Source organism: Oncorhynchus nerka, linkage group LG28 (genome assembly GCF_034236695.1).
Source record: "Oncorhynchus nerka isolate Pitt River linkage group LG28, Oner_Uvic_2.0, whole genome shotgun sequence".
Taxonomy (NCBI): Eukaryota; Metazoa; Chordata; class Actinopteri; order Salmoniformes; family Salmonidae; genus Oncorhynchus; species Oncorhynchus nerka.
The window spans coordinates 50,466,897-50,531,177 of record NC_088423.1 but is presented as its reverse complement, the minus strand read 5'-3'; the positions used below and the strand labels follow the sequence as shown (position 1 = coordinate 50,531,177).

Here is a 64,281-nt window from a genome sequence, read left to right as displayed (position 1 = left end):
TAGCCAGAGATAATTTGTTTACAGACACATTCTCTTGATATTTTTCATCATTGCCCCAAGTGGAAAAGTCTGGCAAAAAAAAAGTCAAGCGTTAATGGTACTGTACTGGAGGTTTGGAAACAGCCCAGACCTAGGCTACTGCCTGTGTATGCCAAGAAGAGTTGAGGCATTTTGTTGGCTAATCTGTTAGGAGTGCATCTCATGCAGCTTGTCAGTTCTCAGAGTATAGGATGCAACATCGCTGCATTCTGAATGTGCCCGTAGGAAATATCTGTAACGAATGCTTGTGCTGAAATACGTTTAAAAAAAAAAATTTTTTTTACTCTTTAAGTTTAGGAGATGTGAGTAATTCTGAGTCTCCTTTCTATCTGTTTATGACATTGAAAGTAATATTGTTTACCATTTTACATCTTTCTTGCTTCATGACCTGTACCTTTAATGGGAGCTAAAGGCCATGCTTCCATGTTGTCATGTAGAGGCCAGCCATTTAAAATGAGTTCTGCTTCTGGCAGAGTTCACATTGATAAGAGAATTTTGTTCTCCAGGTTCATAACCCAATTTAATTATATTACTCCATCTGCAAACCAGCATTTGTAAGATCCTGGTCGAATGAAACAGACGGAGGCCCAGCTAAAATAGTCAAAAAGGTTTATTCATGGAACGTTCTAAAGTCAAGAATACAAAACAATTCATTTTATACTGACTTCTCATGCACACACATACACACAAACATACGCACACACATGTCCTGCTATGCATACACTGTCTGTCTCACTTCCCAGCCGACAGAGATAGTGACATTGTCCTTGAGACGTACTCCCCGTTCTCTCCCAAATCTCTAGTCAGGTCGGCACCAAGCTCAGACAGTCTGTGTTTAAAATACCATAAAGACATTGTTTTACCCTAATTCTGACTAGGACTACACATTTATTGATTATGATTTGATACATTCTAATCAATTCCATACAATTATATGTTTCAGAGCGGAATATTCTAATCATTCAATTAACAGACAATTCTCACCTATCACACATCCGCAAACAAATCTACCTTTATACCATTTCAGTCCGAATATTAGGAATGTTGTGTTGCTTGTGAGTGCATTGAGGTGTGCTGTTTCCTGTAATGTGTGGCTGTTATTATCAACACTCTGACTCGTTAAGATATTTCATAGACACAGACTTCGAGACTAAAGTTGCAGTAATTCAGTCAGTCCTTCTTTATGTATAGATAGAATCATTTTTTTCTGCCTTTGTGTATTTCAGTCATGCTCTTCACTTTATTTCTTAAGAATTCTGCAGTGCAGCTGTACACACTGTACATGAATTACACCAGACAGCAGCCTAATGCTAGTAAACAGCTTTGATAATTCCATTTGCTTCTACGTCCTTCTGAATCAGATCTGTTCAAATCCATTAAATCCATCTCTAGAAATTCCACAGAACACGTACAAGTAACATTCCCATGTGACCTGGCACTCCTTGATCAATTTAAGTTCATCTGTTCATGATTGAATGCAGAGCTCTAGAGAGTCTGACTGGCCTGAAATTGTGCTTTAGATTCAGTGTTATATTTCGTCTGTTGCTATCAGCCACACGTTAACATTTTGAATTTCACATTTCTGGATGGGGTTACATTCAGCTGGGGTTGACACAGTCACAGGGGTGAAACGCCAACATCTCTGTAACATACCCTACCATAGCATTATATTCCAGAATCCCAGTCCACCATGTTTGGTTGAAAAGGGTCCAGTTGTGGTATCAGAAACCAGCATCAGCAACAGACAATGCTTTACCTCCATATCAACATCAATCACTAATGAAGAGAGGAAAGCATGTCTCCGTCTCCCCTTCTCCCAAAAGTAACTGTCTAATGGATATTGGGGATTTAATCTAGCTCTATCCATCATGGCTTGTTTTCCGTCCAGATGGGTGAATGATAAGATAAGGACTGCACGACAACACTGCAACACCATCTCCTCCAGAGAGAGGCAGCCAAACTCCGGTGTGACCTGATTACTGGATGCATGCCAGGTGGTTCAATAACTAAGAGCATTGTTTTGATAGGCACATCTGCGTAACTAGCTGTCAGTCAGATTGCAGGGAGGATTGTGTTATCGTAAAAGAAGCAGCCTTTCTCTTCGCTCGACTGAGTACCACATGTTTGTATTTATAACCCACCATTTTACATGGCCCTCGTATTGTAATTCATCATCTAACACTTGATATGGGCTGTCAGAGCACACAGTGCATATATTAACTTGGCTTACAGTAATAACGATGGCCCATCTTCTCCCCTGCGGGTACCTAGTTTGTGAACAACACAGGTGTGTCAGAATTAAATGCAAACAACTCTTGACATTTTTAACTGAGTCTTTCCTTAATGATATCTATCCTCCAGATACCTGACAGCAGTTATTGGTTAGCGAGTGACTGACTGAGGCAGTGCATTTGCTGCATTTAAGTTTCAAAAGCAGGTAATTCCACTTTGGTCGGTGGGAATGAAAACAGCTTGGCTAGGCAATAGTGGGGTTGTTTAATAATGGACACAAAGGTCTCTGAAGACAAGTCTATTTCTCTGAGCAACAGAGGAAGTCCATTACCCTCGGGGTTTCTTTGCCTAATGCAAACGCGTACTATCTTAATTCAGAATCAGAGATGTATTATTGCACACAGATAAAGAGCTTTTAGCCACATCCAGAGCTGTCTCTTTCTTCTGCCTCACCTATGGAAAATATTACACAACGAAATATATGCAAGGAGAATGGGTCTGAAATTCCTTCGGGTAGATTGTTTCCTGTGAGCAATTTCCTATTGTTTCCTATGATAAACCATCTGAATATAGTTTGTTTCTGAGGAATAATTGTTTGATTGATTTTTCTATAGCCTTGTAATGCTGGGTCATAGTCTACATGTTAAAAACCTATTTGATTTAAGTACAAATGGGTGTAAACATGGCGCTTGCCAAAAATGGAATTCCATATTTCAGTCATAGACCATTGACCTAAACAGTTACACATATTCAGTCATCACTGTTCTATTACTAAAATAATGCATCAGCATCAACCAATAATATGCATTATTTTAGTAATAGAACAGTGATGACTGAATATGTGTAACTGTTTAGGTCAATGGTCTATGACTGAAATATGGAATTCCATTTTTGGCAAGTGCCCATGTTTACACCCATTTGTACTTAAATCAAATTGTGTACTGCTAGCTAAGTGTACTGTTAGCTAGCTAGCTAACGTTAGCTGGTTGGCTCGCTAGCTGATCTTATTATTCGTATCTCAGAGCCATTTGCTTGGCTAGTTACAGCCTAATGTTAACATTGAACCTGGTTGCTTAGCTACCTGCAGATTCATGCAGGGTAGTAACGTCATGAGTTGGGATTATGGTTCATTATTTAGCTGGCTAAATAGCTACATGTCTTAACAAAAGACTCCACTAAATAACCATTTCGTGTGTGTTCGTAAATTCAATCTGGCCATCTACTCCGATTTCAGAGCACTCTCGTCTGACTGTGCAAGAGCACAGAATAACTGATGAATTTACAAATGCTCAACACCTGTTGAATATGGCCGATGTCAGTAAACATCTTTAAAAAAGCGGAATTCAATTGTTGCCAGCAGCGCAATTAGTCACCAACTCTCTGGATAACATGAAAACAGCCTAACCAGCTTTGCTAGGGCGAGTAAAATGGTCAGAGTTTGGGTGGGGCTAAAGCTTAAGAGGGTGTGATTGGTGCTGAATCGGTGTAGACAAAGAAGAGCTCTCCAGTAGGTACCAAACGATTCAAAGGCCATTTTTTTCAAAAGTGAGGTTACAAGTTTATCAACTTTCAAAGCAGAATTACGTACCCATTGTTCCTCAAATGCAGTGTATGATATACCATTTTGTAGCTCTGAGTCTCTACTTTTATCCAATGTAAAGAAAACACGATTTAAAATGTTGAGTTAAGACTGAATCAATTCGGTCGGTCACATATGGTTGGATTTTCTGCTAATAAAATTGTTTTTAACATTGCTTATGTATATTTGCATTATTCTTTGAAGCGCTATGCTTCAGTTGCATAATCCAGGTTAGGTTGAACACCCTCTAAAAGCTTTAATTATCAGTATGTTTAGTGGAGACTCCACAGCTGAATTAGTGATGGGAATGAACAGGAGAAACTTAATGAGGTGACTCATCACTTTTCTCCAGCAGGTAGACCTTTGTTTGCGTAGGTAGGCTGCTTACTTTTCTTTTGTGAGTTCTATCTACTCATGAATTCTTCATCTGCATGTTCTGTAGGTTTCCTAGTCTCTGACAGCTTCGCTGAGCGTGACATTGGTATATGATGATTTTCAGTAATATTCAGCCTTGGGGAATCTGAACATTAACCATCATGCTCATACAGCGTCATGATGGCGCCTTAGAGGCTGGACTGGGGAAATAATGTGTGTGAAAAGCTCCATATTAGAAGCATTATAAAGTGGAGATTTTTCGCCCCCCACCTCCTTCATGAAAAATGTACAGAGGCATATTTATGACTTCATTGAACTAACTGAGTGTGACAAGTACAGAGCAGGAGCGACTGAGGGCAGGGAAGCAGTAGCACAATAAAGCCCTTGGCCACTCTCAGAGGACATGACTGCCCCTGGTGCTCATGGGAGTTTTCATCTAAGCATTCTGTTAGAATTGTTTTTCCCAGTGGTTGGAGGTACAACATGAGACCGAATCTACTCCATCCACTTTGCCCTGAGTCAACTCTTATGCATGGCCAGTGATCAATTCACTGCCTCTTTACAGTATGATGCATACATCCCAAGTGCCATGACCTACAGCACGAGGCTATAAATATATGGCCATACATTTTCATGAGTTTAAGATAGACATATGGACATACTGTACTCCAAGTAACCAGTACAAAGAAACACCATGCATGGACAGTGTTTGATTCTCTTTATTTCTAGCTTATATGTAAGTGCACATACCTCACATACCTCATCCCTATAGATCAGATTTCTCTCAGGCCATCACAAGACCCAAGAACTTCTTCTGGAATGCTCCACTATTTCTTTATTTATCAGCTTTTCTGGCTAATTTGGGTATTTATATGTTACATTGAGACGTTGGAATTCCGTTCATGATTAAAACAATATCAAATTAATTATTGCTGGATCCGTTTTTTTTCTAGGTTTGCTATGTACTCTCGAACCCAAGACCCCACAGATCCATGCCCTTCTAACAGTATCTGTCTCTCTTTCTCCCATCAAGAATGCCTGATCTGTAGGTGTCATTCTGGGTCACCATCAGTCTTCAGCCGGTTGTCTGATTGCTTAAAATAATCCCTGCCCAGGAGGAGAATCAACCCCACACACATTGCCTACTACAACAACACTGAAATCATGACTTTGCTTTAATGACCCTCTGCATCACAACAGCTCCAAATTCCAAAGCTGCATTTTCTTACAGAGGAATGCAGCCAGTTCAGATCTGTCGCTGCAGCGCCGTAGTGTTAGGCCCGGCACTATGGGATAGATGTGAGATTTAAATCATTTCCGAGACTGCAGAGGAGGAGGAGAAAGAGGCAGACAAGCTGACTAATAGTAGAGAATTCTGTAACAAGGACTGCTTCAATGGAAATTTCTCACTCCAGAAATACCCATGTCCCTGCCAAAAATACTTTCATCCTGGGGCAAAGGGGAGGGTTTCAATTCATTAATAGCTTTTCCCGCTACATAACTGGATTTTTTTTTTAAAACACACATTCATTGAAATAAATTATGGGATATCATATAGAATACATTTTGAATGGGAGTGTAATAAATAGGGCACTGGGTGGAATTAATTATTTGACCTCGGGAGTAATGGACATTGAACTTTTCAATATTATTCTATGCCAGGGCAAATGTACTGTACTTGACACATACTACCTGACACATTCTACAAAGGGTATATTGACTTGGTAAATGGTTGCATTATTAATAAGGTAGGCCTATTCAGTTCTGTGAAAAGCCAGTGTTATTTGAGACACTGTGAGAGACAAGCAGTGTGATTTTCACAGCACATGGTTATCAGAATAACTAATTAGGTTATTTTTAACCCAGCACTTTTAACATGTACAGCTCTTGAGAGGTTTACGTTAGCTAAAGACAGCCTGACTAAAGATCATCCATCAACAGACGTCACCATCATCACTATGACAGCCTAGATTAGAATGAATTACCGCTCAAGATCAGAGCATAAATAGGCCTTCATTTAGCCACAATGAACAATTGAGATTGAGATGGCCATATCATTGTAAGATCGCATTTAATATGGAAGAGTTTCAATTTATTTGCACAAACATTTACTTTTCAAATTGCAATTTTAACAACCCAAGCATCTTCTAATGTATGGGCACTGAAGCAGATTGTATGTGATGTATTTTGCTCCACTGCACATAACAAAACAGCCCTTTGCAGACAGAACAGCAATATCACCAGATCAAGCAATTTACAAATGAACAATCCTTGTGTATCCAATGTACCTGCTGTATTTGTCTTGCTTCAAATTAAAAGTCAGCTATTCCTTATAGTCATGTCAGACTGTCAGCACTATCTCTGTTTTGAATTTTGAATTTTCATTTTCAAACTGGATAGTTTACATGCAACAACTTCAAACATATTATATTATTGTCACCATACTGGTTCTGTCCAAGAAAAACTATCTGGTAGTCTCACATATCCACTAGGCCTAAATTGTAGGTCTAAAATTACTATTAGGATTCTGAATTGTCATAGATAGTGGATCTGTGCCTCCATCTAGTGATCATTTACAGGTATTGCTGAAAAATAATGCACACATGAAATAAAACCAAAGAGAATGCCCGCTGTGCAATGCATACTTAAGTGGGTAAATGTATTTGTTCTTATTTTGAATTTCCCCCAAATTACAGGGGAGCTCCATTCTGCAAATTCTCCTTGTAAAATCCTCCCCTGTGTTAGATCATTTTTGCTCCACCAACCCTCAAACCACCACCACAAACGCACAGAAAGTGTTTATAGCTAAACGATATTACAATCTAAATGACATGTAATCTTATTCTTATTTTCTCTCTCTGATTAAATCATTGATTTGCTTAAATCCTTGAAAGGGCGATCCTCTTTCCAAATCAGTAATTTGACCCAGCAGCCAACATAGCAGTCTCCAGGCAACAAGATACTCAGAAAGTCATTACCTGCCTTGACTCCGTCATAGTTATCCAACAAAGGCTCTGTGACTCAAGCAATCTTGGGTTTATTTTTTTTTTATCTTGGTCTGTCACTCGGTGTCCGATTAAACGATGGCTGGAGTGTGCGTTCCATCTGAGCCATCCTGTACGGATTTGCACCGGGTCAGACTTCTGCAATCAAATGTAAACCGAGTTAGTGCAAGATGGATGCACAGGCAAATGAACTTGCCCTGCGAGAGAGGTCCGGAGGGAAGATATTACTTTAAAAGTTTACTAGAACAACAGAGGAGTGCATTCTCGAAATTCAACCTACTGGCCCATCCACCTGCGGACAACGCGCCCTTGGCGCCTTTACGAGATGAGGTCTTGTTGATTGATCCGTGCTCTGGGCATCTAAGTGCGGGGGCTGAGGTGGATTTGGCAACTAAAGGAAGACCTCAATTTATAGATATCAATTATATTCCGTCTGGATTATGGGTCGCCGCCGGTTCCAGAGAAAGGCCCCAGACTCCTTCAGTCAGGCCATCAGCCTGCGACCTGTCAGAAAACAAGGCATGGAACTCAAGGACAATGCCAGACGCAGCTCTTCGGGCCAGTCTTGGAGGTAAAAATGTAAACTAACCTAGGCCTAATTATAAAGTTAAATGTGAAGTACACTTATAAGGCTAACAGTATAGCATAATACACATAAGCCGACCCAATTCTTTAGGCAAATGTATTTATTTTAGTTATAAAGACTGTATGTATATAAATCCAACATTTCACTGTAGCCTACTATGCCAAATAGGCTTGCAGATTCCCGCACTTTACTAGCCTGATATGTCGTCAACAGGTTGGACAAGTCATTCGAAGGTGAAACCAGGGCCTCCCAAAATGCCATGTACCTTGAAATCCTTCAGTTTTTTCCCTGAAAGAGAGAACCTGGTATAACCCTAAGCGTTTACATAATGATACATTTTCAACGGTTTCAAAGCAGTGAAGTGAAATCTTGTTGATTGTTTATGTGTTTGATTTTGAAGGATGTCAGCCCCTCTGGCCCCAGTCAGTGGATAGAGAAGGCAGCACAACGTTATATCTACACTTCAGTGGCTCAGAGGTCAGGTGCCAACCAGGATCTTCATATTTTCTCCCAAACACATTGTGCAGCATAATATAGTCACTGTGTTCCATTCTGATATGTATCATATGGTTTCTTTGACCTTGTGCATGATCAAGACATGGCAACCATAGCATCCAGTTATATTCTAACTTGTGTGCGCTTTTTTAATAAATCACAAACAGTGTAGGCCTAAGTGTGTCACTCTGCTTTGTCATATATTAACTTGCAGGGGCTATGAGGACGTCGGTTGGGACGCAAAATTACCGCGGCGCGTGAAGCCCCCAGCAACCACCCTTGAGAAAATGGCGGACCCTGTGAATCAGCATTTCACCCAGAAGTGTTACCACAGCAAACCAGAGCTGTGGCAGGTGAGTGCATGTGTTTGGAAAATACACAACACTGAAGTTAATTTAAATGCTGTCCATCCCAGTTGGAATGAGAGGATTTGGTTTTAATGGGACACCCTAAACTAACAAATAATGCAGAAATAGTGCTACCTCTAACTCTTCTCTAAGGCGATTGGAGCCCATTGGAACAGACACCAGCTTCGTGCTAGGAATGAAGTGAGGAAACCTATAACATTGTGAGTGTTTTGGCCTAGCCTTATTTCATGATGTAATTACAAGAATGGATTTTGCTAGATGCTCGTCTTGTTGAAAACACAAGCCTGTTTCTTTGTTCTAAGATTGTTTCATTTGATTTCACAGCACCAGTCCCTGCCCAAACACCTGTCAAATTCCATTGTATGGGTAAGAAGTTCTAGCCTCTGTTTGTGCTCTTGCCAACATTTTGTATTTGACTATTTATGTTACCTTTTTTTTCACATCAATTTGTTTTGTTTGTAGGTTCATGTGTAGAGGCTAAAGCAGTGCCTCTGAGGAAGAGTGAAAATGTGTCTCTGAGTGTGACTGGACGTGCTTGTTGTGTGTCCTCTTTATGTCATTGGAGTGGTGTGGTGGGGTCCATGAACATGGACAACATAGATAAGACAGGACATGACTTCTACCCCTTGACTATGCAGCGGACCACATTGCCCCCATACACTCCCACGGCACAGTATGTATCTTCATGATGTACCTTCGCTGATCATTATACCACACTTGCCCAATATAAGGGAAAGGGGGATACCTAGTCAGTTGTACAACTGAATGCGTTCAACTGAAATGTGTCTTCTGCATTTCACACAACCCCTCTGAATCAGAGAGGTGCGGCGGGCTGCCATAATCGACATCCAATTCTTTGGCATCTTTAACTGCCTTGCTCAGGAGCAGAACAACAGATTTGTACATTGTCAGCTCGGGGATTCAATCCAGCAACCTTTCAGTTACTGGCCCAACGCTCTAACCAATAGGCTACCTTACACAAGATACCTTGACTAATAATACACTAAGCGTTATTGGTGGCATTGAAGATTCTAGTAAGATTGGAATCACACACATTCAAACCTATTATCTGTTTGTTTATAGTTTCATTCATTACATTGTATTCTATTGGATATATACTACCGTTCAAAAGTTTGGGGTCACTTAGAAATGTCCTTGTTTTTGAAAGAAAAGCACATTTTTTTGTCCATTAAAATCAAATCAAATAGATCAGAAATACAGTGTAGACATTGTAAACGTTGCAAATGACTATTATAGCTGAAAATGGCAGATTTTTTTTATGGAATATCTACATAGGCGTACAGAGGCCCGTTATCAGCAACCATCACTCCTGTGTTCCAATGGCACGTTGTGTTAGCTAATCCAAGTTTGTCATTTTAAAGGCTAATTGATCATTAGAAAACCCTTTTGCAATTATGTTAGCACAGCTGCAAACTGTTTTTCTGATTAAAGAAGCAATAAAGCTGGCCTTCTTTAGATTAGTTGAGTATCTGGAGCATCAGCATTTGGAGTTGAGTATCTGGAGCATCAGCATTTGTGGGCTCGATTACATGCTCAAAATGGCCAGAAGCAAAGTACTTTTTATAATGGGCCTCTGTACGTCTATGTAGATATTCCATCAAAATATCTGCCATTTCCAGCTACAATAGTCATTTACAACATTAACAATGTCTACGCTGTATTTCTGATACATTTTTTATTTTATTTTAATGGACAAAAAAAATGTGCTTTTCTTTCAAAAATAAGGATATTTCTAAGTGACCCTAAACTTTTGAACGGTAGTGTACATAATTTTTTTCCCATTGTACAGTGGACTGTATGCAATTTATGAATAATGTACAAATGTACAATATTTTTGTCCCAGCCGCCCCACCATCCCTGGCTATACCGGCAAGGCTCACTGTGATGGTGCTCGGTCCTCTGGGTTCAGTCTGCCTCTTCTACCCAGCTCTGCCCCATGGTGAGTCCCTAGTACCCTACATGTACACAATACACAATGATTCATTACCATATTACATATATGTCAACCTCATTCAGCTGTGTGGGACATACAGTATGTGAAACAAGTGTTTTTTTCCCCATTCACATTGGACAAGGATTACCACTATAATCCATTAGAGGGCATCCTAAACTCTCTAACAACATCTGCCGCAGGCTACGTCGATGACTGTGAACCCCAAGGCATCCATGGGCTTGCCAGTGATTAGACCGACAATTCCTTGATAACAAAATTAATGTTTTTAGTAGTGTACACCCGGCTTGTGTGGGCCCTATGGTACCTTTATTTCACAAAGGAATGTTCTGTTTTGTCCTTGAGCGACGCTATATATACAAAAGTATGTGGACACCCCTTCAAATGAGTCAATTTGTCTATTTCAGCCACACCCGTTGCCGACAGGTATATAAAATCGAGCCCATGACCATGCAATCTCCATAGACTAACATTGGCAGTAGAATCTTTCCCAGAAGAGTGGAGGCTGTTGTAGCAGCAAAGGGGAGACCAACTCCATAATAATGCCCATTGTTTTGGAATGAGATGTTCAATGAGCACATACTTTTGGTCATGTAGTGTATATCAGTTCAGAACCACAGCAGGTAGAAGAAAAATATGTTTTTATTTAAATAATAATCCTAAACAAAAAATTAAAAAAAAATTAGAAACAACAAAATAAGCAGCTAGCTACCAATCGTATCACTTGGAAGTTTGGGGAATTAAAGCTGATCCACATGACTACTTGTTTATCAAATGGAGAATTCGTATTGGCTCAAGCTTTTCAAGTCCTGTCATACCATAGCAATCAGCACCAAGCAAAGAGTTTGGCCCTTAGTTATACAAGTTTTCTAAAGGTTCCCCCAGTATTGTTGCCCGAACACAATATGGATGTTTTGAGAATGTGTTTAGGATGACTTATGTTAATGTGCCCCAATATACCCATAGGAACCATGTTTCTTACATTAATGATTGTATGCAGTATGACAATATCCCATACTAACCGCAATATAATTACTCTGCTATACATTGTAGCTGAAGATTAGATATCCAACTATTACTAAAATGAAAAGAAAAAACTGCTTGTAGTTTCAAATTAAAAGTATTTATGTGGTTACATTTCATTTCACCATGAAATCTAAATTCCATGTAATAACATGGTATCTGTGCGACGCCCATTTAAAATGTGGGGAATACCTTTAGTTTTTAAATGAACCAAGGCCGGGTTGAAATCCAATCAGCAGTAGATCCACGTTATAGCGCGCTTTACATTTATAGGTCATTTCCGATTGAGCAGACGTATGCATCTTTTATCGTGAATGTGGTCTCTGTGAACGTGGGAACATTGTCTTTAAAAGGTGCTATTGCCGTCAATGCGCAATAAGATTGAATCCCGGGCCTAAATGTTTCTGTTAAGAAGGACAGTAAACTGAGGGCAAATTACAATCTTATAAGTACTGTATCCAGGCCCGGCTTTAGGATATGTCTGAGGAGTTATTTTAAATCCTTGGGAGGCACAACTGGTATCACTTTCGAGCCCTAATATAACAAGGCAGATTGGTGCTACTGTAACGAGTGCGCTGAGAGTCGGGAAACAAGTTCAGGGAGTGAGTGTTTTAATAAGTAAATGAAACAATAAACACGTAACACAAACCGACATGAAAACAGAGGCAATAACACCTGAGGAAACAGATATAGGGAAGATAATTAAGGAGGTGATGGAGTCCAAGTGAGTGTCATGAGGCGCAGGTGCGCGAGACGATGGTGACAGGTGTGCAGGATAATCAGCAGCCTGATGACCTAGAGGCCGGAGAGGGAGTATACATGACTCCTACTGCTGTTTAAATGTACACAAAATGTATCTGGAATGTAACCGGACACATCAACAACTGTTGTTTTTTTTAGAACTGTTGTTTTATACAATTGTGTTATATAAATACAAGGAAGATATGCGCCCCCGCTATGACATGTGTGTGTCTAAAATGCAGCCGTAGCTGCCATAGGCCTACATAATAATTTGCGCCTACCGACACGCACAGATCAGCTCGACAGAATGAGCACCACTAGCCTATCAAAGATTCTTACTGGCTTCATGGCTTCAACTTGAATCATTACAACTATATGCTACATTTCTGTCGAATTTGTGACGCTACACACTGTGTGCGCAACCTACAGTAAGCCATGCTGCCACTTCTCCAGGTGTGCAATATTTTCTGTGGGAGAGTTTCAGAAAAGCAAACTAAATTAAACTTAGTGCATATTCTATATTCATAGCCAATTTGTCATTTCCTACCTGACAGTAGCCTATTTGAATCTGCAGTGAATAACAGTAAATGCCCATTCACATTCAGAAAGCAACACGCACGCACGCACGCACACACACACACACACACACACACACACACACACACACACACACACAAGAGAGCAGGGAGGTTTTGAAAAAGTAGGCTGTGTGTCGTTTTCATACTATTGACATCACTTGTACAGTAGCCTATCACACAATGACTGTGTGTAATGAAAATGAATGACGACAGAGGGAACGTTTGCCTACTTCTTTGAGTAGGCTAGGCACAGCAATTGTCCTGTACTACTGCGGCATACAAAATGTACAAAAATGTAGGCCTATCTGAAATGCAGCCATATACACAAACGTTTTAATTTTTCCGCAAGAAAGCACACAATGTGGAAGAGAAGCCCCACCAAGACTGGTAGGCCAAGATGCGCTTATTAAACAGCACACACCATAACCATCGATTCAGGACCACGGACAGAAGGCTACCGCCAGTCAGTGCGATGAAAGGATGCGCTGCCAATTTCAGCACCACCGCAGTGGACAGCCAGGACAGTAGGAGGACCGCGCCAGGGCTCACCTCAGAGCACAACAAGAGGCTTCATTGGTCATTGTCCCTATACCCATAAAATAACGCAAAGCTGAGAATGTTAAAGCTCACTGAACCCTACAATGAAGCAATTAGGGTTGCAAACCGTTGGTAATTTACCAAAGTTACCAAATATACACAAACATTAAGAACACCTGCTGTTTCCATAGACTGGCCAGGTGAATACAGGGGAAAGCTATGATCACTTATTGATGTCACAAATCCACGTCAATCAGTGTAGGTGAAGGGGAGAAGTCAGGTTAAAGGATTTTTAAGCCGTGTGACAACTAAGACATGGATTGTGTATGTGTGCCATTCAGCCCTACGGGGTATGGTAGTAGGCTCCAGGTGCAGCAGTTTGAGTGTGTCAAGAACTGCAATGCTGCTGGGCTTTTCACGCTCAACAATTTCCTGTATGTATCAAGAATGGTCCACTACAGGGCCTCCCGGGTGGCGCAGTGGTCTAAGGCACTGCATCGCAGTGCAAGCTGTGCTACCAGATATTCTGGGTTCGGGCCCATGCTCTGTCGCAGCCGGCCGCGACCGGGAGGTCCATGGGGCAACGCACAATTGGCCCAGCATCGTCCGGGTTAGGGAGGGTTTGGCCGGCAGGGATATCCTTGTCTCATCGTGCACTAGTGACTCCTGTGGCGGGTCGGGCGCAGTGCACACTGACCAGGTCGCTAGGTGCACGGTGTTTCCTCCGACACATTGGTGCGGCTAGCTTCCGGGTTGGATGTGCATTGTGTCAAGAAGCAGTGTGGCTTGGTTGGGTTGTGTTTTTGGAGGACGCATGGCTCTCGACCTTCGCCTCTCCCAAGTCCGTACGGGAGTTGCAGTGATGAGACAAGACTGTAACTACTACCAATTGGATGCCATGAAATTGGGGAGAAAAAAGGGGTGAAAAAAAAGAATGGTCCACTACCCAAAGGACTTCCAGCCAACTGTGGGAAGCATTGGAATCTACATCGGTCAGCATCCCTTTGAAACTCTTTCGACACCTTGTAGAGTCCATTCCCCAACCAATTTTGAGGCTGTTCTGAAAGCAAAAGGGGGTGCAACTCAATATTAAGAAGGTGTTCCTAATGTTTTGTACACTCAGTGTATATAAATTCCCATAGATTTCTATAGTAACCTGTTAATTACCAGTGTTTCCCTAAAATTCCTGTAACTTTGGTCAATTAATGGGAGTTTTGCAACCCTACGATTGAAACATTTCCAAACTCTAAGTGGGTCCCACAGACAGACATCTCTCTCTCCCTCCTTCTCTCTCCCCCTGTCTCTCTCTACCTCTTCTTTATTCCCCCTTCTCTTCTTTCTCCCTTCTTTAACCTCCTCCACCCTCTCTCTCTCTCTTCCTCTCTCTCCCCTCCCTTCACCTCTCCCCCCCTCACCCCTAAACCTCTCTCTCATCTCTCCCCCTCCCACTTTTAACCTATTCTCTCTCTCCCCTCCCTTAATGTGTCCCCCTCCTTCCTTTACTCTCTCCATCTCTCTCCATCTCTCTTTCTCTGTCTGAGTCTCACCAATTTACCCATTGCAGCTGTATCACCAACTTGTTTGCCTTAAATGCAGTGTATTGACTTACGTGTCAACTACCTTGATGCATATCTATGTGTCAATATGCTTGACACATATCTTTTTGCATTGAACGCAATGTATCAACTAATGCGTCATGACTCATGATACATCTATTTTTGTCAATGCGGCACAGACTGACGCTTATCAGTGACATTGTGTGTCGCAGACCAGGGTGTCGGTGAAGTAAGGACTGTAAAACTTCAGGCGAACTTCCATGTGAAGTTTTGTTTCCCATGTTTCTTTTAGATCCGCATCACCCATAATGCTTGTCAGCTTTTGTGTCGCTTTTGGAAGGGGGAAAAAAACGGTTGGTGGCTAGCACATGACAGTGTCCCCTAAAAGACTTCACAGCGACTGTTGTGACACAGGACAAACAATGGTTGACATTGGCACAGAGGGAGCAGAAGCACCCCATGAAAAGAAAAATCAGGAAGAAAGAACCGTTCATCATACTGCCAATCTTATAATGATAATAATACATGCCATTTAGCAGATGCTTTTATCCAAAGCGACTTAGTCTCTTAAATATTGAAGTGTTTTTCATACTTACTTATATAAACTTTCATCCTTATTTCATAATGAACAAAAACAGTACGCACGGCTACTTCTTTGTATGTTGAAGTCAATATGAAACCCAGATAGATCATTTTAAACTGTACTCAAATGACAAAAGAAGAAGACCACAAATAAGGATTAGAATTGGAATCTATGTAGCAGTATCAAATGGAACATGTATTGCATACTAAAGTCTACTATAACAAATAAGCAGAGGAAAACCATCCCCCAAAGTCACGGAGTCTTGTGTGTCTGTTGTCCAGGATGTAAAAACCTGTTTCCTAGTTGGGCCCCAGTTGAGCGAATTTTACTGGCTTTTGGAGCAGCTCTCTCCAGATGGTTGAATCCAAAGCAGCTCGTGGTAATGGTGGTTTTTCACAACCCAGGTCCATTTTCCTGGTGCTCAACGCCCTGTGAGATCTGTTTCCTCTACTGATTAAGCTGGCCTCCCATCTTTTTTTCCAAAAAACTAAAGCAAAAAGACATGTTCTCGGGTTGATTGATTGTCACCGCCAACATTCAGAGGCCCCTGGACTCTGGCTTACACTGTCGTTCTGATCGTGCCTTTTCCCTCCGATTATTGTCACGATCGCTTACAAGCATTTTTTGGAACAGTGTTGTCAATTTTCAAAACAGTGTACTTAAGACACAGAACTCCGTGGTCGTTTGCAAAACAGGAAATGCATTTTCAAAATGTATTTGCCTTCTCAAAGCATAAATACATTCATCAAAACTATATGATAAAGAGTAAAGAGTAGAACTAAAAAGTAAGAGCCAACTCACCTGCTTTTACACTATGATTGGACTATTTTACAATATTCAAACAGGAGCTCAGTTCACATAACAGGGTTGACCTTAAACCTGAGGGACAAATGTAAATAAATCACAGTAAATACGTTTAAATCTTTAGAAATACTTTCCCAAAGGAACAAAACAACTAGGACTTTACGATGGGGATTTACTGAGAAAACAAATAATTTATTTGAAAGAAAAACACAATGCTAATGGACATTTTTAACACAGATCCAACTGTTAAATGTAGTGTTTTATGAAAATGCACAGACATAATGTTCGAAGGACATAAAAGGAACTCTATTCGTGGAACGACCCACTACAGTGGTAAAGCTTTCTGATCCCTACAATGACTGGGAATATAACATAAGCAGCGGCACCCGTCATTCGCGCGGTAAATCAATTAGTCTGATTCGTTTGATCAATGCAATTTCATCTTTGTAGACTGCAACCATCACATAATTGTTCACTCACCCCCCCCCTGCAAAGCACAAATTCATGCTGCTAATTACAACTTCCTCTTCTTCAATTACATTTGCCTCCACAGTTCACCACACACAAAAAAATGTATGGAACAAACTGACCAGGCCCTGTCAAACTCCCAGTGGTTGTGGTGTTGTGCCTTGTGGAGGGTTTGTGGCCACTTGTCTGCTTCTATCCGTCTACTTCTAATTTGACATTTCTTCGTTGCTGGTTCTGTTGTGTTTGGTGGCCAGCTGGCTGTGGCTATCATGGTAGCATTCGGTTTTGATGTGTCACTGTTGGCGCGTAAAGCTGGAGCTTGGGTTGGTGGCAGGTGCGGGAGGAGAGAGAGACAAAGGTGGGTCCATGCCTCATTATAAAGGGACCCAGGCAGGTGCACCCGTGAGGGCAATCAGAGGCAACCAAAACGGGGTTGAGTTCGGTATTACAGAATGGTGTGCAACGTTGAATTCAACGGAAACGGTACTGTACTGAATGACTAGTTGGAAAATGTTGTGATTATGGTGACCCAGAGGCTAGTTACCATATAGTGTGCTGCACAATTTTTTCAATTTCAGATGGTCACACCCATATTGATCAGGTCAGACCTCGCCACAACCACCAGACATGAGCAAACGTACCTCAAAGGCTGTTGAAGAACGGTGCACACTGTTTTGGAGAAACGTGTTGTTTAGTACAAGCTAACACAGCTAGCAAACATTGAAGCGAAACTGAAGGCACCTCAGAGTTGGCCTCACACACAAAGGGTTGGGTTAACAGCATGAACTTGACACATCGTATACAAATCATAATAGCCCCTTTTCCCACATATGACATCAAATCCTTGAAAGTTTCCAAGGTTCTGGTAGTTTACTGGTACATTGCTAAAGTTACTGTTAATATTCCCTCCCTTTGCAACCCTAAGAGCAATCAAATGGAACCTAATGTAACTATCACTCAATCCTCCTTTCTCCTTCACTCTCCCAAATTGGCAAGCCATGATTAAAGTTCAAGTTGAAGTTGTTGGACATAAGGAGGCTTTTATAATAGGGGCCTTGCAGCAGTCAAAGTAGATATACTAAATATACACCAACAACAGCCCAAAAGAAATACCCTCTGTATCAGGCTTAATCTGTCCTATCTACACAGAAATAGGTAGAGGGCAAGACTGCGCAGACTGTGTCGTCTTGATTCAGAATCTGCCTAAAAGGACCTCAAAAGCCTTGTTCACACTGTAGGCCTTAATGCTCAAATCTGTTTTATTTTTTCAAATCCAGTTTTGGAATTCTGACTGTCCAAACAGCAAGTTAGGAGTGATCAAATTGTATTTGTGTGTTTAGACTGTGGTCATTTGCTGACATGGCTATGCTAGTTGTCATGGTAATGGCCGGTGTGTGTCCAGTTGCATAGGCTGAGGGGTGGTGGTGCTTGTGCTTCCTCCGACTCAGAAGTTGCTTGGTAGCAAGCTTTGGTTACAACAACGCTGGCCATGGAAGTCTCCCAGTTGCTTTGAATGTTCGAAATCATAGTGTAAGAACACTTTTAAAGCCTCAAAGGATAAGTCCTTTTTGGCTAGCCACAGCAGTCAACTAGCTAGATAGGTAGCTGTTTAGCTTGCTAGCACATTCACTCATTTGTTTGTAAACAATTAGCAAGGTAGTTACCTACCACATGTTCTTGTCAAACTGTCAACAGACTACAGGTAAATCCCAACATATTGTCTTAATAGGGCGTTGGGCCACCACAAGCCGCCAGAACAGCTTCATTGAGCATTGGCATAGATTCTACTGTCTGGAACTCAATCGGAGAAATGTGACACCATTCTTCCCAGGAAATTCCATAATTTGGTGTTTTGTTAATGTTGGTGGAAAACGATATCTCAGGCACCGCTCCGCAATCTCCCATAGGAATTGAATTGGGTTAAATCTGGTGACTTTAGACGGCATATAGTGAAACATCAGTATGTCTTCGCCACTGAAGCTCCTGCCAAACGTGCCCCAACAATCACACCAGTCACTGAGATCTCCTCTTCTAGCCATGGTAGCCAAAATATTGGGAAACTAGGCCTGCCCAGCATTTTTACTCATAACCCTAAGCATGCTTTCAATATACTTTGTATCCCTCATTTACTCAAGTGTTTCCTTTATTTTGTCAGTTAGCTGTTGGTACCAAGATATGTCAAATAACAGTCTAAAAAGCACTTGAGGGCAAAAAAAAATCAGATTTAACCATGCAGACACAAGTCGCATGGCCGGTATTCAGATTTGTATCTAATTTCAAACCACCTGCGAAGGTGGTTTGAAATGTGGCTTGGAATATCTGATTCCATGTGCTTTTTGGCTGTTCAGATTGAAGGAAAAAGATCTGATTAAAATCGGATATACAAAAAATTTGATTTGAGTCACTTCAAACTGCTAGTGTGAACAGGGCCGGTACGTACTGTATACTCACTTGGCACCTACCAGGACCATACAATTACGCAATTGGCAATTGAGTTTATTTCCAAAATGCTATATACACCAATTTTTCACATTTGTGTTTTTTCATCAGAAATAATTGCTTATGGGTACATTCATGTGTGTATAAAATATTACTGTTCTCAGATTTTTTATTCATATATGTTAGATGTGTATGAAAATGTTATTTTTTTGCTAAATTTTTATATATTCATTGTTTTGTCTGTAATTGAATGTTCGCATGCTGTATATTTTACTGTGTTATGTGGTTGTCTCACCTAGCTATCTAAAGAAGAATGCACTTACTGTGTGTCACTCTAGATAAAATGTACATGTTTTACATATACAGTGCATTCGGGAAGTATTCAGACCCCTCACTTTTTCCACATTTTGTTACCTTATTGAAAAATGTATAAAATAAAAAAAAAATCCTCATCAATCTACACACAATACCCCATAATGACAAAGCGAAAACAGGTTTTTAGAAATACCTTATTTACATAACTATTCAGACCCTTTTTGCTATGAGACTCAAAAATGACCTCAGGTGCATCCTGTTTCCATTGATCATCCTTGAGATGTTTCTACAACTTGATTGGAGTCCACCTGTGGTAAATTCAATTGATTAGACAAGCATGTCAGAGCAAAAACCAAGCCATGAGATCAAAGGAATTGTCCGTAGAGCTCCGAGACAGGATTGTGGCATTCTTAAATGGAAGAAGTTTGGAACCACCAAGACTCTTCCTAGAGCTGGCCACCCACCCAAACTGAGCAATCGGGGGAGAAGGGCCTTGGTCAGGGAGGTGACCAAGAACCTGATGGTCACTCTGACAGAGCTTCAGAGTTCCTCTGTGGAGATGGGAGAACCTTCCAGAAGGACAACCATCTCTGCAGCACTCCACCTATCAGGCCTTTATGGTAGAGTGGCCAGGCGGAAGCCACTCCTCAGTAAAAGGCACATGACAGCCCTCTTAGAGTTTGCCAAAAGGCACTTAAAGGACTTTCAGAACATGAGAAACAAGATTCTCTGGTCTGATGAAACCAAGATTGAACTCTTTGGCCTGAATGCCAAGCGTCATGTCTGGAGGAAACCAGGCACCGCTCATCACCTGGCCAAAACCACTCCTTCGGTGAAGCATGGTGGTGGCATCATCCTGCTGTAGGGATGTTTTTCAGTGGCAGGGACTGGGAGACTAGTCAGGATCAAAGGAAAGATGAACGGAGCTAAGTACAGAGAGATCCTTGATGAAACATGCTCCAGGGCGCTCAGGACCTCAGACTGGGCGTTCACCTTCCAACAGTACAATGACCCTAAGCACACAGCCAAGACAATGCAGGAATGGCTTCGGGACAAGTCTCTGAATGCCCTTGAGTAGCCAAGCCAGAGCCCGGACCTAAACCCGATCGAACATCTCTGGTGACCTGAAAATATCTGTGCAGCGATGCTCCCCATCCAACCTGACAGGGCTTGAGAGGATCTGCAGAGAAGAATGGGAGAAACTCCCCAAATACAGGTGTGCCAAGCTGGTAGCGTCGTACCCAAGAAGACTCTAAGCTGCCAAAGGTGCTTCTACTAAGTCCCAAGTAAAGGGTCTGAATACTTATCTAAATGTAATATTTCCGTTTTCTATTTTAAATACATTTGCAAAAAATTCTAAAAATCTGTGTTTGCTTTGTCATTATGGGGAATTGTGTGTAGATTGATGAGCAAAATAGTTTAAAAAAAATACATTTTAGAATAAGGCTGTAACGTAACAAAATGTGGAAAAGGTGAAGGGGTCTGAATACTGTCTGAATACACTTATTACTCATATTATACATTTTTTTAAAATATTGATTTCACTAATGTATCATTTGTACAGTTCTTTACACAGTACATTTGACTGTGTAAAACCTAGCAGTACGTCTTATTTCTCTGAGAATGAGGCAGATATGTACAATTTTGCACAAAGAAAACATGATTTTTTGTCCCTCTGAAATGAAACCATCAAGTGATAGATCTTAAGCAAATACATGCCATGATTATATAGTGAAAAAACACACCAATCTCTTTCATAATTCCTTTAAACAATAAAAGCTAATTTACCAACATTTCTGAAAATGGATATACAATATACCATTTTGTAATGAAGCTCTTCAATTACAACCAATAAACCGGTTCTACAACGTAAAGGCGATTTCCACATCCCTTGTTGCTTTTGTAAATTTGTCGAAATCAGACTTAATCTTAATATTTCATCATCATTCATAATTAAACACAATTTAATTTATATCATAGTAAATTCATTCATATTAGTGTCCTCGCAGGAAGGGAGCGCACCCACAGACTAACAGCAAACAAGCACATTTTCAGAAAATAAAATTAGCTTATTTCTCAAGAGTCTTCCGAATGTTCATGTGCACTACAAACACACTCAGAAGAGAGGAAATGATAGGCCTAAATGAAAATGTAACTTTGATGCCTATCGTAGTCTACCAAACATGAAACAGAAATGTCTAAATGTTGCAATAAACGCTATGGAAATGGAATGAGGAAACGCTAGCAAGTATTGTATGCATTTTGGACTTGGGAAGGAAACTAAAAAAAAATGTCAATGCGGAAACTCTCTCGTTTGGTGGGAGCTTGAAGGGTGCCCAGGCGGAGAGACATGCCTAGTGCGTCTTGGCCACAAGGCTGTTCTGTGACATAAACTCAAGAGCGGCAGGGAATGAAAATACGATGAGTGGCCTGGGAATATAACATAATTGATGTTCAAGGACGTGTTCAAGGACATCTGACCTCCTTCACCCTGCCTTTGCCCCTCTTCCCCTTGCCTTTGCCCCTCTTCACCCTGCCTTTGCCCCTCTTCCCCTTGCCTTCGCCCCTCTTCACCTTGCCTTTGACCTTCTTCACCTTGCCTTTGCCCCTCTTCACCTTGCCTTTGCCCCTCTTCATCCTGCCTTTGCCCCTCTTCACCTTGCCTTTGCCCCTCTTCATCCTGCCTTTGCCCCTCTTTCCCTTGCCTTTGCCCCTCTTCACCCTGCCTTTGCCCCTCTTCACCCTGCCTTTGCCCATCTTCACCTTGCCTTTGCCCCTCTCCACCTTGCCTTTGCCACTCTTCACCTTGCCTTTGCCCCTCTTCACCTTGCCTTTGCCCCTCTTCACCTTGCCTTTGCCCCTCTTCACCTTGCCTTTGTCCCTCTTCCCCTTGCCTTTGCCCCTCTTCACCTTGCCTTTGCCCCTCTTCACCCTGCCTTTGCCCCTCTTCACCCTGCCTTTGCCCCTCTTCACCCTGCCTTTGCCCCCTTCCCCTTGTCTTTGCCCCTCTTCCCCTTGCATTTGCCCCTCTTCCCCTTGCATTTGCCCCTCTTCCCCTTGCATTTGCCCCTCTTTACCTTGCATTTACCCCTCTTCACCCTGCCTTTGCCCCCTCTTCACCCTGCCTTTGCCCCTCTTCCCCTTGCCTTTGACCCTCTTCCCCTTGCCTTTGCCCCTCTTCCCCTTGCCTTTGCACCTCTTCACCCTGCCTTTGCCCCTCTTCACCCTGCCTTTGCCCCTCTTCACCCTGCCTTTGCCCCTCTTCTCCCTGCCTTTGCCCTTCTTCCCCTTGCCTTTGCCCCTCTTCACCCTGCCTTTGCCCCTCTTCAACCTGCCTTTGCCCCTCTTCACCTTGCCTTTGCCCCTCTTCACCCTGCCTTTGCCCCTCTTCCCCTTGCCTTCGCCCCTCTTCACCTTGCCTTTGACCTTCTTCACCTTGCCTTTGCCCCATCTTCACCTTGCCTTTGCCCCTCTTCACCATGCCTTTGCCCCTCTTCACCTTGCCTTTGCCCCTCTTCATCCTGCCTTTGCCCCTCTTTCCCTTGCCTTTGCCCCTCTTCACCTTACCTTTGCCCCTCTTCATCCTGCCTTTGCCCCTCTTTCCCTTGCCTTTGCCCCTCTTCACCCTGCCTTTGCCCCTCTTCACCTTGCCTTTGCCCCATCTTCACCTTGCCTTTGCCCCTCTTCACCCTGCCTTTGCCCCTCTTCACCTTGCCTTTGCCCCTCTTCATCCTGCCTTTGCCCCTCTTTCCCTTGCCTTTGCCCCTCTTCACCCTGCCTTTGCCCCTCTTCACCCTGCCTTTGCCCATCTTCACCTTGCCTTTGCCCCTCTCCACCTTGCCTTTGCCCCTCTTCACCCTGCCTTTGCCCCCTTCCCCTTGTCTTTGCCCCTCTTCCCCTTGCATTTGCCCCTCTTCCCCTTGCATTTACCCCTCTTTACCTTGCATTTACCCCTCTTCACCCTGCCTTTGCCCTTCTTCACCCTGCCTTTGCCCCTCTTCCCCTTGCCTTTGACCCTCTTCCCCTTGCCTTTGCCCCTCTTCCCCTTGCCTTTGCCCCTCTTCACCCTGCCTTTGCCCCTCTTCACCCTGCCTTTGCCCCTCTTCACCCTGCCTTTGCCCCTCTTCTCCTTGCCTTTGCCCCTCTTCCCCTTGCCTTTGCCCCTCTTCCCCTTGCCTTTGCCCCTCTCCACCCTGCCTTTACCCCTCTTCACCTTGCCTTTGCCCCTCTTGCCTTTGCCCCTCTTCACCCTGCCTTTGCCCCTATTCACCTTGCCTTTACCCCTCTTGCCTTTGCCCCTCTTCACCTTGCCTTTGCCCCTCTTCCCCTTGTCTTTGCCCCTCTTCACCCTGCCTTTGCCCCTCTTCCCCTTGCCTTCACCCCTCTTCACCTTGCCTTTGCCCTTCTTCACCTTGCCTTTGCCCCATCTTCACCTTGCCTTTACCCCTCTTCACCCTGCCTTTGCCCCTCTTCACCTTGCCTTTGCCCCTCTTGCCTTTGCCCCTTTTGCCTTTGCCCCTCTTCACCCTGCCTTTGCCCCTCTTCACCTTGCCTTTGCCCCTCTTCCCCTTGCCTTTGCCCCTCTTCACCCTGCCTTTGCCCCTCTTCACCCTGCCTTTGCCCCTCTTCCCCTTGCCTTTGCCCCTCTTCACCCTGCCTTTGCCCCTATTCCCCTTGCCTTCGCCCCTCTTCACCTTTCCTTTGACCTTCTTCACCTTGCCTTTGCCCCATCTTCACCTTGCCTTTGCCCCTCTTCACCCTGCCTTTGCCCCTCTTCACCTTGCCTTTGCCCCTCTTCATCCTGCCTTTGCCCCTCTTTCCCTTGCCTTTGCCCCTCTTCACCCTGCCTTTGCCCCTCTTCACCCTGCCTTTGCCCCTCTTCACCCTGCCTTTGCCCCTCTTCACCTTGCATTTGCCCCATCTTCACCTTGCCTTTGCCCCTCTTCACCCTGCCTTTGCCCCTCTTCACCTTGCCTTTGCCCCTCTTCATCCTGCCTTTGCCCCTCTTTCCCTTGCCTTTGCCCCTCTTCACCCTGCCTTTGCCCCTCTTCACCCTGCCTTTGCCCCTCTTCACCTTGCCTTTGCCCATCTCCACCTTGCCTTTGCCCCTCTTCACCTTGTCTTTGCCCCTCTTCACCTTGCCTTTGCCCCTCTTCACCTTGCCTTTGCCCCTCTTCACCTTGCCTTTGCCCCTCTTCACCTTGCCTTTACCCCTCTTCACCTTGCCTTTGCCCCTCTTCACCCTGCCTTTGCCCCTCTTCACCTTGACTTTGCCCCTCTTTATCCTGCCTTTGCCCCTCTTCACCCTGCCTTTGCCCCTCTTCACCTTGCCTTTGCCGCTCTTCACCTTGCCTTTGCCCCTCTTCACCTTGCCTTTACCTCCCCTGTTGTCTTGTAATTTTTTCATCAATATGGCTATTTTCTCCTGAACCATTTGGTCTATCCACTGGAAACTCAAGAACAATATAGACACATACAGTATATAAAGAATCAGATTTTTTATGTAAAAAATATATATATAATTCAAGTATATTTCCATATATGTTCAAAATAAACTGTTAATTACCATCGTTTCTGAAAATTACCAGGAGTTTTGCAACCCTACCATTGAAACATTTCCAAAATTAAAGTGGGTAAGTTAAATGCCGGGCCAATGTTTGTAAAGTCAGGACTGTAACTTTAGGTGAACTCCATATATATATTAAAAAATCCCATTCATCGTAACTTATTACCTTTTTAATTGTGCAAATTGTTTCATAATTTTTTTGTATGGTCAGAGAGAGTTATGTTCACAGTTAAGTATGTGTTAGAATTCTGCTTTTAATATTATTTATGCTCCAACTAACTGCCTCAGTGTTGATGTGTTTCACAGGACCAATCAGGGTTTATGGAATCCTCCGGTTTATGCTCGCACTGCACCTCTGTCCAGAATGGTGACCACTGTGCCTCCACAAAACCCATTCCTACACTCCAAGCGACCAGTTTTTCCTATTTAATGCCTCTTCAAGAACACATGAGAAATATTAAACAAAGCGTATGAGAAACTTTGGAACGTGTAGTCGTCCATTTTATGCCATCCAATCTGTGTGTGTGAATAGATCTATAATGATGTGATGTCAATGACTGATTCTGGCTGAGTTGGAGAATAATGAAAGACCTCATTAGCATAATTCCCCTGATTTAGATGAGTGGTTTTGTGACTTCAGGGCTGTGAGCTTTTAGTTATCATTGTCCTCTCCAGCCTGTGCGTGTGTGTGTGTGTGCGTGCGTGAAGGTGTGTGAAGGTACAGTTGTTTAGCTGTCGAGAAGAGGTGTCCAGAGAATCCGGCCACGCAGCCACTCCGAATAAGAAAACAGTGAGAGCACTAACCAAAGACCCAGTTCTTTAGGAAGGCTGCAATGAATAAGAAATGTGTATGTGTGTGTAGTCAATGTACATTTCCCCATAAGTGATCTATTTTACTGTAGGTATATCATGCAGGTATAACACTTACTGAGTAATACAAATCTAGACGGGTTCATTTTTGAAGTGAACGCTTAGATCTGCAGTAAGGTGAATAAAAGACGGAGTGCTGTTACAGGTTCGTCTGTTGACAGGAAACTGGGGTGTGCGGCTTTCCTGTCTCTTGTCCATCATCTAATATGTGTTTCTGCGTTGAAAAGGGTCTTGCCGGGATTTAGCTCGGTGAGATTGACTCGAGAGGGTTGTAGAATGATTTGGAGTAATAAAAATTCTCCAAAAGTAATTTTGTTGCGCAGGGTTGGAAGGAATTGTAGAATGGGTTGGAAGAAATTCACAGTGAACTCAATCAAATAAAACTCTAGGATTTACCTTCAAAGAACAACAGACATGTTCCCACATGTTCCTCTTCAATACCACCCCTGGGTTATGCACCATTAGAAATCAACATGTTTCAATGCAATAATCAAACACAGTTCACGAAGATACGATAATCGTTTAGCTAGTGGTTTAAGACCTTTTCAATTCACAGTAGCTTTCACTACCTGTAGGGCCTCTGGACCGATTGAAGGATTTCCTCCCTAATGGTTCAACAGCCTGACTGCTGACACCTCTGGTGTCAAACCTCATGTGTTGTGAAACAGTTGGGGCTGAAATGGAAATGTTTTCACTCTCTCCTTCCACAGAGAGAGGGAGTTGATAAGGTTCACATGTAAATAGTGTCTTCCGTTTTGTGTTTGCTTTCCTTTACATGCAGCAGTCATACAGCTCCTGGAGTCCTACATACTTGAATCTTTTATCATATCATTTATCTGTATGTGCTTGATCATCATCATTTTTCTCTTATATTTTAAGGATTTCTTCCAGTTTTATTGACTAGAATAGGCATGGAATGAAGATGACAGATAGATGGAACATATAACGTTTAGTTTATTAGGATCCCCATTAGCTATTGCACATGCCGCAGCATGGAGTCCACACGAAACATCAAATACAGTGCATTTTTAGAAAGTGTTCAGAGTCCTTTTTTCCACATTTTGTTACGTTACAGCCTTATTCTAAAATTGATTACATTGTTTATTTCCCCTCATCAATCTACTCACAATACCCCATAATGACAAAGCAAAAACAAGTTATTAGAAATGTTTGCAAATGTATTAAAAAATAGAAAAACTGAAATATCACATTTACATAAGTATTCAGAACCTTTACTCTTTGTTGAAGTACATTTGGCAGCGATTACAGCCTCGAGTCTTCTTGGGTATGATGGTATAAGCTTGGCACACCTGTACAGTATTTGGAGAATTTACCCCATTCTTCTCTGCAGATCCTCTCAAGCTCTGTCAGTTTGGATGGGGCACGCCGCTGCACAGCTATTTTCAGGTCTCTCCAGAGATGTTTGATCGATCGGGTTCAAGTCCGGGCTCTGGCTTGGCCACTCAAGGACATTCAGAGACTTGTCCCGAAGCCACTCCTGCATTGTCTTGGCTGTGTGCTTAGAGTTGTTGTCCTGTTGGAAGGTGAACCTTCGCCCCAGTCGGAGGTCCTGAGCGCTCTGGAGAAAGTTTCATCAAGGATCTCTCTGTACTTTGCTCTGTTCATCTTTCCCTCGATCCTAACTAGTCTCTCAGTCCCTGCAGCTGAAAAACATCCCCACAGCATGATGCTGCCACCACCATGCTTAACTGTAGGGATGGTGCCAGGTTTCCTCCAAATGTGACACTTGGCATTTAGGCCAAAGAGTTCAATCTTGGTTTCATCAGACCAGAGAATCTTGTTCCTCATGGTCTGAGAGTCCTTTAGGTGCCTTTTGGCCAACTCCAAGCGGGCTGTGTAGCTGTATTCTCAGGATGCCTTTTACTGAGAAGTGGCTTCCATCTGGCCACTACTATAAAGGCCTGATTGGTGAAGTGCTGCAGAGATGGTTGTCCTTCTGGAAAGTTCTCCCATCTCCACAGAGGAACTCTAGAGCTCAGTCAGAGTGACCATTGGGCTCTTGGTCACCTCCCTGACCAAGGCCCTTCTCCCCAGATTGCTCAGTTTGGCCGCGTGGCCAGCTGTAGGAAGAGTCTTGGTTGTTTCAAACTTCTTACATTTATAAATGATGGAGGCCACTGTGTTCTTGGGAACCTTCAATGCTGCAGAAATGTTTTGGTACTCTTCCCTAGATCTGTGCCTCGACACAATCCTGTATCGTGGCTTGGTTTTTGCTCTGACATGCACTGTCAACTGTGGAACCTTATATAGACAGGTGTGTGCCTTTCCAAATCATGTCCAGTCAATTTAATTTACCACAAGTGGACTCCAATCAAGTTGTAGAAACATCTCAAGGATGATCAATGGAAACAGGATGCACCTGAGCTCAATTGTGAGTCTCATAGTAAAGGGTCTGAATACTTACGTAAATAAGGTATTTCTGTATTTTTTTATTAATACATTTGCAAAAATGTCTTTCTTTGTGTGGACATTTTTTATTGAATCCATTTTAGAATAAGGCTGTGACGTAACAAAATGTGTATAAATGGGAAGGGACCTAAACATGGCCCTAAACACACATTAAATCAGTTTTTGGTTTGGGTACAGTGAAGAAACCCATAGTGGCGTGTCTGGTGGTGTATTTTAAGATAGTAACATGGCGTCGACAGATAGGGAAACTCTGCTTCTAGCTCCTAAGACACGTTGCACTAGTTTTTTGTGTGTGTTATTTCTTCATTTTTTGCCCAGAAAATGTTTTGTGTTATTACATACAGTCGGAAAGAACTTTTGGAAATAAGAGCAGTGGTAACTCACCAGCATTACCACCAGGAATACGACTTTCCCGAATTGGATCCTTTGTTCAATTTAACTTATTCCAGAGGCTGCTCCAAAACACCGCCGGTGAAGAAGAGCTAGTCAGAGTGGACTTCTAGTCTGACTCAGGAGGCGTGCACACCACCCACCGCTTCCGAGTATATTACTTGCTAATGTTCAGTCTCTGGATAATAACATAGACGAGTTCAGGGCGAGGATCTCCTTCCAGAGATACATCAGGGATTGTAACATACTCTGTTTCACAGAAACATGGCTCTCTCGGGATATAGTGTCCCCATCCATACAGCCAGCTGGGTTCTCAGTACATAGTGCAGACAGGAATAAAGAACTCTCTGGGAAGAAGAAAGGCAGGGGTGTATGTTTCATGATTAACTACTCATGGTATGATTGTGATAACATACAGAAACTCAAGTCCTTTTGTTCAACCGACGTAGAATACCTCAAAATCAAATGACGACCGTATTATCTCCCAAAGATAATTCTCTTTGGTTATAGTTACAACCATGTATACAGTGCCTTGCGAAAGTATTCGGCCCCCTTGAACTTTGCGACCTTTTGCCACATTTCAGGCTTCAAACATAAAGATATAAAACTGTATTTTTTTGTGAAGAATCAACAACAAGTGGGACACAATCATGAAGTGGAACGACATTTATTGGATATTTCAAACTTTTTTAACAAATAAAAAACTGAAAAATTGGGCGTGCAAAATTATTCAGCCCCTTTACTTTCAGTGCAGCAAACTCTCTCCAGAAGTTCAGTGAGGATCTCTGAATGATCCAATGTTGACCTAAATGACTAATGATGATAAATACAATCCACCTGTGTGTAATCAAGTCTCCGTATAAATGCACCTGCACTGTGATAGTCTCAGAGGTCCGTTAAAAGCGCAGAGAGCATCATGAAGAACAAGGAACACACCAGGCAGGTCCGAGATACTGTTGTGAAGAAGTTTAAAGCCGGATTTGGATACAAAAAGATTTCCCAAGCTTTAAACATCCCAAGGAGCACTGTGCAAGCGATAATATTGAAATGGAAGGAGTATCAGACCACTGCAAATCTACCAAGACCTGGCCGTCCCTCTAAACTTTCAGCTCATACAAGGAGAAGACTGATCAGAGATGCAGCCAAGAGGCCCATGATCACTCTGGATGAACTGCAGAGATCTACAGCTGAGGTGGGAGACTCTGTCCATAGGACAACAATCAGTCGTATATTGCACAAATCTGGCCTTTATGGAAGAGTGGCAATAAGAAAGCCATTTCTTAAAGATATCCATAAAAAGTGTTGTTTAAAGTTTGCCACAAGCCACCTGGGAGACACACCAAACATGTGGAAGAAGGTGCTCTGGTCAGATGAAACCAAAATTGAACTTTTTGGCAACAATGCAAAACGTTATGTTTGGCGTAAAAGCAACACAGCTCATCACCCTGAACACACCATCCCCACTGTCAAACATGGTGGTGGCAGCATCATGGTTTGGGCCTGCTTTTCTTCAGCAGGGACAGGGAAGATGGTTAAAATTGATGGGAAGATGGATGGAGCCAAATACAGGACCATTCTGGAAGAAAACCTGATGGAGTCTGCAAAAGACCCGAAACTGGGACGGAGATTTGTCTTCCAACAAGACAATGATCCAAAACATAAAGCAAAATCTACAATGGAATGGTTCAAAAATAAACATATCCAGGTGTTAGAATGGCCAAGTCAAAGTCCAGACCTGAATCCAATCGAGAATCTGTGGAAAGAACTGAAAACTGCTGTTCATAAATGCTCTCCATTCAACCTCACTGAGCTCGAGCTGTTTTGCAAGGAGGAATGGGAAAAAATGTCAGTCTCTCGATGTGCAAAACTGATAGAGACATACCCCAAGCGACTTACAGCTGTAATCGCAGCAAAAGGTGGCGCTACAAAGTATTAACTTAAAGGGGCTGAATAATTTTGCACGCCCAATTTTTCAGTTTCTGATATGTTAAAAAAAGTTTGAAATATCCAATAAATGTCGTTCCACTTCATGATTGTGTCCCACTTGTTGTTGATTCTTCACAAAAAAATACAGTTTTATATCTTTATGTTTGAAGCCTGAAATGTGGCAAAAGGTCGCAAAGTTCAAGGGGGCCGAATACTTTCGCAAGGCACTGTATTCCCCCTCAAGCCAAAACCACAATGGCCCTCAAAGAACTAAACTGGACTTTATGCATAAAAACAAAGCAAATCTGAGGAAAACACTACCAACACATTGACTGTAGTACTCGCATTGGGAAAACATTGTACCACTGCTACTCAACTTTTCGAAATGCCAACAAGGCCCTCCCTTCGGCAAATCTAATTCTCCTCCTTTCCTATAGGCAGAAACTCAAGCAGGAAGTACCTGCGCTAAGGTCTATTCAATGCTAGACTGACCAATCAGAATCCATGCTTCAAGATTGTCATGACTCTCCTGTGAGGATCCAAAGATCAGATTACAGTGGATCAGTGTCTACTGAGCTCTCTCACCCGCATAGGGGAGGGATTGATGTGAGGGTTTTATCACGTTTGATTGTAAATTGTAGGCAGCAGACTACTCCTTTTGGTGTCTAGAATGGGTGAATGGAATGTCTCTTTGTTACAGAATATTTTTCTGCCCAAAAACTCTTAAAATCCAACAATAAACACTGGGACAATATATTTCAACATCCGAATGTTGGGAATGATGAGAGATGGAATATGGGAAATTAATGTCTATTTTCTGACGTCATAAAAAATGGTATTAAGACGTTATAACGAAAATATTGTAACTTGAAGAGCTTTTACACTGTGTATATCAGGTTTACATCCTTTACATTGTGTAGAAAATGGATGAAGAGAATATTTTTGTGACAATAGGATTGTGATGTTAGTTCTCTAACGAGATCATAGAAGTGATGATACTTTACCTCGTAACTAGCCACGCCCGAGGGAGCTCAGAGTGTGTCAGTATGACAGAAATGCCTATTTGTACCCAAGGGTATAAAAGATTGATTTAAGAATTAACATACCAGACTAGAAGGACCACCAGCTCCAGCTAGATCTACATTGGTCATGACCCTGAAAATCAACACGAGGTTGAAGAAGACAAAGGAGCCTCTAACAATCAAAGTTACAGTTGAGTAACTATCTAAGAAAGTGAATTTAAGTAGGACCATCCAGTTATTCTCTTCAAATCATCATCACCTACACTGCTTTCATCACCACTCTGGGGATCATCGACACAGCTGATTAGCTGTCCTCAGAAGACCACTGAAAGTAAACACAGACAACTAAGAAGAGGGACACTGTGACCTCTTTTGGACAATCAGAGCCTTACACTGAAGAATGAAGGAGAAGGCCCAGTCGAAAACCTTCTAACGAAGCGGAACCCTTTTCACGAAGGCCCGGATCCAACAGAGATACACAACAAAGACCTTCAATGCGTAAATATATGCATTACTTTTGGGGCAAGCTATTATGATTACTATAAACGTACTTCCCAAATGGATCCAAGTGTTGCTTCTCTTTCTCTCTCGCGTTCTCTCTATCTCTTTAACTCTACATCATTTGTAACAAGTGTCATATTGTGTTAGTCCGCTAGGGACCTGTTGTCATCATATTAAGTTTCTAATCAATAACCTATACTGTGTGTGTATGTATCCTGTGTTATCATTTTGTTTGTTAGTAAATAAATAATCAAATAAATTTGTGTGGTACGGAATGATCAGTAAGACTCGGTTTGTGCAGATTCAAGAAGTCTCCAACGTTCAGAATGAGACTGATATGAGGTAATGATTAATACGTGACTGCATCGATATAAACAGTTGAAGTCGGAAGATTACATACACTTAGGTTGGAGTCATTAAAACTAGTTTTTCAACCACTCCACAAATGTCTTGTAAACAAACTGTAGTTTTGGCAAGTCGGTTAGGACATCTACAAGTAATTTTTCCAACAATTGTTTACAGACAGATTATTTCACTTATAATTCCCCTGTATCACAATTCCAGTGGGTCAGAAGTTTACATACACTAAGTTGACTATGCCTTTAAACAGCTTGGAAAATTCCAGAAAATTATGTCATGGCTTTATAAGCTTCAGATAGGCTAATTGACATCATTTAAGTCAATTGGAGGTGTACCTGTGGATGTATTTCAAGGTCTACCTTCAAACTCAGTGCCTCTTTGCTTGACATCATGGGGAAATCAAAAGAAATCAGCCAAGACCTCAGAAAGAAAATTGTAAACCTCCACAAGTCTGGTTCATCCTGGTGCAATTTCCAAATGCCTGAAGTTACCACGTTCATCTGTACAAACAGTAGTACGCAAGTATAAACACCATGGGACCACGCAATGGTCCTAACGCTCAGGAAGGAAACACGTTCTGTCTCCTAGAGATGAACGTACTTTGGTGCAAAACGTGCAAATATATCCCAGAAGAACTGCAAAGGACCTTACATACAGTCAATTAGTATTTGGTAGCATTGCCTTTAAATTGTTTGACTTGGGTCAAACGTTTCGGGTAGAAAAATTACTTGCCCATTTGTGTGTCATGCACAGAGTAGATGTCCTAACCGACTTGCCAAAACTATAGTTTGTTAGCAAGAAATGTGTGGAGTGGTTGAAAAACTAGTTTTAATTAAAACTTGTTAGAGAAGTGCTCCCGCTGTGGGGATCAAATCAGCAGAAATGCTCAAGAGCGCCACCATAGAGGTTGATAAACCTCAAACTTTCATTAAAATTGACATACAATATACTGAATTAAAGCTACACTCTTTGTGAATCTATCGACCAAGAGATTTGTAAAATGCTTTTCGGGGAACGCATGAGAAGCTATTATCTGATAGCATGTAACACCACAAAAGACCCGCAGGGGACGTAAACAAAATAATTAGCATATTTGGCGCTACACAAACCGCACAATAAAATAGAAAACATTCATTCCCTTTGACCATCTTCTTTGTTGGCACTCCTAGATGTCCCATAATCACTATTGGGTCTTTTTTTCGATTAAATCGGTCCATATATAGCCTAGATATCGTTATATGTAGACTGTGTGATCAACGGAAAAAAAACAGCGTTTCATAACGTAACGTCATTTTTTAAAATTCAAAAAGTCGACGATAAACTTTCACAAAACACTTCGAAATACTTTTGTAATGCAACTTTAGGTATTAGTACACGTTAATAAGCGATAAAAATCCTCAGGAGGCGATGTGAAAAGATTAGCTTGTCTGTGGAAAAAATGCTGTCTTGAAAAAGTCGAACCAAAATCTGGGCGGGGACAGTAGGAAAGGAGTTCCCTTGTTTCGGTTAGACCAAGAATCAATTGCGCAACAAATGACGTGACTCTAGACAACATGGGGAAGCTGTAGCCAATGAAAACTCGGCTCTATGTAATTCTGTTCGCTTTTAACAATTGCCTGTCGTCGCGGAAGAATATATTTTTCCATTTTCAGTGAACAGATTTTCATGCACTATTCGATGAAACGCACGTTCCGTAAATGCCACAGGCGTGATTTAAACAGTTTTGGAAACGTCTGAGTGTTTTCTATCCACAAACACTAATCATATGCATGTACTATATTCCTGGCATGAATAGCAGGGCGCTGAAATGTTGCGCGATTTTTAACAAAAAGCTAAGAAAATTCGCAACATCCTTAAAAGGTTTTAATGACTCCAACCTACGTGTATATAATCTTCCGACTTCAGCTGTAGTTGCATTTAAGAGGTTTTTAAAGCTTAACTTTTTATGTGTCTGTAGGCCTACTCTGTCTGCGGTGGAAATGTTGGCCTAAATTTTGAAAGTACCATGCTCAGATTCCTGATAACTTCTCAGATAGTTTCATTGCAAACAAGACACACTGATTTGGAATTGCAGAAATGTGAAAATATTAACTTATCTCTGTCCATTCTTAGCCTGTAATTTTGGTAATTTGAGTGGTATTAAAAAATATTATTCTAATATGTACAATGTCATAGAATTTCATTAAATGTTTATAAAAAGCAATTTTTTCACGGATCTGCAAATACGATGATAGATTCATGCAAAAAGGTAAAAATGTGCTCTTTTAGGGTACAGTTACAAAGCCATTTGTTTTTTTTTAAGTGGTAGAAATGTTCCTTTTCTCTACGCCAAGTCCTTCACGGGTACACGTCTTTCCGCCATTCCACTACTGATGCCAATTTAGCAAATTCTGCGGGTAACCTCGACTGGGACTCGAACCTGGGTCCAGTGACTGTCAAGCCAACACCGTACCTCTTGACTAGGTTGCTCAGTGTTGGTTAAGGTCACTACAATATTTATTACAGCTCTTTATTGTCACATGCTCTTATGTCAGCCTTTATAAAGGCTTCAGAACTGGCTGTGACATGTTCAAACTGTAATTAACATAACCATAGATCACTTAAACTGGTGAAACACTTCCACTCACGGGTGGCCAAAAATAACTAACTTAAAGCCACACCCCCACTAAGCCATACCTTCAATTATTATACCTTTATTTTCAAAATATTGGGTGCAAAAATGTACCATTATACTAGATTATCTACACATGTACCCCAAAAGGTACCAAACAGTACCATGTGAGATCATATGTGTACCTCTGAAGGTACATTATGTGTATTTTCATCTTTTTTTACCCCATGTACCCCAAAATATTGGGTGCAAAAATGTACCATTATACTAGATTATCTACACATGTACCCCAAAAGGTACCAAACAGTACCATGTGAGATCATATGTGTACCTCTGAAGGTACATTATGTGTATTTTCATCTTTTTTACCCCAGGGAACAATACTGTATGCTAACCTTGCCCTTTTTTTCTGAGAGTGTGTGTGTGGACCTCTCTGCTCGACATTCAGTGATTGGCATGTGCTAATGACCATCAATATGCATGGTTCTGCTCTGTTCCTATCTCTGACTGAGGAAACAAGACGTCTCTGACTAGCCTGGTCCCAGATCTGTGTCTTTGCCCACTCCTATCGTCATTGTCACAAAAAGGTGTCTCTGACTGTTAGCTCAATGTCACAGGTATCAGAAACTTTCTGACTTGTCTTTGATAGAACTGCTTGACAATCACAATTTCACACCTATGAATTAATATATATATTTTTTAAAGTCAGTTTAGACTCTGTTTTCATCCTGTTCTTTACTGTGTAGTTTGTTACTAATTGCCAGGGTAGCAGTTTAGCAGCAGATTCTCTTTAACTTTCCTAAGGCTTCAGATACACAGGCATACAGCAGACATACATGTATGCTTCGGGGGCTGTGACATTGTTTACTGAGATAATAAAAAATATAAACTGAGATTTTTGTATTTATTATCATCATGCCTCTTCATTGCCAAGGAGCATATTGATAGTTTTGCTTTAGCTACCTCCCCCTAAAAACACCCTCCCTTTCCCACAAGATTGCCAATGGACTGCAATCTCATTATTGGTCCCCTTTTCAAAGCAGAGTTTACTAACACAATGACTAAATCACCCACTATCCTTCAGGATCTTCCAATGCCTGCCTAGCCAGTAGATTAATTTCTCTTCCTCATCTTATTTATTTTTTTTTGTCTTCGTTTCTCCATACAGAGGCTAAATGTCAAGCCTGCCTGACTCCTTCTAGTAACACATTCATTCCAGCAGATAATTACCATAAGGAAATTGATGCTTCAGTGTGCCGAGGGGAATTTAATTTACTCTGACATTCCACAGCATAATACATTCCAAAAGAAGTGTTTTTCACTTTCCAATTGACGTTTTAGATAAATTTGACTATTTAACGTGATTGCCGGTCTTGAACGTCTTTGACTTATAAAGGTGTTGAAACCAATTAAGGGCTACATGCTGTTCGTGCTTCCAGATTTGAAGCTGTGAATACTGCTTACAGGTCCATGAAATCAGAAACAGGCTGGATATTTTGTTCATTGGTCTGTGTTTGTGTTGTGGTCTGGTCTATAATATGATGATCATTCCACAACAAGTAATTACTGTATGTTTATGAAAGCCACCGTGTGAAATAAAACATTGCGATTGATCATTTGGTAACACTTAAAGCCTGCCAGTATAATGCCTCATAACTTGTTATAAGCATATGTGATGATGTATCGTGTCTTATAATAAGGCTTATAAATAAATGTTATGTCTCTCAACGTAGGACATTTTTAACTGACATTTTTAACTAAGGGATTTTATCCAGTCAGTATCAATATAAGATGATATCAAGACATACCCAAGCTCAGTATAAGTCTTACAATGCATTATAACCTCATCATAACCCATTATGCCTGTACACTTTATTAATGTCACTAAAGGTTTCAAAAGTAGTGCTCAAGAAACAAAACTGTGCCACCTGCTGAGAGAAATACAAGTACTGTAAACGTGATGGATGAAACCTCTCTTTAAACTAGACTGTGTCCCTCTGTCCTGGTGTCGCCCCACACGTGAGAAGGTCTGCTGTGTCACTGGAATAGGGTGGTATCTCTACAGCTGGGAAAACCATGCTCCTCTGCTGGACATGATTGGAATGTGCATTGTGCTGATTCACACTTTTGCTCTGAGATTCCCTCTGTCTGGCCTCTGGTCAGGAGTTGGGCTACAGGGCCCTTAATTCTGCCATGACACAGCTCTTTATGTTGGCCTCGCACTCACAGTGAGTTCCTTACCAGACCTGTACTGTAGCTAAAGGTACCTAGCCTTCATAGAGACGGAATCAAAATAACTCTTTGGAGGATGTTGTAATCCATAGGAGCATGTGGAAACAACAGACCAAAAACACACTCCTGCTAAAAGTTCCTCTTTTGCGCCAATGACCAGCCCAACTGCCTGTGAATGTTGTGCTGCTTTTGAGATAAGGACTGCCTTCCACTGTACAGTTTAGGGGATTTAGCTATCTAGAACATGCAGCATCTCCACAGATAACACCACTCAGAAAGGTTAGAAAAGAATGGGATAATGGGAGAAACAGTCACTTTTCTCATAGTATATTGCAGCACAGATTCACTGTACCAGAAACTTCATTTAAGGTGTAATGACTAAACATGGCAGAGAAATGAGCCGATTTGTTTGAATAAAACAAGAGGTATATTACTCATTATTTATTGACTATTTCTATAAATATTAATCCACAAATTATATCGCTTTGAATAATTTGAGGCAATATCCCATTTGTGCATGCAATACTGTAATAGACCAATATTCTTAACAAGTTAGTTTTTAAATATGCATTTACAAACTACTATGAATTTTCTGAAGAAAAAAAAACAAAAGTTTATGTGCCCTAAAATATGTTGGCTAAAATGCTGCTACTATGTTGGCAGAACTTTATTTCAGTGCACTAAACAAAAATGCAATTATATAGTAGTGACATGAGTAAAAAGGTGGGGGGGTTTGGCAAAGAGAGGCAGCACTTCTTCGTGCAATCCATCCACACTGCCCAGTCTGCCAATGGAGGGACATGCTGAGGTACTCCTAAACAAGGAAGCAGCTGATACAAAATCAGTATATATACAGTAGCAATGAGACAGTAGCATTGAGTCAATTAGTTGCTTGTCTTTAGGAGTCTCTTTAAAGAGTTATTAGGTGTTTAATACATTTGACTTTTCTTTCACATTTTTTTCAATCGCAGAGCTGCTTGGAATAAATTATTTCAAATGAGACTTCTAGACCAGAGCATTAGCCTCAGTTAGCATCAACTGATCTAGAGACTTATCTATTTTTTCTCGTTATTCAGCAAACCACTGCCTCCTCAAAGGTCTCTGTCCTACTGGAAAGATGGGATAGCAATGTAAAACCTTGGGTGATTAAGCGCATAGGCGTACTAGCCTACAGTTCTATAATGTCACTGAATTATTCATGATTCAATAATGACATGTGTTCGAATGGTATAAAAGTATAGGGTTGAGTATATGTGAAAATATCCATTTGTTGTTACAAAAGCACATGGAAAGATGCAACTTTCCACAATGGTTGTGGTGTACCTGTCACAATATTTGTTTAAACATCATTTGAAACCAACACAGTTGTCGTTTTAATTGAGCTGTGACTCTTATAGGATGCCAGAACAGGTGACAGAAGGGGAGCTGCTCATATGCAAGTGAGGAGTCCCCATCCTTCTCTACGAAATAAATAAACAAACAATGAATCGTCCAGTCTCCTGTGCGCCTCATCCCATCTCATGCATGGCTGCCAGTAATGGTCTACTGGGTGTCAGCTTTTATTGGCACGATACAAAGCAAGAGCCAAGGGCTGCTGCCTCCACTCCCCAAGCAGACTCGACCTCTGGATAAAAGCAAGCAAAATGCCTCAGTCGAGCACAGAAACATAGAAATGTTAGGCTGGAAAGAGGAAGTACAGTGGAGAGGGGAGGGACCGAGGGCAGAGTTCCATGGGGCTGCCGCGGCGCTTCGAACTTCTGCACATGGAGCGGGGGAGAGTTGGAAGAACTTCATATTGCAAACTCAAGGAATAGCAGGTAGAGTAACTTTCACGATGCTTGTTAACTTCGAACTAATTTAAAGCGTTTATTCGTATTTCTAAATAGTAAGAAAGGGCCTTACTCGTAAAAAAAAAAGAACTATGTAGCGGATTGGAAAACATTGTCCTGAAGTCTGGTGCAGGTGCGCGAGCGTCTGAAATCCTGTGATGCGAGTACTTGTATAGTGGCGCATGTAACGGATTTGACCAAAAAGTCCAGGGAAATTGTAATGTTTAATGAATGTTATACAATTTTGATCAGCATTGTAGTTAATATCAAACGCACTTAGAAAAATAATGGAATAATGGAAAATATTCCTCTTTTCCCATACTCCTTTTTGGAGATTGCAGGAATTGCTCACAATTATCTTGACCATATAGAAGTATTAGGTTATATTTCTTGCCATTGACGATTAAGTCTAAAATAATTATGGTTAATATAAAAACAAAAATACGTTTTTGTGGTTTGCAAGTTTTACATAGACTCCTTTCACTTTTCGTACCAGATCAACACCTGTTGCAACTGTGCGCATCCAGAATGAATATCTAATTATAACTATTTTGCTTCATGTCATTCAAGCTTCATGTCATTCAAGAGTTCTTATTTCAGAAGTCCACTTCATATTATTACAAATCAAACGAAGTAGGCCTGAGTTCAAATAAACGCAAAAACATTATATTAACACTCCTCAATGAGACTGCTGAAACTAATTAGCTATACTACGTTGCCTACAGGATTAAAAAAACGTGGTGTTTCTCTGCTTTCTCAAAGTTACATGAAAAAGACACACACACAGACACACTTCGAAATCCTGTTTCAAGGTGCCCAAGACGTTCGCAACCATTGGTTGGTCTGAGCCGAACATGACTTGTGTGTTGAGATAGTATTGGTGGGCAGGACTCAAGTAACTGTTAACATGTTGTGAAACTGACATTCAACAAAAACACAAAAGGAAGATTCATTTTGAGAGAAAAATTGGGGAAACAAGTCCACAAAACTTCTCACACTTCTGTGCACTGGGACATATAATTCTACAAACTTTAACTCGTAGGTTATTATATTCCTATAACGTAGAACTATATAAATAAACAATGCAAAATCCAACTCAAGTCTAATTCATTTGGTTCAACATAAGAAGGTATATAATTTGCGCATTGTCCAGTTTGTACTCACAAAGCATCAAAAGCCACGTTGATATTGTTTTAAATTGTTTTAACTTCAATTTTGTTAACATAGCCTCCAGCTGGGCAAAAACTGACTGAAGTTTTCATTTGGATTGACCTCGTCAGTCTGTCATGGAAAGAGCAGGTGTTCTCTAAGGTACTCACTTTTTTTTAGGGCAGCTAAACACTTGCATTTCAATTTGATGGTAGTAGCCTACATACTTTTTAAAGTTGATTTTAAAAACGAATCCAAAATTAAAAACACAACAACGAGTCAAATGTACTTGCCCTCATATGAAATCAACTTAGTATATTGAAATTACTATGAGTAAATCAAGCAATGACTTGCACCCCACCCCATAGCACAATTATGACATTTTATGTATCTGCTTCTTCGGATTGAGGATGGTTGAAATGCTGCAAACACATGCTTGTGGACACATCCACTTCCTTGTTACTAGCAGACTGAGGAAGGGGAAAGCGAAAGAAAGGCAGTTATTAAAATGATCGTCACTGAAAACGAGTGTAATGAAGTGTGTCAGATGCAATTGAAGACCCTATAAGGAAACTCATTTCGCCCCTGTAATGTAGCCATTCCAACCCTTACAATAGGTGCCTAAACATCTGCTCAGTAAGATTATCATCTTTCAATTCATGGCGACACATTTCCTTAATTTCCAATGAGAAATTGCTCTATAAATATTAAAAGATGACTGTTTTGACTGTTTATTATATTACGTGGTGTAGTGTAGTAGGGCATGGTTCCCCAAATTGTGGGTTTGGAACCACAGGTGGGTCGCTGGTAAGGCATGAGCGAGTTATGGCACCAATGTTGTTTTATTTAACACCGCAATGGATGAGGTGGGACTCAGTACACAAAATGTCATATCCATTTTTTTAAATCTCATTATTAATCAAACTGATAACATTGTATTTTAGGAAAAAATTACCACAAAAGCCACTGTTCTTAATTTCTTGTCCAAATGACTGATTGTTTTTTGTATGCCATATGTCAAAAGGAATTTTCTGGAGAAACAAATGAGTAGTTTCAAGTACAGTCTTGAATCACACTTCTCACAGAAGCAGCATATGCTAATAATAGTTTGGGAACAAAAACATTTAAAGTAAGAATACCTGATATGATACGTTTCTTGTTTTAATTTTCACCAACAACAAAAACGTATGAAAAACTTAGCCTGATGTTCTATATCACCACCTAGATTGTATTGATTTTCATATATGACTGTTTTATTCATTGGTATTAGCCCCCATGTAATTTGCATATGTTTTTTTTGTTGATATTCCAACATTTAAGGATGAATATGAGTTACTAGATTATAGTTTATATTATAAAACCCTGTTTGTCCGTTTTTACTTCCTCCCATTATCCAAAGTGTGCTGGTGTAGTCCACTTTGGCTGTTTAACAGTTTGGCTGTTTCAGTCTCCACCCTGCTCCATTTCATGTGTTCGCACCCTGCTCTGCACCCCCCCCCCCACACACACACCCCCCACACACACACACCCACACACAATCCCTTGAGTTAGGACTGAGGGTGTTGTGAACCCACAGCCCTCTTCCTGTCTCTCCTCCCCTTAGTAAGCGCACTCAAACCCACTGCCATGACTCTTCCTGCCCTTTATGAGGCACTTTCATAAAGCAGCTGTTGCCGTTAGTGCCTTGTTTTGTCATACTGGACTTTAGAAGGTGGTGTCATTCTGGAATATTGTCTGAATGAAACCATCCACAAAATATACAATATATTGAGAATCATCAACAAGGAAAAAAAAACATTAGAGCAAGAAATTCAACTAATTGTCTTTTTTTCACAAACGCCTGTGGATCAAAATGAAACATTACGGTGAACCTTAGACAGGGAATAAAAGTATGATAAGAAAAATGCTCCCCGTCCCCCAAAACATTACTTGAATCTAGCATCAGGTACTAAAAGTAAGAACGGTGTCACTTTGGGTGAATATACAACTTCCTGAATGTTTTCATGCACCTTGCTCTCCACATGCCTACACAACTCGCTTGTGGTTTAACATGGGAATGCATTTCTCACTTCTGTCAAAGTCCCCCACCAACACCATCAGTATTTCCCTTCGCACCATCTGCCCAGAAAAAAAGGGCACATGAGAATACCACCCCCTCTCGACCTCCAAACTCCAGATGCTAAAGAATGATGACGCAGGCATGGCCTCCTAGTCTTATATCGACACACATCAGCACGCAACACCAACTGTGCTTTCTGCGCCACATCTCCTGCACTAATGACCTCTGCCCTTCCCACCCCCCTCCACCACCTCCCCCACGTGAGTCCTGGGTGTCTGTGGGTTGTGGAACTCAGCCTCGACTCGCCTGTCCACTGAACATTGTGCGTTGCAACAGCGGTGGGGGCTGCTTGGTGGCTTCCCACTATTTGTTCCAAATGTGTGGAGCCATCTGTCAGTAAAACAGGAAGGCCTAGGTTCCCCTTCTCCCTTGGGCTTGCTTCGCTATTTTAGGGAGCTTCACTTCTCCCTGTGTGGCTGGCTGGGCCGGGCAAGCGGCTCCACCAAGGGCCTTCTTGAAGTGGCGGTGCCGAGGCTGAGGCTGTTGTGCCCATCTGCTGCAGGCTTGAGGGGGATGCATTATTAATGGGGCCACGCGCACTGGTGACTCCTCAGATATGCAGCAGGCTCTGGCCAGGGGATGTGCTCTTCTTCATTAAACTGCCTCCTCTTGTGCGAGAGAAACTTACTTCGGGGCCCCTCGGCCTTCCTCTATCGATCTCTCTGTCCCTGGTTCTCCCTCTCCACTTTCGCTCTCTGGCACACTCCCTGTCAGTCTTGGTTCCCTCCCCTCTCTATCTCTGTATCTTCCCCCTCTCTATCTTTCTCTGTCTCGCTCTCTCTTTCCGGGTCCCGCTCTGCATCTCTCTCGGACTGTCTGTCTCCCTCTTCCTCTCTCTCTCTTTCTTATCTTTCTCCCTCTCCTCTCTCTTTGTTTCTGATTGTGGCTCCTCTCGCACATGTCTGTGCTCGGATAGTGGCGCGCTCAGCGATGCATGCTCAGTAAATTAGAGCGAACACGAGCGCCGATAAGCTTGGCACGGGCAAACAGCCGCATCCTCAGTGACCTAGGGCCAGTTAATTTTCTGCTTAATTTTGCGGCAGTCAGTTTGCATTTGTGGATGATTACGTGGCAGGAAATTAACAATAAATAACAAATGTGGTCTGAAAGCCCCTTCCCAGCACCCCCATCGCCATAGCCCATCATGCGGGGCCAAGCCACTCTCCCAGGCCGCCCTCTCTGTCAGACTTGTAATGAAAATGTCTGTAATTCTTTGTAATGTAATGTGGGGGACAGTGGTGTGTCTTTCGGTGTGACAAGAGTGATCTTGCCGGGGTGACGGAGTTGTACAGAGAGAGGTCACCCCTTTAGTCAGCTGTGGCTTTTTATAATGTTGTGTTTTTTTCAGCCCTGCGGAGCCGTTGATTACATTTAAACACATCTACATCTCTGTGTCTCTCTATCCCATTAGAGTACCTGCACCGAATGGAGACGGAGGAGGCACAGGAGATGTCTCAGATGCCAGGTAAGAGCTTCTGTTTTCAGAACTGGCACTGTAGGAGCATGTCTGGTAGAACAGAGAAGCACAGCGTGAGTTGCACAGAGCCCAAGCTGAGTGGCACAGTCATACCACATGTAATAGATTATAGATAATTATGGTTCTATCTTATGAGCAATAATGAACCATGTTCTGGTGGCTAATGGGTTTGCTGGTGTTTCCCCATGTAGGCAGGGACAGCCCCCCTCCCAATGATGTGTCTGAGGAGAACGACGAGGCCATGCCCATCCCAGAGGACCTGTCTGCTAGCTCCAATCTGCAACACAACAACAGGGGTGACAAAGAAGGCATGGGTGAGTGACAGATCACATGAGTTTCACCGTGCTTCCCTAACGCACCACTCCTACATCAGTAGGCCTATGAACCAGTTAAGTTGCTGCACCTAGACCAGTATATCCATCAAACCTTTACCTGTATACCCCAAAACCTAGCCATTTCCAGAGCACCTTCAGAAATATGTAAACCCTCAGGACAAAAGTAGTAGCACTGTTGTTGCTACTAATAATAATGAAAATAATGATCTTTTTAAAAATGATGTGGAAATACATGATGAAATACATGAATAATTAACTATACATGTGTTTGTTACACCCGCCTTCACTTAAAATACATTTCAGCACTTTTTGTACATAGTCCTCTCATTTTAGGGCGCCAAAGGTATTGGGACAAATTCACTTATATGTGTATTAAAGTAGTCAAAAGTTTAGTATTTGGTCCCATATTCCTATAACACAATGACTACATCAAGGTTTGACTCTATACATTTGTTGGATGCATTTGTTGTTTTGTTTGGGTCGTGTATCAGATAATTATGTGCCCAACAGAAATTAATGTAGTGTCATTTTGGAATAACCTTTATTGTAAATAAGCATAAATATGTTTCTAAACACTTCTACATTCATGTGGATGATACCATGATTACGGATACTCCTGAATGAATCGTGAATAATAAAAAGTAAGAAATTTACAGAGGCGTAAATATTATACACCACCCAAATGCAAACCTTTTTTGAAGGGGAGGGGTTATGATATTTATGCCTCTGTAACCTTCTCACTCTTCCCATGAAAGACTGACCAGGTGAATCCTCGTGAAACCTATGATCCCTTATGTCACTTGTTAAATCCACCTTAAATCAGTGTAGATGAATGGGATGAGACAGGTTAAAGAAATATTTTTAAGCCTTGAGACAATGGAGACATGGATTGTGTTTGTGTGCTATTCAGGGGGTGAATGGGAAAGACAAAAGAGTTAAGTCCCTTTGAATAGGGTATGGTAGTAGGTGCCAGTCGCACCGGTTTGAGTGTGTCAAGAACTGCAACACTGCTGGGGATTTTTTTGCCCTCAACAGTTTCACTGGTGTATCAAAAATGGTCCACTGCACAAAGGATATCTAGCCAACATGACACAACTGTGGGAAGCATTGGCGTCAACATGGGCCAGCATTCCTGTGGAATTGTCTTGAGACCTTGTAGAGCCCATGCCCCAACAAATTGAAGCTGTTCTGAGTGCAAAAGGGGGTGCAACTCAATATTAGGAATGAGTTCCTAATGTTTCGTACACTCAGCATAAGTGAATATGTCCCAATACTTTAGGTCTCTTAAAATGGGGGACTATGTACAAAATCTGCTGTAATTTCTAAACAGTCCACCTAATATGGATTCAAATACGCCCCCCAAAAAGCTGACAGACTCTACAAAAAATCAGCACTTTAACCTCGTAGTCATTGTATAATTTCAGAGTACAGAGCCAAAACAACAACAACATTGTCACTGTCCTAACACTTTTGGAGCTCACTGCACATATCATAAAAACAAATGTCTTAGTAACATAACTATTTTGTTAGTAACATAACATTTCGTAACGGCATCCCAACAAGCGGTTGCCACATGTAACAACAATCCCTTAGATCCACCCATTACTTGCAATCTGGCACTTTAACCAAACACAGTTCTTTTGAACATGCAATCTAAAAGTTACTGATGCATTTAGGTCATTGGCAGGAAAGGTTGCACATTTCTCTGATCCGTCTCATGATGTGCAAAACCTTAAGGAATGGCTAATGTGCCCTTGATATGAGGATGTTACTAAATTAAGCCAGGGAATATCATGGACATAATATTAGCATTAGTTGATGTACACGTTTATTTCAACTCGGGACATGACTGCGATATCAGGGGACACCAGGCAGCATTTACCACACGGCGTTTTGGAATTTGAATTGTTGCTTCATGGGAACATTTGTGAAAAGCACCCCTACCTGCATGCAAGGTGAACCATATCATATTCTATGCCTAAAAGTACAGTAGCTCATGCAACCAATAGCTAGGGTGTCTTTGTGGGATGTGTCGGTGATCCATTGTGATAACTACAATACACCGTAAGTGTTGCTATAAAGTGTGGCGTAAAATTAGAATGTCGCTCCTTCTGTATTAGCTCCAGATAGCGGTGTGGTGTCGTGTACCGTTGCACTTTGAGGCGGCGTCTGTCAAATAACATGTCACAGCAGAGGAAACTGAAATAGGATGTGCAAGAGTTTCCTAAGAAGAACTTGCCATCAGTCAGTTTCAACACTCCAGGAGATAAAGACTTCAGGAGCAGAGTCGCGTTCAGAGATCAGCACGGCACATCCCAGCGCATCGCACTGCTAACGCACCTGCAAACACACACACACACACACGCGCTTTCACTTCAACTGTCAAGCTGTTAACTCAGCAGCACACATAAGGAACTCCAGCCCTTGCCAGCATGCCATAGTTTACGACAAGGATGCCCATTGTCATGCACCGGGAATTTATTGTAACTGCCCTACCTATCATGAAGTACACACGTGTCTTTCTCAAGATTCACCTTAGTTGACGTGAACACGTCGGTCATTTGTTGCGGAGCAATCATCATAAGACATGATGAGGCTTTCACGTCCAGCAGCTGCAATTCCAATGTTTATTCATGATCCACCAAATGATTACATTTCTGAAAGCATTACATGGACTAGGCCCTACTACTTCCTGATATTTTGGTCATAAATGCGCCTTTGGGGGGGGGCTCTGTGCAAGTGTGCAGTTGAGCTAGAGATAGAAGAGTAGGCCATGGGAAACACAGGCATATGCTGCTGTGGTTTGCCCTAGTCAGCCATGGCTTTCTCCATATGACTGTCTTTGTGGCTGAGCCTATGATTAGTCATTTCACTTGCCAGATTTGACATATTAGGAAAAACAGCTCAAATGACTCAAATCTTCACTGATGCACAATGGGGACTATGACTTAGAGATCACAGTCAGACAGTCTAGAATTTCTATGCACGCTTCCTAAGTGAATTGAAAGATATTTGTTGATCAATTTGGGAATGTCGTTACAGACATTATTCCATAGTACTTTCAACATGTTTTTGTAAATTCACTGAGAGGTCATGAGAGGTCATCGGTGATAAAAGTTACTGTATTGTGTTCTTTGTTGAGTTTGTTTTTTAAGGACGGGTTGAATGATTCTTCATCTCTATATCTGGTCTTATAGTATTTTGAAGAGGACCTGAATCAGGAGAGAGGTCGGCCTAAACATAGACAATAGTGTGTGTGTGTTTGTTGTATGTGTTGGTCTTTGAGTGTGAGAGAGTGTAAGTGTTTGTGTATATGTGTTGCTCTGCACTCCCTGAAGATCTAATCACCAGTGTGAGAGGAAGTGACTCTTATATCTATGCAGTGCATCGCTGGCTCGCTGATCAACCCCAAATGCATCAGGGAGTTATTATTATCTGTCAGGATCATGTGGTACAAAGGCTATGAGCCTGAAGTGCAGATCGCACACAGGATCGTGTAACTGAGACAAGGAGGCTGAAAGTATAACGGAAGCTCAAGACCTCAAAGCCTGGTTGCTTTTTGCAGTTTTCCATTTACTTTCCAAAGCTAGCATAGGTTCGTCCTACAAAGCGTCTCCAGGTTCATCCTACATTGCCTCACCATACAAGTCAACAAGCACAACAAGTGTTCCCCTTGTGTGGGGAGTACAAGACAAATCATCTCACAAGTATGCTTTACAAGTTGCCTTATTGAATTAAATTGTTAAAACATATATATTTGGTCATTACAGTCACACAGACAGTAAAATGACATGTCACAATTTCTCTTTCGCTATGAATCATTAGAGCTATTAAGTTATTCACGACAACCGTGTTTAATTCATCCCCGAGTGCTAAGCTTTTGAGTTCTCGGAAATTCAAGGCTAGTAGAAAAGTCCACTTTGTTTTTGATGCTCCTAATCAACACTGACACACTCAAAGGAGTCATGTTCAGTGTGGCATTAACGTGGTTTTACATGCAGCATGTGGTTGTTTCCACAGTCAGGCAAGCACACACTGGCCTATTTTCATCAGGCAGTGAGAAAAGAAGCCCCGTTACAGGAACCTCCAACAGGCTATTTTTACTTCCACCCTAGATATCTAAGCCAACACCAATGACTTGTTATCAGTTACCTGTGTTTCCTGTGTATTATTTTCTTATACTGAACAAAAATGTATTTGACTGAGTTACAGTTCATAAAAGGAAATCAGTCAATTGCAATAAATTCATTAGGCTCTAATCTATAGATTTCATATGACTGGGCAGGGGTGCAGCCATGGGTGGGGGGGGGGGGGGGCATAGGCCCACCCACTTGGAAGCCAGGGCCACCCACTGGGGAGCCAGGCCCAGCCAATCGGAATTTGTTTTTCTCCACAAAAGAGCTTTATGACAGACTCATAAACCTCAGCAACCCCCCTCCACCCCCATTCAGACCTCCACCCCCACTCAGACAATCTCGTAGGTGAAGAAGCCGGATGTGGAGGTTCTGGGCTGGCGTGGTTACACATGGTCTGTGGTTGTGAGGCCGATTGGACGTACTACCAAATTCTCTAAAACGACATTGGAGGCAGTTTGAATGTTAATTTCTACTGTTAATTCTCTGGCAACAGCTCTGGTGGACATTCCTGCAGTCAGCATGCCAATTGCATGATCCCTCAAAACTTGAGACATCTGTGGCATTGTGTTGTGTGACAAAACGTTTTTATTGTCCCCAACACAAGGCTGTGTAATGATCATGCGGTTTAATCAGCTTATTGATATGCCACACCTGTCAGGTGGATGGACTATCTTGGCAAAGGAGAAATAGGGATGCAAACAAATTTGTGCACAACAATTGAGAGAAATATGCTTTATGTGCTTATGGAAAATATCTGGGATTTTTTATTTCAGCTCATGAAACATGGGACCAACACTTTGAATTTATATTTTTGTTCAGTATAGCTTGTGAATTTAGAAATGTAGTGTCTCTTTTGTACCAATGTATCAAATCAAGGAAGCTGGAACTGTTACTAAGTAAACTCAGCAAAAAAAGAAACGTCCCTTTTCAGGAACCTGTCTTTCAAAGATAATTTGTAAAAATCCAAATAACTTCACAGATCTTCAATGTAAAGGGTTTAAACACTGTTTCCCATGCTTGTTCAATGAACCATAAACAATTAATGAACATGCACCTGTGGAATGGTCGTTAAGACACTAACAGCTTACAAACGGTAGGCAATTAAGGTCACAGTTGTGAAAACTTAGGACACTAAAGAGGCCTTTCTACTGACTCTGAAAAACACCAAAAGAAAGATGCCCAGGGATCCTTCTCATCTACGTGAACGTGCCTTAGGCATGCTGCAAGGAGGCGTGAGGACTAGGACTAGATGTGGCTAGGGCAATAAATTGCAATGTCTGTACTGTGAGACGCCTAAGACAGCGCTACAGGGAGACAGGACGGACAGCTGATCGTCCTCGCAGTGGAAGACCATGTGTAACAACACCTGCACAGGATCGGTACATCCGAACATCACACCTGCGGGACAGGTACAGGATGGCAACAACAACTGCCCGAGTTACACCCGGACGCACACCCGGATGCACAATCCCTCCATCAGTGCTCAGACTGTCCGCAATAGTCTGAGAGAGGCTGGACTGAGGGCTTGTAGGCCCGTTCTAAGGTAGGTCCTCACCAGACATCACCGGCAACAAAATCGCCTATGGGCACAAACCCACCGTCGCTGGACCAGACGGGACTGGCAAAAACGTATCTTCACTGACGAATCGCGGTTTTGTCTCACCAGGGGTGATGGTCGGATTCGTGTATATTGTCGAAGGAATGAGCGTTACACCGAGGCCTGTACTCTGGAGCGGGATCGATTTGGAGGTAGAGGGTCCGTCATGGTCTGGGGCGGTGTGTCACAACATCATCAGACTGAGCTTGTTGTCATTTCAGGCAATTTCAACGCTGTGTGTTACAGGGAAGACATCCTCCTCCCTCATATGGTACCCTTCCTACAGGCTCATCCTGACATGATCCTCCAGCATGACAATGCCACCAGCCATACTGCTCCTTCTGTGCATGATTTCCTGCAAGACAGGAATGTCAGTGTTCTACCATGGCCCGCGAAGAGCCCGGATCTCAATCTCATTGAGCAAGTCTGGGACCTGTTGGATCGGAGGGTGAGGGCTAGGGCCATTCTCCCCAGAAATGTCTGGGAACTTGCAGGTGCCTTGGTGGAAGAGTGGGGTAACATCTCACAGCAAGAACTGGCATATCTGGTGGAGTCCATGAGGAGGAGATGGACTGCAGTACTTAATGCAGCTGGTGGCCACACCAGATACTGATTGTTACTTTTGATTTTGACCACCCCTTTGTTCAGGGACACATTATTCAATTTCTGTTAGTCACATGTCTGTGGAACTTGTTCAGTTTATGTCTCAGTTGTTGAATCTTGTTATGTTCATGCAAATATTTACACGTTAAGTTTGCTGAAAATAAACGCAGTTGACAGTAATAGGACATTTCTTTTTTGCTGGTTTTATATGATAGTCTACAGTGTTGAAAAGTATGTTTATTTCTTTAACTTCCAAGTAAAGTGAATAAGCCCAGGGTTTTGTCATGGAAAGTCTCTGGAAAGATACCTGAGCTTCAAGTGCTCTACCCCAACCCTCATGTTGTCGCTCTGGCCCCTCTCTTACTCACTATCACATAGCTGAGGTAGATAGCACTGAACCTAGCAAGGCAGAGGGAACTACTACTGCTGTGCTGTAGCTTCTCAGAGATATACAGTATGGGGAAATTGCGACAGAATTCGGGATGGGAAGAAGGGGGGCTCCCGAGTGACGCAGCGGCCTAAGGCACTACATTTCAGTGCTAGAGGCGTCACTACAGACACCCTGGTTCAAATCCAGGCTGTTTCACAACCGGCAGTGTTTGGGAGTCCCATAGGATGGCGTACGATTGGCCCAACGTCATCTGGGTTTGGACGGTGTAGGACATCATTGTACTGACATGCCTGGTAAAACAATAGAAGGGTTTTTACTTTATATCATGTTTGTCACACAGTCACACACCTTGATTTACTTGTTTTGGGAAGCAAGTGTTAAATCACACAGAGAAGGACAAACAATGAGAGCAATAAAACAACTGCAATTCATCTCTAAATCTGCCTTTCAATGTCAATGTCAGACATTTAAGTCAAATTAACAATAATTATAAATGTGGTAGTTTGGGTTCTCAATGCTGATTGGCTGAAACAACATTTCAGCTGTGTGTATATCAGACAATATGACACGGGTATGATACAAAAATACTTGTTTAGTGTTTTATTTACATTGGTCTAGAAGAAAAAGAAACGCACACCTATTAAGACGAGGTGCTGGCTAGCGGAGTAGAAAACTTGAAAATAAAAGAGAGCCGCACACTCTAGGAGCTCAGATGCAAACATTTAATTACCAACGTTTCGACACCTTGGTAATGACATTTTTGCATCTGAGCTCCTAGAGTGTGCGGCTCTCTTTATTTTCAAGTTATTTACATTGGTAACCAATTAACAATAGCAATAAGGCACCTCAAAGTTTGTGGTATATGGTCAATATACCACGGCTAAGGGCTGTATCCAGGACACACCTACTCATTCAAGGGTTTGTCTTTATTTTACTATTTTCTGCATTGAATAATAGTGAAGACATCAAAACTATGAAATAACACATATGGAATCATGTAGTAACCAAAAAAGTGTTTAACAAACCCAAATATATTTTATTTTTGAGATTCTTTAAAATAGCCATACATTGCCTTGATGACAGCTTTGCACACTCTTGCATTATCTTTACCAGCTTCATGAGGAATGCTTTTCCAACAGTGGGAACTCTTGAAGTAGTTCCCACATATGCTGAGCACTTGTTGGCTGCTTTTCCTACACTCTGCAGTCCAATTCATCCCAAACCATCTCAATTGGGTTGAGGTCGGAGGATCATCTGATGCAGCACCATCACTCTCCTCCTTGGTCAAGTAGCCCTTACACAGCCTGGAGGTGTTGTTTTGGTCATTGTCCTGTTGAAAAACAAATGATAGTCTCACTAAGAGCAAACCAGACGGGATGGCGTATTGCTGCATAATGCTGTGACAGACATGCTGGTTAAATGTGCCTTGAATTCTAAATAAATCACCAGCAAAGCATCCCCACACCTCTTCCTCCATGCTTCACGGTGGGAACCACACATGCGGAGATCATCCGTTCACCTCCTCCGCGTCTCACAAAGACACAGCGATTGGAACCAAAAATCTCAAATTCTCAAATCATTCAAATCAGATCAAAGGACAGATTTCCACCAGTCTAATGTCCATTGCTCGTGTTTCTTGGCCCAAGGAAGTCTCTTCTTCTTATTGGTGTCCTTTAGTAGTGGTTTCTTTGCAGAAATTCGACCATGAAGGCCTGATTCACGTAGTCTCCTCTGAACAATTGATGCTGAGATGTGTCTGTTACTTGGCCTCTGTGAAGCATTTATTTGGGCTGCAATCTGAGGTGCAGTTAATTAACTCTAATGAACTTATCCTCTGCAGCAGAGGTAACTCTCGGTCTTCCTTTCCTGTGGCGGTCCTCATGAGAGCCAGTTTCATCATAACGCTTGATGGTTTTTGCGACTGCACATAAAGAATCTTTCAAAGTTCTTGGAATTTTCCAGATTGACTGACCTTCATGTCTTAAAGTAATGATGGACTATCGTTTCTCCTTGTTCATATGAGCTGTTCTTGCCCTAACATGGACTTGGTCTTTTACCAAATAGGGCTATCTTCGTATAACACCCCTACTTTGTCACAACACAACTGATTGACTCAAACGCATTAAAAAGGATAGAAATTCCACAAATGAACTTTTAACAAATATATTCCAGGTGACTCCCTCGTGAAACTGGTTGAGAGAATGCCAAGAGTGTGCAAAGCTGTCATCAAGGCAAAGGGTGGCTACTTTGAAGAATCTAAAATATTTTGATTTGTTTAACACTTTTTTGTTTACTACATGATTCCATACGTATGTGTTATTTCATAGTTTTGATGTCTTCACTGTTATTCTACAATGTAGAAAATAGTAAAAATTAAGAAAAACCCTTGAATGAGAAGGTATGTCCAAACTTTTGACTGGCACTGTAACTCTCTCTCTCTCACACACACACACACACACACACACACACACACACACACACACACACACACACACACACACACACACACACACACACACTCTTTAACAAAGCACATTTTTTGTGCGTGTGTGATTACTGATCAATTAACTTATACATTCATAATCTTTCTTATTTTTGTTCTTATGTATTGTATATTATGTATTGTATAAAACCACACCTGCACATCGTTAAATGTTTTATTTCATTTTTTCTGTATTGCTGTCTATCACTTGTTTTCTCTGATGCAAATAAATAAGTGAAATCCCAGACGAACCCCCAAATACGTTACAAGTTTTATGCATTACATTAAACCGAACAACAAAGACATAGAAGGTACTAACATATTTTTCTCTCATTACTGTAATCATGTAGAAGTTGGAAAATGGTTGTATTCATGTTGTAGCCAACCACCCAGTCATCTTCATGTCTATTGTTCTGGCTGACCTGTAGGCCTAACATGTTTGGAGACATGCAGGCCTTAATTCAGTGGTTATTGAAAATGTGCTCTTCAGAGTTATCATTGCCTCTCTGCCTGGGTTGCGCTCTCTCTTTCTGTTCTATTTCGTGCCTTTCTGCTTTCATCTAGCTAGCTTCCTTTGTGTTCTATAGGCGTGTGGTTTGTGTTCTCTTCACCTCGCCTGCTCAGTGGAAAAACATGTAGGCTATGTGTCCAATTGCAAAGTGACAACAGGGCAACAGACAAAATGTTGTAATGCGAGGGAGGAGCATTATACTGCCCTGAACTTACAGTATTTCAGCAGTTAGCATAATATCACTAATTCTAACACGAATTGTTCTTTGGTCAATCCACTATCACCAATGTGATGTTGATTTTGATTATTTGAATAGCTAGCATAGTGCTGTACACCAAATGCTGATTTCATCCAGCATCACCAAGATGGTGGTGTTGGGTTGATAATGAAGTTGTGTTCGAGAGCAACAGGAAGTCACTGTGTTCACACCAGTTGCCTTTCCGCTTTCACTGGATGAATCACGCACTATGGAAGCTTGTTCCCTCCCAAGTGTCAGTGAAAACAAGAGTCCTGCAAAATAGACTCAAGTTTCAGTTACACCGTTTTACAATTCCTTGTCTGTGCTTCCCTTTCTGTCACTTCTCCATAATTCTTGGTATTTTGGTTAGGCAGGCCTCGTTTCTGACGCTTCCCCTTTTTTCCCCTATAGATTCCTATAATTCATTATTTCCACTTCTTCCTCTTTGGGTGTACAAACAAGGTAGACACATGAGGAAATCAGCCACCATGAAATGCAAATGAGGTTGAGGGGTTTGCCAGGTTTCAAGTGTTTATTCCCTCCAGTATTTAAAATCGAGCACTTGTCGTCACATTTCCTTTTTACACTCGCTCCTTTAAAACGTGTGCTTTTATTGAGACAATAATCGTCGATTCAAATTATTGTCATGCCATAGTCTGGTTACAAAGCCATTGAAAATAATGACAACAGTTATGCAAACCCGGCGCCAGGATGAAGTGACAATGGGGGCAGTTGAAATCGATATTAGTTCCAACGTCTAGTTTTGATTTACATTTGGTTGAGTTGTCACCTAACGTGAATTCAACATGAAATCTACAAAAACAGTTCACCATGTCATTGGATTTAGCTTAAAAGTTGGGTGAAAAAAATACAACATTTCCTTAATTTGATTACTTAAAAAATAAAATCCAATCAATGTGTGTGTGTGTGTGTGTGTGTGTGTGTGTGTGTGTGTGTGTGTGTGTGTGTGTGTGTGTGTGTGTGTGTGTGTGTGTGTGTGTGTGTGTGTGTGTGTGTGTGTGTGTGTGTGTGTGTGTGTATGTGCATGCGTGTTTGTGTGTGCCTTTATCATAGTTTGTTGGTCTGGTTGACACCGCTGCCATCCTTAGTTTCACACGGCTTCCTGTGTCTCTGTTTCCTGTTTATCTTGCTGTCATTTTCACAGAAGAGTGATGATGAGAGATGCAGTATATAGTTTCACCATCTTCTTTAGCAAAAGTTTAAAAGAAATCTATATTATTCATCTGTTATGTTTGATCTGGAACATTGATCACAAGAACCCACTGCATGAGTTCAGCAAATTTGTTTCAAAGTTTTGTCCTAGTGTACTCAGCCAATAAAGTTGAATTGAGGATTGCTGCACAGAAAGTGCTGATATAAATGCTCTCACGCCGCAATTAACTATTCCTATCAGTAAGTTAATTGGAGGTGAGGCATGCTCTCACAGGTGTTCATAGACCTCATAGACTAAAACAACCAGTCAAGTAGAGGGAGACATAGACACATGCCCTTAAACTAAAAAGTCACATATTGTCCCATAGAAAGTCAAAGATTTACATCTAGTCAAATAGTAATATAGTAATGTACTCATATTTCTACACAGTTAGTTAGGCTATAGTCCCCCACAAACATGTTCCTATTCTAAACAGTGGCCCACTGCCCTCTTTTCCAGCCTGTAACATTAAAGTTGAGGCTCGCAGTGACGAGGAGAATGGGCTCGCCATTGACATGATGATGAATGGCGAGGAGGAGGAGGAGTGTGCGGAAGACTTGCGCGTGCTCGATGCCTCGGGGGCCAAAGTGAACGGCTCCCATGCAGGCGGCCCCGACAGCAAGGGCCCCTACTCCTCGGCTGGGGGTATCCGCCTGCCCAACGGGAAGCTCAAGTGTGATATCTGTGGGATAGTTTGCATTGGCCCCAATGTGCTGATGGTGCACAAGCGAAGCCACACTGGTAAGCCATCCGCGATACTCATCGCCCTTACTTTGCACCCACGCTACGCTCACTGGTAGCCTTACAGAGAGATTATGTGTATGTGGGGTAGAGAAGATGAGATGGATTCTGTCAGTGTCTTTATCTTCACTTGAGACACTGAGAGCAGTAGACAGAGCACTATTAGGGTTAGTCTGTGTTCTTAGGTCTTATTCCAAAGTTGCCTACATAGCATGAGTTATAGGCTTCAACACAAGTAATTGGGGTTTCACACTATTTTAGAGTCCGCCATTTACGTGGTATTTACTTGGAAATCTAAAATGGCAATTACGGTGTCACCTAATAAATATGTTTTTGAATATTTGACCACTAAGTACCACTTAGTAGGCTACCATGCTACAGTGCTAGGCATCCACCGATTGTGTTTAATTCAACGAGATAAGCACCAGGAGCTGCTAACTGTTACCATGTCACTTCTCCGTAATTGAGGTGCAATGAAGCAGTTGAATACTTGTTTTTGTAAAAGTTATTACTTAAACAATTGGAGCTATTTGATGATGGCAGATATTAACATGAGTAGATAATGTGTTATTAAACATTGTTGAGTTTCTTTATGTGGATAATATATAGCTTTCATTGGTTTGGATTAGTTTCAGAGGCATATTTTCCCATAGTTACTGTGCTATAGTCATTATATTGGTCTATAATGCTGTAAAGGGATGTTTTAGACTGAAATATCGAAATATAGTCAAGTATGTCATCTGTCATTTGTAGTATCTACACTATATTCTGTATTGGTGACTGAGGAAGCCACTATACAATTATAATTCTCGGAGTGTTCTTTTAAATGATCACGTGAGAGAAGTGGCTCGTGATCAATTTGTTGTGTGATAAGATTGAAAAAGTATGATGAATACAATCCCTAAACATGCCCTTATATCACAGTTGAAAAACAGGATATCTGCAGCAATTAAATGGAATCTCCACAAAATGGCAATTATCCGAGTATTACAAGTTTTTCAAAATTCAGAATTGATATTCTATTGTAATGAACCCAAACCAGTGGCGGGGAACATTTTTCAAAAAGGCACTTAACTGTCAAGCTTTAGAAACTAATGAAACCCAAAATGGAAGAAAGGAACACTAGACTAATGTAAATGCAAAATAACATATAATAAAATATATAATGAAGTGCCTCCTATTTAAATAGAAAATATTCTGTGGTGTCTCTGCTCCTGAAATGCATTTTTAATGAGTTTCCTTTTTTCTATATTTTTGCTGCTTCACTGGTAACTCTTATTTTATGGGGCCTTTTGAGAGAAAAAAAAGCCATATTAAAACCTTCTCACAGAATGCCACAACACTCAGAGAGGCTAGATATTGGTTTATTCCAGAACCACTGATCAGGAAGACTGGCTCTCAACACAAAGTGTTTCCTTCACTTTATTCAAATGAGCTTGAATTTGCATTGTGATGGGCTGCTCTTATTTTAGAGACGAAGAAGAAGAGAAAAAAAAGAAGAGATTTTCTGATCAAATTGACCCAGGCACTGGTGCATTACGGAACTGGCAGCCTGAGTCTGAAAGGCTCTTGTTCGATCAGAGCGCCATTCGGCTCCGAGGTTCAGGGCCAGGGAGTGCATGGAGAAATGGAGTGTCACTCCGCTCTCAAACCCTCATAGGCTGGTTGATTGGCCTGTGCTCAGAGTTCCTCCATCATTCACCGTGTTCTAGTGCTTGGGAGTCTTGCGGTACAGTGACCCCACATTCACATCCACAGTGGTGCTATTGGTGGAGATGCTTTAGTTCTTGCATCCAGATAGCAAAATTCAGACAATGGCTCAATACCTGACCCATTATTCTCTGAAGAGAGGCTGTTCTCATTGAGCCGAGCCGACATTGGTGCGGCTCAAAGCAAAATGACAAACTCAGAATGGTTGATAAACTGATACAAATGACAAAAATGGGTCCATCTCATACTGTAAGATGACAAAAGAGAAAGCACGTTCATACATTCCCCACACACTGTCAACACTTTGCATTAACCCTCGGTTATATAAAGCATAGAATTCCATTCATATAGGCCTACTCTTACAAACAAAATACTAATCTGCTGTAATGTACATTATTGTCATTTTGTGTCCGAGCTCATAAAACAAGATTTTGCTGAAAATATTCCTATTTTTTCTACATGATAATATTTGCATAACTCACAAAGACACCTATACTGCAGTTATGTATTTGTGAGATTACAAAAGTGTGCTTGTCAGTGAAAAATATGCCAACACTCATTTGCAATGAGCCAATTACATTTAAAGTGTTGATACATACTGTAGATGAGTGGCAGCTGCTCCTGTGTGCTGGCCCTAACAACCTGCTGTGTGGTGTTTCTTGTCCTCAGGAGAGCGTCCATTCCAGTGCACCCAGTGTGGCGCTTCTTTCACCCAGAAAGGCAACCTGCTACGTCACATCAAGCTCCACTCAGGAGAGAAGCCCTTCAAGTGTCACCTGTGCAACTATGCCTGTCGCCGGAGAGACGCCCTCAGCGGTCACCTGCGTACCCACTCTGGTGAGTTAGGAGGATAGGATTAGTGGTCAGTGTGTTGTGGACATTTAGGGCACGCAACATTTTAAAAAGGTTTTGAAACAGAAACAAAAAATGGACCATGTAATCCATGTAGTCCCTCACTGTTTCAGTCCAATTTCTCCCGTTTAGGGCCTAATCAACTTTCCAGGTGGTGGTACTTACCCAGTGGAATTGTGAGGGAACACCTGCCCTGTACTCTGTGGTCTTAGTGTGGAGTGGGAACCATCCCACTGGGCACACACTGGTTGAATCAACATTGTTTCCAACGTCATTTCAATGAAATTAAGTTGAATCAACGAGGACTTAGACGTTGAATTGGCGTCTTTGCCCAGTGGGATATCGGTCATCTGCAAAGAAATTATTATAAAACCATTACATTTATCATGTCAATGAAACAGGAGACTGGGTCTTTTGGAGAATGAAACAGAATTCCATTGTTATAAGTTAAAATACAACACATGTACATGTACACCACTCACAATATGGACAGTACAATGGACATCTCACATGCTTGAAAAATGGCTCTCAATTCAAATGCTGTCAATACTCACCGCTGTCACTTCTTGCAGTTGGAAAACCCCACAAGTGTGCCTACTGTGGGCGGAGCTACAAGCAGCGTAGCTCTCTGGAGGAACACAAGGAGCGGTGTCACAACTACCTCCAGTGCATGGGGCTGCAGAACAGCATCTATACAGGTTAGTGTGTGTCAGTCTCTCACCTTCACCCACACTGTTGACCTACTTTGAACTTGACTACTCGTCACCACTCAGGACTCACTCTGGTGGCAACATTAATGCACCAACAATGTTGAAATTGCAACAATACTTCCAACAGGTCAGGCTCGATTTTAATGACATTTACCTGCAGAATAAATGTTTCTCTTCCGATGCAAGGCTTCCATAATATATTGGCGTGTTTTTTTGCTGTTACTGTTGACTCATATCCAGTTATTCTAAAAGGGGGAAACACTTTATTCAGTAAGGAAATGTGGTAAAAAAAAAAAAAAAAAAAGCGGCAGCTTATTTTCTTGGATGGTCTTCAAGTTGTACTACTTCATTCTGTGAGTCCATGAACCATAAATAAGAGCATGACAAAAAAAAACATTCTGTGCTCTTTTCAGTTCATGTTTTGTTAAAAATGTATTGACAGTTCTGCTTAAAATCTTATAAGACTTTTGTGAATGTGGAACATGGTTTAAAGTTAAATAAATATAGTAAGATCATGTAGCTTTTTATAGTAAGATAATGTAGCTCACGTAAAAATGACCTCTTTATACTACGGAGAGATCCATTGTGGGCGGATGTACATGTAGCCGACTGAACTGACAACATTAGGAAGTGGGGCAAGAGTGCAGAGGTTAAGAAGAGGAAATTAGAAGAGGAAATGATGAGAAAGGTTGATCACTCTGCTTTGCTTAGTGAGTAAGGCCAATGTATACCAACTGCAGCACATCTGTCAATAAAGGCCTCCTCATCATTGTGCCATGTATCTACAGTCAGGGAGGGATGCTTTAGCAAATTGTAGCAAGATCCTGTTATACAGTAATTATACTTTTTATCAGGTCAGATTTCACTACTTTGATTCTGAAACCTACTTTTCTGTCTTGCTTTCCAGTAGTAAAGGAAGAAAGCAACCAGAATGAGCAGAGGGAAGACTTAAGCCAGATGGGATCTAAGAGAGCCTTGGTGCTAGACAGACTAGCTAATAATGTAGCCAAACGTAAGAGCACTATGCCACAGAAGTTTGTAGGTAAGGGATAAAGTCTTCTACCTTCGCATACCAACAAACATGTAAAGCACAGGACTTAGGTTCCAATTGTCAGAATTGTGTATTTCAGTTTGATGCATTTGGATTTGCTACCTTTGCGCTGCAGAATAAGCTATTTAAAAAAAAACAGCACATATTCAGCATGATCACCCTTGTGCCTGGAATCTGCATATCATTAAAACAATGTTTGAGTTTTATTTAAGTTGAGCAAAGAGAATATTTTCATTGATTTCAACTTGATCCTTACCCTTGGTGTATTATACATGTATCTGAAGATTACTCTTTCTTAAACTAACAATACAAATATATTTACAAAACATGTCAGTAAAGTAATCAGCCATGAGAAAAATGCAAAGAATGGAATATTCTAAATAAGGAGAATCACTTTTCAATATGTCAAAAGCCAATAAATTGACCACTAGAACCACAATTAAACATAAGTCCTTGTAATGTTTGATATCAGGAAACTGAGTTTTTTCAAATTTGAATTGTAGTCTAACATTGGTATTCATCTGTTTTCTCTTTCTAACCCTCAGGTGAGAAACGCCTCTCCGACATCTCCTTCGAGGGTGGCCCGGGGGAACTGATGCAGCCTCATGTCATCGACCAGGCCATCAACAGTGCCATCAACTACCTGGGTGCCGAGTCACTCCGACCGCTCATCCAGACCTCCCCAACCTCCTCTGACATGGGGGTCATGGGCTCCATGTACCCCCTCCACAAGCCCCCTGCAGAGGGCCACGGCCTGTCAGCCAAGGACAGCGCAGCCGAAAATCTTCTGTTGCTCGCAAAGTCCAAGTCAGCCTCCAGCGAGAAGGACGGCTCCCCCAGCCACAGTGGCCAGGATTCCACCGACACGGAGAGCAACAATGAAGAGAGGGCAGGTGTCGGGGCCTCAGGCCTCATCTACCTGACAAACCACATCACGTCCGGAGTACGTAATGGCGTGCTGCCCCTGGGGAAGGAGGAACAGCAGCGGCAGTACGAAGCCATGCGGGCCAGTATCGAGATTGCCTCGGAGGGGTTCAAGGTGCTGAGTGGAGAGGGGGAGCAGGTGAGGGCATATCGCTGTGAACACTGCCGCATCCTCTTCCTAGACCATGTGATGTACACCATCCACATGGGCTGCCATGGCTTCCGAGACCCCTTCGAGTGCAACCTCTGTGGCCATCGCAGTCAGGACCGTTACGAGTTTTCGTCACACATGACCCGAGGGGAGCATCGCTACTGAGTTGCCAACTGAACACACACTTACTCATGAACATACATACACATGTACTAAACACACACACACGATTTTTATACATTGTCAAGAAATTGCATGTTGAAGAACAAGTCTAATTAATGTGTATTTCACATGTTCAGGAGGAAAAATAAACTATTCCTCGATCTGCTTTTTTAGAAAACAAAAAGGTGTTCAAATAACCGAACAAACAACTTCAAAAATGATTGTGCCTCAGCAGTAAGTATCATGTGTCACATACTGTATAGTTTTAAGTCATCCATCTACCCTTTGATGTCTGTGTACATTAAATACATGTCTGTTTTCTGATAGCCTACCTAGACAGGAATATCTGTATATTTTATTCTAAAGAATACAAGGTATTGCTTGACATTTAAGTTATAACTTTACAGTGTTATTCTTCACTGTAATAACCTATTTGAATCCCACCCAAGGAAATTTTGCTCCTTATTTTACTTAAATGTTTTTTTTATATGGACTTTTTATATATTATTTATGCCGTGTACACATGCATGTGTTTTTTTGGGGTAATTTATTACAGTTGGTGTTAGGGTTTCCGTTTGATTTGTTTAGTTCAAACATTCCCTACCATTAATCGAATGTGATACATTAATATGAGTGTAATAAATGACCGAACTAGAGTGTTTTTACTGAAAGATGTTTGTTTGATATAAAATACGGATGGGATGCGATTTTGTCCCAGCTTTTTACCTCGGTGGCAAAGAAAATGTTACTCTCAATTTGGACTAAACTTTTAAAGTCTTTTCACTCATATATCATGCTTGCAAAATATCAATAAAGGATATTTTACATACACAAAAATAATACTGATTTGTTATTCTTTCATAGTAAGCTTCACCAGGATTACATTATATACCTGTTCAAATATTTTCAAGGATATTTCAAAGAAGGTTGCACTGTATTTTCCTACTGGAGAAAATGGACAACTTTTCACACTATTCCATTTCTACCCCTGGACATTTGAATGACAATCCATTGTAGTTATTCAAAGCAATTCATAAATCATTAGGGTGCAACATCTGGCACATGAATACATTTGACTTTTAATGTAAATGATCTAACAATATCCCATGGAATAGATAACAGTGTTTGCTCTGTACATTTCAGCCATTGAGAATATAGCCTAGGCAAAGCTACAAGTATAGTAGATAACCCAAAACATGAGTCAGCAACCTTCTTAATTCTTTCATTACCAAACCATGCTGCCATGATAACCAAATGGCTAAATAAATTGATAGAAATACAGAAATGTAATTGCACGTTCTCGAACTTTCGAAAATCGTTAAGTTAACAATACGTCAGTCATTCAAAATGTAGCTGCTAATGGTCAAGGAAAAACTGAGGGAATGATTGACATGTATATTCCTGGTAAATATTTATATATATTTTTTAAGTAAAAACATTGTTGCCAATTTAATTCATGAATAAATGAATACTTAGTGAATTTAAAGTGCACATTAGATACTTTACATGGTTTTTAACCCCAATATGGGTTTGCTACAGTGTCCTTACTATCAAATTCAGGCAACTAAAGCATTTGCATATGTACCCAACCTATCTGCTATTTTCAGAAAGGAATATTAGAGTAGTTTAGAGATTGAAATGTAAAAGTATTAATGATATAATGAAACCACATCATCACCAAGCAGTGGTACACCATGGCTTAAATGACAGAGAAGTTGATTAAGCAATTCACTATAGTTTAAAAGATCTAGCAATAAGGGCAGTAGGGCTCAAATAATTCAGGTAAAGAACCACAGGGCAGGACACTGAACACCAGAGGTCCAGACCAGGTGTGTAATTATTAGTCCAAACCGTTAGAAATTCAGGACGGTCCCTCCCTGTTCCGCTTTGTTTGCTTACGTTTGGATCCATTTGGTCCCGAGTGAATACACCCCAGAACACAGATAACTTGAGAGAAAAGAGTGCTTACACACAAAGAACCAGACTGCCAGGACAAAGAAAACCAGGGAGCAAAGATCCACTGTCGCACACAGAGAACAGTGGGTGAACGCTAACACACAGAAGACCAGAGAGGATTGCCAGGCCACAGAGAAGATGTGGGTGAATGCTTCATGTCGCACATGAAGAGATAACCTAGAAGAGTGAAATGCCAGGAAAACACAGATAACAAGAGAGTGGACAACTAGCTAGCTGGGACATTGAGGATGAGGCAGTGGAACATGAGGCTGGGGCCAGGGCTCAGAGGACCAGGCCTAGCTGCCTGGAGAGAGAGGCGAGGGACGGCAGAGGAGTTCATC

The 64,281-nt window shown here is 41.7% G+C and overlaps 2 protein-coding genes and 1 long non-coding RNA gene across 5 annotated transcripts; 2 read left to right on the top strand and 1 right to left on the bottom strand.

Moving 5' to 3' along the window:
- The first annotated feature begins 7,184 nt into the window (after window positions 1-7,184).
- On the top strand, window positions 7,185-25,742 carry LOC115113371 (protein SPMIP7). The gene is made up of 9 exons (XM_029640930.2): window positions 7,185-7,801; window positions 8,030-8,121; window positions 8,217-8,293; window positions 8,526-8,664; window positions 8,812-8,879; window positions 9,004-9,045; window positions 9,245-9,352; window positions 10,544-10,639; window positions 25,568-25,742. The coding sequence occupies exons 1-9, from the start codon at window positions 7,309-7,311 to the stop codon at window positions 25,689-25,691; spliced, it is 1,239 nt and encodes a 412-aa protein (XP_029496790.1). The 5' UTR covers window positions 7,185-7,308; the 3' UTR covers window positions 25,692-25,742.
- Window positions 25,743-39,125: 13,383 nt separating this feature from the next.
- LOC115113369 (DNA-binding protein Ikaros) lies at window positions 39,126-62,640 on the top strand. Of its 2 annotated transcripts, none has more exons than XM_029640929.2 (8): window positions 39,126-39,420; window positions 44,112-44,165; window positions 44,369-44,491; window positions 56,143-56,424; window positions 58,804-58,971; window positions 59,559-59,684; window positions 60,604-60,738; window positions 61,293-62,640. In XM_029640929.2, exons 1-8 carry the CDS (start codon window positions 39,141-39,143, stop codon window positions 61,985-61,987), a joined length of 1,863 nt encoding a protein of 620 aa, XP_029496789.2. In that variant the 5' UTR covers window positions 39,126-39,140; the 3' UTR covers window positions 61,988-62,640. The 2 variants fall into 2 exon arrangements, with proteins under 2 accessions (XP_029496789.2, XP_064868943.1); XM_065012871.1 differs by lacking the exon at window positions 39,126-39,420 and adding an exon at window positions 40,721-40,743.
- On the bottom strand, window positions 52,037-59,564 carry LOC115113370 (uncharacterized). Of its 2 annotated transcripts, XR_010461705.1 has the most exons (3): window positions 59,469-59,564; window positions 58,734-59,336; window positions 52,037-52,569 (listed from the first exon to the last, which is right to left on the bottom strand). It is a non-coding gene; the product is annotated as an uncharacterized LOC115113370 (long non-coding RNA). The 2 variants fall into 2 exon arrangements; XR_003861107.2 differs by lacking the exon at window positions 52,037-52,569 and having other exon boundaries at window positions 57,829-59,336.
- Window positions 62,641-64,281: the final 1,641 nt, after the last annotated feature.

Excerpts from the sequence above, each read along its gene's own strand:
- LOC115113371 (XM_029640930.2), top strand. The coding sequence starts at position 7,309 with ATGGCTGGAGTGTGCGTTCCATCTGAGCCATCCTGTACGGATTTGCAC. Across the intron at positions 8,665-8,811 it reads GCAAACCAGAGCTGTGGCAG|GCGATTGGAGCCCATTGGAA; the intron begins GTGAGTGCATGT and ends CTCTTCTCTAAG. Across the intron at positions 9,046-9,244 it reads TGTCAAATTCCATTGTATGG|TGGTGTGGTGGGGTCCATGA; the intron begins GTAAGAAGTTCT and ends ATGTCATTGGAG.
- LOC115113369 (XM_029640929.2), top strand. The coding sequence starts at position 39,141 with ATGGTCTACTGGGTGTCAGCTTTTATTGGCACGATACAAAGCAAGAGC. Across the intron at positions 59,685-60,603 it reads GCAGAACAGCATCTATACAG|TAGTAAAGGAAGAAAGCAAC; the intron begins GTTAGTGTGTGT and ends CTTGCTTTCCAG. Across the intron at positions 60,739-61,292 it reads TATGCCACAGAAGTTTGTAG|GTGAGAAACGCCTCTCCGAC; the intron begins GTAAGGGATAAA and ends TCTAACCCTCAG.